The sequence below is a fragment of the Urocampus carinirostris genome, chromosome 18 (assembly GCF_059441175.1).
Source record: "Urocampus carinirostris isolate Australia breed hairy pipefish chromosome 18, RoL_Ucar_1.0, whole genome shotgun sequence".
Classification (NCBI taxonomy): Eukaryota; Metazoa; Chordata; class Actinopteri; order Syngnathiformes; family Syngnathidae; genus Urocampus; species Urocampus carinirostris.
In genome coordinates, this window is record NC_142366.1 from 31295889 (window position 1) to 31356836 (window position 60948).

A 60948-nucleotide genomic window follows, 5' to 3' on the forward strand; every position below is an offset into this window, starting at 1 on the left:
TGCCCTTTATATACTGGACTGAACCAACGAACCCTTGGAGGCATGTCCCACTCTTCCATGAGTGGGGTCAAAAATTAGCTGGAAAAGAATAAAAATACTCATGTTTAAGAGGAATACCGGGAATATGACAATATCACAACAGCTTTTATTTTGAAAACTTTGGAAGAATAGCAATCCATGGGGTCTTTTTTGACCCCACTTGTGCGCGCTCGGGCCGTTCACTCACCGAACCCAACAGAGTATTTGATCTCCGAGTATTTGTGAAAAGAGCCCTGTTTTGGCTCGCGAGCCATAGCTTCACAACCCCTCTATATAACGTACACTCATCAATGTGTAGCAATTAGCACGCCAGTGCCAAACGTATTTTGGTTAAAATTGTAAAACAATAACCACGGAGGCTCCCCCCTAAAATATTATCTGAACGTCACAATACTCACCAAGTACACTTCATTATGTAACATCACGTGGAACAAATGTGTTGGCAACCGGTTGATTCATGATTCTAGAGATCCGGGTGGGCCACCAGGCTGTACTTGCCCAAGACACACCACAGGAAATGGTGCCCCTACCACCTGTGTGCTTACAATATAGCATTCATTAAAAAAACACATTAGAGAAACACTTGACAAGGCATTAAGCAGGAAAATGTAACAAGGCAACTCAAGTTTAAATTAAAAAAATAAGCTTAAGGGTGTCCAAACATTTTGCACGTCAGAAAAAGATAGGGAAAAGTATTTCTCACATGATGAGATGTTTTGATATGATTTGATTGTAGTCAATTAATATTTATATGGATACACTATGAGGGGAGCTGCTTCAGTTGGACAGGAGTCAACCGTGTTCCATCCAACAGTTAGATATAACCATTTGTATATAAAAGAGAGTGAGAGAGAGAGAGAACAAATTGAGAGAGAGAGTGAGAGAACAAATTGTGAGGGACAGAGATAACAGATCGAGAGAGAGAGAACAGATCGAGATAGAGAAACAAAGAGAAATAAATAGAGAAATAGATAGAGATATATAGAGAGAAATAGATAATTAGATAGAAATAGATAGAGAGATATAGAGAGAAATAGAGAAAGATAAATAGAAATAGATAGAGATAGATAGATAGAGAGATATAGATAAATAGATAGATAGACAGATATAGAGAAATAGAAATAGATAGAGAAATAGATAGAAATAGAGATATAGATAGATAGATAGATAGATATAGAGAAATAAATAGAGATATAGAGAGAGAAATAGAGAAAGATAAATAGAAATAGAGAGATATAGAGATAGAGATATAGAGAGAGAAATAGATAGAGAGATAGACAGATATAGAGAAATAGAAATAGAGACATAGATAGAAATAGAGGTATAGATAGATATAGAGATAGATAGATAGATAGATAGATAGAGAGATAGATAGAGATATAGATAGATAGATAGATAGATAGATAGAGAGATATAGAGATTGATGCCGCCGTATTCTGTCGTGCCACCGAAAACGAGTGCTGAAAGCACAACGGAAAATACAGAGATTCAAAGTGACCAAAACACACCTTATTACTTTAGAAAAGAGAAATAGGAAATGGAATTTAAAAAAAGAAAAGAGAAATAAAAAAACAAAATAAGATAGAAAGTAAAATTTGAAAAGAAAGGAAAAGAAAAATGAAAAAAAAAAAAGTTTTTCTCTTTTCTCTGATTCTTTTCTTTCCTTTTTTTTGACTATTTTCTTTCTTTTCCCTGACTTTTCTTTTTTATTCCCGTTTTCCTTTCGTGTCTCTTTTTCTTACTTCTTCCCTACTTTTGATTCCTTTTAAAACCAAAATCTTTTTTTCCATTTTTTTAGTGATAATTCTCTGTTAAAGGCCCGGTAAATATTGGAAGAAAGTGGGTTCTTTTTGCTACCTTTCATTCTTCCTCAGACAGCGACATCTAGTGGATAAATATAAAACACTGTCTCTTAAAACCAACAGAATGTTTTTATAACCGCTGTTTTTGTGGAAAACCCGGATTTTAGCCCAACCTTAACCGGACCCTAGCTTCAAGAGACCCCTGATTATTTTAGTAGATATATGGGGAGCCGCTTCGATTGGCCAGGAGTCGACCGAGTTCCATCCCACAAAGTGGTCGGATGCAAATATTACTATAGATATTTTTGGGGCCTCTAAAACAATGAGCGGCCCTCAAATCGCCCGGATCAAAATAAAGATCTCCATTAAGCGTGGAACCCTAAAACGATATCGGGATACTTCATTGCAACACTTCATCAGGCACGATACGACACGATATAATACGACAGCAATTAACTATGAGAGAACCTTGGAGAACTAAATCATACTCCCTCTCACATAGCATTGTACTCCCACACAGGCAAAACTATACCCTCAAACAGATACAGGCACAAACACTATACTCTCTCATATGCTGGTATACTCTCATTTACAACACTATACTCTCACACATCACATTATACTCTAACACACACTACTATGCTTTCACACACATACGAATATACTCTCTTACATGTACTACAATACACTCTCACACGAACACTACTATACTCTCTCATGCACGCACACTAAAATAATATCACACATGCTACTATACTCTCATTTACAACACTATACTCTCACACATCACATTATACTCTCATACACACTACTATGCTTTCACACACATACTAATATACTCTCTTACATGTACTGCAACACTCTCTCACACAAATACTACTATACTCTCGCACATGCTACTATACTCTCACACATAGCATTATACTCTCATACACACTACTATGCTTTCACACACATACTAATATACTCTCTTGCATGTACTGCAATAATCTCTAATACACGCACACTAATATACTCTCACACATGCTACTATACTCTCATTTACAACACTACACTCTCACACATAACATTATACTATCATACACACTACTATGCTTTCATACACATACTAATATACTCTCTTACATGCACTGCAATACTCTCTCACACGCACACTACTATACTCTCACACATGATACTATACTCTCATTTACAACACTATACTCTCACACACACTACTATGCTTTCACACACATACTAATATACTCGCTTACATGTACTGCAATACTCTCTCACACAAACACTACTATACTTTCACCTATGCTACTATACTCTCATTTACAACACGATACTCTCACACATAGCATTATACTCTCATACACACTACTATGCTTTCACACACATACTAATATACTCTCTTACATGTACTGCAATACTCTCTCATACACGCACACTAAAATACTCTCACACATGCTACTATACTCTCACACATAGCATTATACTCTCACACACACTACTATGCTTTCACACACATACTAACATACTCTCTTGCATGTACTGCAATACTCTCTCATACACGCACACTAAAATACTCTCACACACGCTACTATACTCTCATTTACAACACTTCACTCTCACACAGCATTATACTCTCACACACACTACTATGCTTTCACACACACTAATATACTCTCTTACACCTACTACATACTCTCACACACAAACTATTATACTGAGAGGAACTCCAGTTTTGCGTCAAACTGTTCCAACGGATCAGCACGCGTTGCTATGGTTACCAAAAGTGAGTATAGCAGTGTGTATGAGAGAGTATAGTAGTGTCTGTGCATGGGTATGACTGCACATGTATAAGAGTATACTGTATAGTCCAGCACCTCTGAGAGTATGATGTTGCATGTGAGAGCAAGTAAGATTTCCTTCTCAAAGGGCCTCTCTCATAAACAACACCCTCGCGCCTTTTCAGCAGGAACTGGATCCCGGTTTTCATTTCTCCTGCAGCAAAGCGGGAACGTTGATGTTCCACCCGATGGCTTGCCGGTCGAAGCCGCAAGTGAAGAGGTTGCACGTCTGCGTCTCTTCGTTCCAGGCCGTGCAACACACCATGCGTCTGTGCCCCTGTCGGCGCACCGTTAGCGTTAGCGCGCTAGCGCCACCTAGGCGGGGGTTAGCGGCGCTCGGGTTCCTACCATGCGGTTGCTTCGGGGCAGGCGGGCCAACCGGACGCCGCTGGTGTCGAAAAGGCGGACCTGCCGGTTGTCGTGGGGGAGGGCGATGATCCTCTGATTGGCCGACACGCTTAGCCTGGAAGGTGGAGATTTTTGGGTTCAAGGGTTAGCGCGGAGGTCTCTCCGTTCGATAGGCCTTTTCAAAACATGTCATGTTTACTTGTTTGTCCCTTAATCACAACGAGTCTCAACAGATTATTACAGATTACATACGACACAATATAATGCGACAGCAATTAACTATGAGAGAACCTTGGAGAACTAAATCATACCCCCTCTCACATAGCATTGTACTCTCACGCACGCAAAACTATACCCCCAAACAGATACAGGCACAAACACAACTATACTCTCTCATACACACACAAATACACTCTCACACATGCTACTATACTCTCATTTACAACACTATACTCTCTCATGCACACACACTAAAATACTCTCACACATGCCTCTATACTCTCATTTACAACACTATACTCTCACACATAACATTATACTCTAACACACACTACTATGATTTCACACAAATACGAATATATTCGCTTACATGTACTACAATACTCTCTCACACAAACACTACTATACTCTCTCATACAGGCACACTACTCTCTCAAACACGCACACTAATGTACTCTCACACATGCTACTATACTCTCATTTACAACACGATACTCTCACACATCACATTATACTCTCATACACACAACTATGCTTTCATACACATATGAATATACTCTCTTCCATGTACTACAATACTCTCTCACACAAACACTACTATACTCTCTCATACAGGCACATGAGTATACTCTCTCACATGCTACTCTACTCTCATTTACAACGCTATACTCTCACGCATAACATTCTCTCATACACACTACTATGCTTTAGGGACTATTGTTACACCATCCCCTGATTGAAAACCTACATGAGGGCAAGGGAAAACTTAAAAACCTCAACATGAGGAAAATGAAGATGGGACTTCACTTGAGGTAATCCGTCCTTCCAAGTTATCACCTTATTATTACACTGTTACTACGTTACTGTTATATTATTACCGGGTGGTTATCAGAAGCAGGATTAAAATAGGATCAGTCGAGTACTTCAACATCTGCCATTGAGTGATTGACATGGATCAATACATGGGCACATTTTATTAAGATTTGTTGAATAATTGACCATGAATTTAAATGGCGTGTCATGTTTGTTTTTTGGGGGTACCTCTAGCAGCAAAATGGCAGACATTTTTTTTTCTTCCTCAGTGTATTTCTTTAAAGAACTGAGAATGAGTGAGAACAAAATATCAGATAAAAGGAAAAAAGGATAAATAAAAGGAAAAAGGGGGAAAATGCAAAAGGGAAAAAAAGATGAAAACAAGAAAAAATGAAAGAAGAAAGGAAAATGTAAAATAAAGAGAACAAAACAAAGGAGATAGCTATAGAAAACTGAAAAAGTGAGAAAGCAAATAAAATGGAAAAAAGGAAAGAAAAAAGAAAAAAAGCAAGAAAACAGAAAAATATAAAGGGAAACAAAGAAAAAACAAAGAAAAACAAGGAAAGAAACCACAAAAAAAGAAAAAAATAGAAACAAAGAACAAAAAAGGAAGATGAAGAAAAAAAGAGGGAAAAGAAGTAGTAAAAAAAGGTAAGAATAAAAAAGAGGAAAAGATAGAAAACGAGAAATATGAACCCAAAATAAGAAATAACGAAAAAAGAAAAGAAAAGGAAGATGAAAAAAAAGAAGAGGGAAAAGAATAAGTAAGAAAGGTAAGAAAAGGAAAGAAAAATGAAAACTGGGAAAATATAGTAAACGAAAAATATGAACCCAAAAAAAGAAATAAAGAGAAAAGTAAAGAAAAGGAACATGAAGAAAAAAAGAAGAGGGAAAAAAGAAAAGTAAGAATAAAAAAGAAAACGAAAAATGAAAATAAAGAAAAAGAAAATGAAAACTGGGAAAAGATGTAAAACGAGAAATATGAATCCAGAAGAAATAAAGAAAAGAGTAAAAGAAGATGAAGAAAAAAAGAAGATGGAAAAGAAGAAGGTAAGAATAAAAAAGAAAAAGGAAGAAAAATGAAAATAAAAAGAAAAATTAGAACTAGGAAAAGATAGAAAATGAGAAATATGAACCCAAAAGAAGAAATAAAGGAAAAAGTAAAGAAAATATAATATTATTATTATTAAGTTATTTCAAATAAATGGACATTTCTTGACCAACAAGAATATACGAGACACTTAATAATACACACGTGTACATTATGATTGATTTATGACCCACTGATTGATTGATCTTCATATGAATTCTTTACATATTTGGTGGGATCTCCGTTGAGTTCAAGACCCCCGATATAAATCCTAACTATGAAAAGACCATCTCGTCACACTGTGGCGCTATTTCCACACTTCCCATGAGCAGGAGGGTTCCGGTTCGATTCCAGAAAAATCTGACGGTTTTTGGGTCTCCTACCTGTTGACGGCCGAGTCGGTGCGTATGGTAGCTATGGGCGACCTCATGTTTTTCAGGTCCCAGACTTTCACCGTGCGGTCGTCGCTTCCCGAGACCACGTTGTCGCCCGCCGTGAAGACCGCCGAAGTCACCGTACTGCCAAACATACAAAATCGACTCACAAAAATGGTTCGGATTGACGATATTTGCCACAAAATCATTGCTAGAGTCTAGCCAAAGTATAGGCTTCTAGCTCTAATCCTGAAACTAGTTTCTAAGAATCAACAACATGTGAGACACGGTCGCGAAATGAAACCAAATGATTTCAACATTTTCCAACAAATAGACTGAAAAGTAAGTCTTGCAAGTGACTGAATAAGCCTATGTCTACTTAAATGACCAACGATGACAGAGTAAACCCTGTGTGTCATTAGAACTCAGTTTAAAAATGCAATCTAACAGGCAGACTATGGAACACACTAGGCAGGTGCAGCATAAAGTTGTGGAGTTCAAAAGCGGGAACGGGATACAAGAAGATTTTGCAACATTTACACACATTTCCTGGAGCACTGGTCGAGCGATGACATCCAAATGGAGGGAGCATAAAACCACTGGAAAACTACCAAAACCTCGGAGACAGAGATAGAAAGAGAGCGCATGCAAGAGAGAAAGAGAGAGAGAAAGAGAGGGAGAGAGAAAGACAGAGCGAGAAAGAGATAGAGAAAGAGAGAAAGAGAGAGAAAGAGAAAGAGAAAAAAGAGAGAGAGAAAAGAGAGGGATAGAAAGCAGGAAAGAGAAAAAAAGAAAAAAAAGGAAATTGAGAATGAGAGAGAAGGCGAGAAGAGAAAGAGAAACAAAGGGACAAAACAAAAGGAGAGAAAGAGAGAGAGAAAAACAGAAAAAGAAAGAAAGAGAGAGAAAGAGAGAGAGAAGGCAAGAAAGAATGAGACAGAGAAAGAGAGGGAAAAAGAGAGAGAGAGAAAGAGACCAAGAGAGGGAAAAAGAGAGAAAGAGACAAAGAGAGAAAAAGAAAGAAAGATAAAGAAAGATAAAGAAAGAAAGAGAGAGAGAAAGAGAGGGAGAGAGAGAAAGAGAGAAAAAGAAAAAGAAAGAAAGTGAGAAAGAAAGAGAGAGAGAGAGAGAGATACAGTACAGCATTTGTGAGTGGCACATGGCTTTGGCAACATCTAGTGGGCATATTTCAACCTGCAGCTGTTTTTTCTCTTGCGCTTCGTTTTACCTCAGGAGGTAAAGCTCTCATCTTGGGATCAATAGGTCACAGGTTCGATTCCTGGCTCCTCCGTGCTATATGTAGAATGTCCTTGGGCAGGACACTGAATCCCTAATGCCCCCAATAAGCAAGTAGTTGCCTTGCATGGTTGACGCTGCTATCAGTGTGAGTCTGAGTGTGTGTGAATGAGTAAGTTTGAAGCACCTTGTAACGCGCTTTGGGAGGTCAGTGACTTGAAAAGCGCTATATAAATGCAAACAATTTCCATTTCAAAATGTCCGTCCCGAACAAGGAGAAAACTAATCAGAGCAGCAACCAAGGGATCACATTGGATGACCTGGCAGGCAAACATAGCTAGGGTGGGACAAGCTGTACGTAAGAAAACTATTAGCCATACTCTGCATAAATCTTGAAAAGTGGAATGAAGAAATCCCTTTCTGTAAAAATACCATTAAAAGGCTCAATTGACGTTTGCAAGAAGCCATATGGGAGACACAACATGTGGAACATCTGGTCAGATGAGACCTGGGCTGAATGCAAAGCATTACATTAAGCGTAAGAGTAACACTGCACATCACCCTAAAATCACCCCCTCACTGTCAAACATGGTGGTGGCAGCATCAGGCTCTGGGGTTGCTTTTATTCAGCATGGAGGGGGGGGGCACTATTTTTGCAACACTTACTTTTCAGCCTTTTATACATTTGGTTTCTTTTCACAATTGTGTGTCACATGTTGCTGAGTATTTTGTTTAAGAAATGTGACGCCTAAAATATGGCAATACGTCAAAAAATGATCAGGTATCCAACACATTTTACACGGCCCTCTAAAGGCAAAACTGCAGTTCGACTGAATGTATTCACCAGAGCTTCTCTCCAACCGTTTAATTCAAAGTGACAAAAGACGAAGAACTAATTACGGACTACTAAGTGAGGCAGATGCTAGAGGAGAGGGCCAAATCTTGCTAGGCGCCTCTGACTTTGCAAGGAGAGAGGAGGGAGCGAGCAGTCCACTCCCCCCCATTGTCGGACAAGGTAATTTATTAAAAGGTTGATTAAGGTTAACGCGTTTTTGCAAAGGGAGCGCCGGGAGGGGTGGTGGGGGGACTACCCTGCTACTTAATAGCTTCTCTGTTGCCTTGCTGACAGCTATGGTCAAGATTTTTTTCATTTTTTGTGGAGACTACACTTGGTAAATGGACTCCATTTCTATAGCGCTTTAACCGGTCACTGAAGACAACCCAAACGAGGGGACAACTAATCAGAGAAGCGACCAAGCGGACCATGATCGCCTGCAGGCGAATACAGTGCTTTGAAGACCTTCCAAAGGGCTTTACCATTCAAACACACTAATATCAAATTCATCCTTGCAGAAAAATATGTAAAATACAATCTTTAATTTAATCTAAATTTGACAAGGTACCAGGTAAGGCTTCGAGTTATTGTCTCACCTGTTTTCCAGCTAAGATGCCCCTTGTATACTCCTTTGCAGGCATGTGATGGAAAATAAAAACCTATTTTTGTGTGTTCCAACGAAAAGATTTTATACATTTGACTATAAAGGATTTTATATGATTGACTACAAATGACATGTATTCATTTTAAGGCAATAAAGATATTCACTGACTGGGCTGTTCAAAATGCATAATATTTTGTCTCGGAAATTTTGATAGCAGGACCCGTGGATTTGCTGACTGTTAGGAATTGAAATATTAAAATGTACTGTTTACCAAATTGTTCGAATCAGTTATCTGACTCCATTAACCAAACACAACCTACATTCACTTTGATAGAAAATATGACCAAGAGACCGGTATTTCCACACGGGGGCAGATTCAATTTCTTAAACAATTTAACTTAGTGAACTCCATCTAATATGGCCGAATTAGACAAATTCGTGTCGCTCGAGTCTCTGTCAAGCCTCTTCTCTCGATCTTTTTCCTTTCGTCTCTCGGCCCACGTCTTTTCCGCAAGCTGGTGTGCCGGCTTCTCCCATGGGCGTGCCAGGGAAGGCCCCACGTGGGGTCCACCATGTCGGAGAAAAGCGTCCCGCTGTCTGGACCAAACAAAACAACTTCTCCAAACAATGCCTGCCGTTCTGCGTCAGAGTCCTGTTATCAACAGAACTAGACAAAACATTCCTCATTCGGCTCAGCGTGACCTGTCATTGAAATTCAGCCTACTCGGTGAAAATTTTAATTGCACTCAATAAATGTAACTTGTATTCAATCGTATAAAATCTTGTATAGTCAAATGTATAAAATCCTTCACGACGCAGAACGACAAGGCGCTGTGTTGTGGGTTCGTTGGGTAGAAACAACTGCTTGGCACGCCCACGGGAGGAGCTGAGACGCCATCTTGTGAGCCAATAAGAGAAAGCTTAAGGACTTCAGAAGGAGGTTGTGTTTGGTTAATGGAGTCAGATAACTCATTGGAGCAATTAAGTCAACGGTACATTGTGATAGTTAATTCCCAACGCAACTTGGATTACTCGAGGTTTGTAGCATTTGCAGTAATTATTTGCGGTAAGCAGGAAAGAAAAGCATCAAAATGAAAGACTGACTCGGTGTGTCCCTGAAAGACGTTGACGGAGTGTATGGACGGGTCTCGGAAGTCCCAAAGTCGGAAGGTTGTGTCCCTGGAGGACGTGACCACCAGGCGCTGGGTGGGATGCGTGCAGCAGTGGGTCAGCTCTTGGTCGTGACCTGGGAAAAACAAAAAATCCTCAGTGATATTTTGGCGCCATCTGGTGGCTCACGTAGTAATTGCCTAAATCCTCACCAGTGAGCGTGTGCACAGGTTCAGCCGTCTCCACTTCGTAGAGGTTGGCGGCGCGGTCCCAAGAGGCCGTGACCACCTGCCGGCCGCCAACCAGCCAATCGGCGGCGATGACCACGCCCTGGTGGCTTTTCAGGGTTGCCGTGGCGACCCGCACGGTCGGCACCTCGCCGGGGCCTTCCCCGCCCTCGGTCTCGCCTTCCTCGCGGTCTGAGGAGTCCTGATCGTCCTCGCACGGTGCCTGATGTCGAAGGAATAAAGAAAAGCGCATCTAGGGCAGGAGTCTCACATTTGCGGCCTCAACGTGAAAGTTAAAGGGACAGTGTGTCATATTTCAACACAAGATGTTGCTGTATTGTGTCAAAAACGAGGAATACAGAGCACAAAGAAGATTGCAAACGATCCAAGGTGCCATAAACTTAACATTTTAACAAATAAGAAAAACATTTGAAATAAGTGAAAGGGGAAAAGTAAAAGAGAATAGAAGAAAAAAGAAAAACTAAGAAAGAAGCAAGATGTAGAAAAAGAAAAAAGGATGAAGAAAAGAAAAAAGAAAGGTGAAAAAAAAGAAAAAAGAAAGAGAAATAAGGATAAGAGGAAATAGGAGAAAAGAAAACAAAAAGGGAAAAAGAAACTACAGAGACCCAAAGTTTTAACACATAAGAAAAACATTTAAAATAGGTTAAATGAAAAAGGGAAAAGAGAAGAGACAAAAAAAAAAAACTAAGAAAGAAATAAGGGGGAAAAAGATGTGGAAAAGAAAAAAGAGGTGAAACAAAAGAAAAAAGAAAGAGAAAAAGGCAAGAGAGGAAATTAGAAAGGGGGGAAAAGGGAAACAAAAAGAGAAAAATAAAAAGGAACAGGGAAGAAAAAAATAATAGAAAACAAACAAAAAGAAAGAGAAACGGGGAAAAGAGGAAATAGGAGAAAAGGAAAGGGGAAAAAGGGAAGAGAGGAAATTAGAGAAAGGGGGGAAAAGGAAACAAAAAGAGAAAAAGAAAAAATGAATAGGAAAAAAATAATGATAAAAAACAAACAAAAAGAAGAGAAAATAAAATCAAAAAAAGGAAAGAAAATTAAAGAAATGAAACTAAAAAAAAATACAATAAAAAAATAACTAAGATAGTAGAAAAAAGGTAAAACAAGATTCCTGTTATTTGGAGGCACCCATAGCAGCAAGGTAACAATAATGTCCGCTCCTTATGTTAGGTTAAAGATATAAAATTAACGTTCATATATTTTATGTAATTTTTCCTTGTCATCTAAATCAATAGTATTTTAATAAGTGAAGTTTTCTTTACCACAAGGGGACGCTAAATAACACAAAGCTAAGCAACCCTTTGACACTTTGTGTGATTAGGGGTTAACAAATAAACTTCACTTGATTTGACACAGTCCATTTAAATTAAACTCAAGCTGATTATGGATTATTTCATTACTGATTGATACATTTTCATATTATTCCATAAAGTTTTTAGTAGGGGAAAAATTTATATTTGACAACCGTTAATGTTTTTATCAGAGCTGAGACCGTAGCGCCGGTGGCCCCCTAAGTCATTTGAGTTTGAGAACCTGTATGGAAAAAAAAAAACTTACAGTGACATCTGGTGGTGGCTGGGGGGCAGGCAGTTGCACCATGTAGCGCCAGATATGCGCCGTCTGGTCGCCGGAGGCTGGGGGCCAACAGGGGGACCCGTTAACAAACATTTGCATTCGACAGATGAAATGCGTAGAGATATACAGAGATCCCTCGGTTTTCGCGGTTAATGGGGAGCAGAACCGTCCGCCAAAAGTGGAAATCCAAGTAGTGTGAGAGAGACAGAGAAAGTGAGAGAGAGAGAGAGAGAGAGAGAGAGAGAGAGAGAGAGAGAGAGAGAGAGAGATGAAGAGAAAGAGAGAAAGAGAGAGAGCTAGAGACAGAGACAGTGCGAGAGACAGAGACAGTGGAAGAGAGAGAGAGGGAGAGAGAGTGAGAGAGGTAGAGGGAGACCAAGAGAGAGAGAGAGAGAGAGAAACCAAGAGAGAGAAAAAGCAAGAGAAAGGGACCAAGAGAGAGAGAGAGAGAGAGAGAGAGAGAGAGAGAGAGACCAAGAGAGAGAGAGAGACCAAGAGAGAGAAAGAACAAGAGAAAGGGACCAAGAGAGAGAGAGAGAGAGAGAGAGAGAGAGAGAGAGACCGAGGGACCGAGGAACCGAGAGACTGAGACACCAAGGGACCGAGACAGAGAGAGAAAATGAGTGAGAAAAAGACCGAGAGAGAGAGACCAAGAGAGAGAGAGACCAAAAGAGAGAGACCGAGAGAGAGAGAGAAAACAAGAGAGAGATAGAGAGGGAGAGAGAGAGAGAGACCAAGAGAGAGATAGAGAGGGAGAGGAAGAGACTAAGAGAGAGACCAAGAGAGCGATAGAGAGGGAGAGAGAGAGAGAGAGACAAAGAGAGAGACCAAGAGAGAGAGAGAGAGAGAGCAAGAGAGAGAGAGAGAGAGAGAGAGAGAGACAACAAACAGAAGTTGAATTTTAGATAAGTCAATGGTTTTTCTTAGCGCCCCTTGATTAAAAGCCTTGCCAACTAAGAGAGAGAAAGCGAGAGAGAGAGAGAGAGAGAGAGAGAGAGAGAGAGAAAACAAATTGAAACAGATTAGATTTTAAATCAGGTGATGTTTTTGGGGGTGGCCTTTTTTTGGCATAGTTTGTAAAAGCCTTGCTAACTTATAGAGAGCAAGCAAGAGAGATGCATCACTCTGTCGGCATGACGACGGCACAGGACACAAACTCTTCTCGCCGAGATGCAGAAGGCGGCAGAGCAGGTGTCCGGTCACAATACAGTATGAAAAATGCTATGATATGAATTGACCGATAGGCATCAGAGATCTCGAGTCTAGAGGTACTGACCAATCGGCTTGAATATTGGCCGCCTGAAATATTTTTTCCGATTTTTCTTGATAGTAAAGCGTGAAGTAGCGAGGGGGTCTCTGTATTATGTTCTTACCTGTGAGGGCCATCTGCTCAGTGGGGTGGAACTTGATAGAATTGACTGTAGAGGAGAAATGATTCAAATGAGTTTCATAATACTTTCCTCAATATCGCTTCCAAATATGTCACCTGATCCTGCATGGCCACCGTACTTCAGCAGACATTTACCAGTCTCGATACTCCAAAGAAGGGCCGAGTGATCTGGAAGAAACCCCCCCCCAAAAAGACCTCATTACATGTCTATTTTGGGTGCGGGGGAGGAGCTTATACCTGCAGAAGCGGTCCCGAGAACCACAGGTTGAGTTTTAGTCACGCTCAGGTCCCAAATTCCGTCCCGGTGGCCCACGTATTCCTTCTGCAGGTGGCAAAGAGCTCTTGAACCCGTGGTGGCTTTGAAGCTGGAGACAATCTGAAAGGGAAAATCGGTTACAATTTATATCTATATATAGATATATTTATGCATAGATATATCTATATAGAGATGGATATATATATCTTTCGTCGAATCGTTCGCTTCAACACACGTGTTTTCCTTGCCTTCCCGGTCTACCGAAGAATTTCTCCGCCGTTTTTTCGTGCCGGAATTATTGCCGTTGTTGTTACTTTCTGCATTATGTTTCGACTTTTTACTGACACTGAAGAAATTACCGATTTTGTGTTGATTTTCACCTTGACTCGACGACAATCACCACAACAATGACGTAATCTCAAAGCAACGAGATCTTGTTTGCCACGAAATCTCGAACCGCGAGACCAAAACAACAATGGCGGATCTGCCTGACAAAAAGTTGGGAGTGCGGTAAATCTTTGTTAAAAAAAAAAAGTAGTCGGGTAATAATGACATTTTTGTGTCAAAAAAGTTGCGTCCCGGGGACGCACGTTGATTTGACACAATGCGTCCCCAGCAAAAATGATGCGTCTAGGACACAGGGACGCGGGCAAACGAGAACACTGTAAGTTAGAGCTAAATAGCATTCCGACATTTTTTTTGAATTGTCTTTTGGTATATTTGTCTGCTTCCTCGCACAATCTGTGTTGTCCCTCTTTCACATATTGTTCAGTTGGTGTGAAGCACATTGTAAAAGCGCTTTGGGAGGTCTTCATTGACTTAAAAAGCGCTATATAAATGCAGACCATTTCCCATTTTTTCCAAAACTCTGAGATTCGCAGCCAGTGGTCGAATCTCGGGCAGCACGGCGGCACAGTGGTTAGCGCTTGTGCGGCACAGTCCATGTCATGGGAACCTCCTGCGTGGGTTAAAATCCAGCTCCAGACTTCCTGTGCGGAGTTTGTATGTTCTCCCCGTGCTTGCGTGGGTTTCCTCCGGGCACTCCGGTTTCCTCCCACGTTCCAAAAACATGCATTTCAGGTGAATTGGCCGGTCCAAATTGTCCCTAGGTGTGAATGAGCGAACGAGTTGTCTGTCCCTGTGTGTCCTGCGATTTGGCTGGCAACCAGTTGAGGGTGTCCCCTGCCCACTGCCCAGAGATGGCTGGGATGGGCTCCAGCCCCCCGCGACCCTACTGAGGATAAGCGGTACGGCTAATGAGATGAGATGAGATGGTCGAATCTCTTTTAGGACATTAAGAAGTTTAGCTCAGCTTCAGTTTGATTTTTTCCAAACTCACTCAATCCCCACGAACTGTTCTATACGTCAAAGATGTTTTATGAGCGCCGATGCGACCGTTTCTAAAAATAAGTTGCGGACTCAAGGTCGGACGGCGCTTTCGGGAGAGAATCCGAGCATGTGATTAAGAGCACGCACGGGACATTACCCGCCATCGTCCTCCTCGTAAGTCCGGAGACGGGACGCTCTTTAAAAGAGTACGATTGTTAAATATAGCAAAGGAATGATGAGACTTTCAAATAGAACAGGTAACTCTGGAAATCAAAGGTGGGCAATTGACAGCCCGTGAGGCTTTTTCATCCGGACCGCCAAATAAATGTGGGAAAAATATAATGACAATATATAAAAATTAATAAAGTTTTTGGAAGCCAATTTTGTCCCTGTCGTTGCTTTCTGTATCCACAGCAAAAACACGACGACAGAAATACTACAAAAATACCACAAAAAATAAAAAATATATTACTTTGCTTTCATCCTGAAAGAAAAAAATAGTACAATTCAAGAATACTGCTATAGAAATATGAAAACAGAAATACTACAAAAATAAAACTAGTAATGTTACAAAAATGTTTAAAAACACAAAAAATACTACAATGGAAATACTACAAGATACCACTACAAGAATACGATACAACAAAAATCCTACTACAGAAATATTGTGACAGATAATAACATTAAAGAAATACTACAACACAAATACTACAAAAATACTACAAAACTACAAAAAATAAAAAATATATTATTTTGCTTTCATCCTGAAAGAAAAAAAATACTGCAATTCAAGAATACTACTATAGAAATATGAAAACAGAAATACGACAAAAATAAAACTACAGTAACGTTACAAAAATACTTAAAAACACAAAAAATACTACAATGGAAATACTACAAAGATACCAAGACAAGAATACTATATAACAAAAATCCTACTACAGAAGTATTGTTACAGATAATACTACTAAAGAAATACGACAACTAAAATACTACAAGATACAACTACAGTAATACGACAAAAATACTACCATGGAAATACTACAGAATTATGACAAAAAATACCACTATTGAAATACTACAAAAATAGTGAAATGGAAATACTCCAGACGGATTATACAATACCACAAAAATACAAATACGGCTATACTACAAAACACTACAGATATACTAAATAAATACTACAAAAATCCTACAAAACTACAAAAAATAAAAAAATATATTATTTTGGTTTCATCCTGAAAGAAAAAACATACAATACTCCAAAAATACTACAATAGAAATACTACAAAGATACCACTACAAGAATACGATATAACAAAAATCCTACTACAGAAATATTGTGACAAATAATACTACTAAAGAAATATTACAACACAAATACTACATTAATACTACAAAAAGACTACCATGGAAATACAACCGAATTATGACAAAAAATACCAGTATTGAAATACTCCAAAAATACTTCTACACAAATACTCCAAGACAGAAATATTACAATACCAAAAAATTACAAATACGGCAATACTACAAAACACTACGGATATACTACAGAATTACTACAATGGAAATACTAGAAAACACTATCGCAGAAATACTAGAAAAATAAAACTACAGTAACTAAAAAAAACCTGACTGCAGATATAATACAAAAATGCTAAAAACTACAACTACAGTCATACTTCAAAATTAAATATCAAATGCAATTCTTAAAAACGAATAAGATATAAAGAAATCCAACATTCATAAATGTAAAAATTGGATGTTTCCAGGATGGGCCCTAAATCCAAATAGTTGCCCACCCCTGTTGTAAATGAATTACAGTCAGGGGGGCGGGTAGTGTTTTGTCCTTGCTCAGAAACAAAGCGCCATTTGACAGCAACGTTCGCAAATATTTGCTCTTTTTTTTGCACAGGATATAAAAAAAAAAAAGAGGAGGCAAACGAGAGAAGCGGAATCGATACCTTACTCGTTGAGGCTTTGTAGGTGGTCTTGAGCTTCTGCGAGAGTTGGCTGGTGCTGTGGCTGGCTGCAAGATGACGTCAGGGGTTCACGTTGACGGATGGATAGAAACATAGTTCGTATGTTGATATAAGCGGGGGAGGGGATGTAGTAAAACACACACAAAAATTTTTGGACTATGGCCAACCCAAATGCACAAGTCCCCAAACAAGTTAGGCACCTCGACACCCAAGTTGGTCATGCTTTCGTCCCACCAGATGAAACGGGACACAAGAAAGCGGCCATGTCACTAGGGTCAGGGTGACACGACACTCTTCACTGGTTTACCCCTGCCGCATCATACGGGTGCCCTGCCCATCCCTTAGAACGCGTCTAAACATCCCACTATCCTTTTACAACACATCTCCACTCATTCCCATCACCAACAAGAGCTCTAGCTTCCACTAGATCTAGACCTCTTTCCTGCAGTGCACTCATAACACCATCCATCCACGTCAATCGCGGCCTTCCTCTAGTTCTCCTTCCATTGACTTCTGCTCTGTAGATCCTCTTCAACATTCGCTCCTCATCCATCCTCTCCATGTGTCCAAACCAAACGAGTACTCCCTTATCCACACGCTTGCTCGGTTCCACTACTACTCCAGTTCTGTCTCTCACAATTTCATTGTCACTCCTAACATACTCCTTAAACGCTTCATCTCAAAAACATTTCATTTCCTTCTCAAATCTGCGTTCAGGCTCCAAGTCTCTGCACCAAACAACACAGTCGGAGTATTCGCCATACTCTCTTTTGAAAAAAAAAATATATATATATAAAAATGAGCCTTTATTGTAGTTGTTTATAATCAGGAACTCATATTATATTTAGATAAACTATCATAATCGATATTGAATTAATAAACGTCGTTGATAAAAACTATTTTTATGATTTGAACAATCAAAATGATGTGGAAATGCACGCCATGATTACATTTTGTGCAGAATTGCACTAGGCCTTTTCGTAAATCTCCTCTTCGGGATCAAAATAGATTTACAATCCTGTACCAATACACGAATGTATTCATATTTCTGGATTATGATGACCTCATACATAGAGTCCATTTGAAAATCTATCATTAGAAATACAAAAACCTGATTCTACGCCGTTGAGTTGATACAATAACAATACAATAACATGGCATGAAGAAATCCCGCAGGAAATACCTCACCTTTTGTTTTCAGGGCTCCCTTGGAGGGATCTCCTCCCTCCACGTTCTGTCCGTCGCCAGTCAGACGTTCGTTCAGGGAATCCATTTCCCGACGCACTTTAACGTGAGCAACCACACAAAACTTCAGTCCGCAAAACAGCGAAAACACACGTTTCGAAAATTCCGGACCAACTGCGAGCCCTCACGTTCAACATTTTCGATGTAGAGGTTTTCAAACTCTCGCTCGATCTGGCCGAACAGGTCCAGGAGATTGTTGCGGAGCGAGTGGGGCAGCTTGGAGTCCTAGAAATAGGAAGAAAAAAAATACAATAAACGAGAGAAAAAGGTCATGGTTTCCTTAACAGTTTAGCCTGGGTATGCTAAGCTAGCTCCATTGTAGCCAATAGTTACTAGGTGACCACCAGAAATAACACAAGGAGAACAAACATCTGCAGGTGACAGCTATGATCCAGAGCCCGTGTCCCATATCAACAAATACACCATTTTTAACAGTTACCCAAGATCGTTGAGGCTCATTTTGACCTTCATCTTTTTCATAAATGATGGTTTTAGAACAAGGTGCAAGTGGTTCTTTAGTAAAAATGTCACAAAATACTGCAAATGAAAAGTTACTGGTTGTACAATATTTCACTTAAGCGAAGTGGGCGTGCAAAATAGAGAGGGAAGCGTGCTGTGCAAGCAGAGATCCGCCCAAACAAATTGCGCTGTGTGCGCTGCTGGCGTTTTCTGGTGTTTACAGTTTGTTCTATGGGCTTTTATCGTAAAGTGTCTCAACAGTGAAAATACATTATTTAATGAGCTACCATGTAAACTATTGGTGTTACAATTTGGATGTAAATTGTAATTGAGGCTGTGCCCTTTAAAAACCAGACCAAACTGTATTTGTTACCAACACTACATTGGCTTTACACATACCAATCTTGGTTTACAGAGAATTTTTCTCCAAGCCATATTTACCCATGAAAAGAGCCATAAAAGACTCGCAAGACATAGGTTTGCAACCTCTGAGTTAGCAGAAGAAGGCTTGTCATAAAAGCGATAATTCAAAACTGACGTGCAAGTTCTTCACGAGGTAATTTTTTCTAGTTTTGGATGTTTGCAAAATATGACCATGTTTCTTTTCCACACCTCATATTAGAAATCTTCTTTTATTTCTTGATAATAGGATGTGATTTTTGATTGTTAAATTTTGTATATAGGTCATGATTTGTCTTGGGAAAAGTACTACCGGTAGTCAAAAATCTCTAAAAAGGCCACGCTCAAATCAATAGTTGACATCTCGTGCCGTCCTTGTTAGTAAAAACTTTAGAGTAGTGATGTTGTTTATAATGAAAATAAATATAACACTTAAAGCTTGTCTCTCTCCTGCAGTTGCTTAAGAGTGTCAAGGCTCATTTTTGTCATTTTTTTTTTGTCCTAAATGACGGTTTCAAAACAAGGTGCGAGCAAAGTCCTTTAGTAAAAATGTCACAAAATACTGCAATACGGACAAAATATAAAATCTTGTTTTATTAGTCAATGTAGACGATTTCAAATATCTATTTCCAAATATTTTTGTTTCTCCTTCCCTGTATTACGATTAAATACGATCCGTAATAGAGCATGAACAATGAACCCCACTCAACAATCATTAAATTATAGAACATACCATTGATTCCATTATCACCATTATGACTCAAGTCAAGTCATGTTTATTTGTGATGCCCTAAATCCCAAGGAGTCTCAAAGGGCTGCACAGACCACAGATTATTGCAAACCACAGACTATTATGACACCATCCCCTGATCTAAAACCTACATGAAGGCAAGGAAAAACTCAAAATATGTCAAATCAAATCATCTGTATTTGTGACACCCTTAATCACAATGAATTTCAAAGGGTTGCACAGACCACAGATTATTGCAAACCACAGACGATTATGAAACATCCCCTGATCTAAAACCTACATGAGGGCAAGGAAAAACTCAAAATATGTCAAATTAAATCATCTCAAGTGTAACTGTTTTTTAATTTAGTTGAATGCAATTTTAACACCCAAGTAGGTGCAACCCATTGCATTCGATTAACTGGCTTGAATGCAAAAAAAGTAGATCTTAAAGGGACAGTGTGTATTAGTTGGTGCCCCCTGGTAGTAAAGAAAACCTCTCAATTCTTTAGAAAAAAACAATCCTGATTTATATTGACTGCATTTTTCTTTAATCAAATGCTTTTATTTTAAATAACATGAGGCTCACATCGAGGATGCGAAAATAATCGTTGGCCATCTTCCTGCCTCCAACCTCAAAAAGGCTGAGCAAAAAATGAAAAGTGAAAAGGTGCAGTTTGGTCACTTTGGGTTTCCGTAGTCTATGCTTTTCAGCCCTCGTTTTTGATCGCACTACAGAATATGCTGACATCTAGCGGCCAAACCGTACACTCTAACCCTTTAATATTGGTTTAATAATCAGCATTGGTCTTTCAAAATAAAAAACAAACAGTTTTAAATCTCCAGATTATTTTTCCAGAATGCAAACACTTGAAAAAAAATGAAATGGGAAAACAACAAGCGACTATTATGTGTACAAAGCTGCTTAGCTATGACGCTAAAAATGTCAGGCTGGGAAAGTGCATTCCGAAACTCTCTAAGTCCGTTTTAAAGCAACAATTTGACCTAAAGAGCCTTAAAAGCTAAATAAAATTGTTATTTTTTTTAAAGCAAGCCACACACATAGACATAATTCAACAAAACCTCCAAACCTGCTCTCCAATTTCCCAGCACATTTCAAATATCTGTGTGATGTTTGATGATTTTATCATACTTATGGAATAATAATAATGCCAGAGCCTCTGTCCCAGATCAATTTAAATATACCATGTAAAATATAGAGTATTGGGGCTCTTTTTAGTCCAACATAATGATTTTAAAACAAGGTGCAGGCAAAGTTCTCTTGTAAAAATGTCACAAAATAAAGCAAACAAGAAGGATACCAACATATTTGGAGAGAAGCAAGTGCTTGCGCTGTGTGAAAAGCTCTGCCTATCTATAGATCTCAATCAAATTGCTCTGGGTATTTTGCTTGTGTTTATAGGTGTGGGTGTTTACAGTTTGTTCTGTGGGTTTTCACTATAAAGTGTCTCAACAGTTATATATATACTGTATATTCGGCTTACGTTTAAAGAATTCATTAGTGACGTACAGCCAGAACGAATTATGTTGGTTTGACACAGTAACTGTTTCTTATATATACTGGACCGAACCTTTGGTATTATCAGTGTTGCTTTGGCTTTGCATTGTTTAGAGTTGTGAATACACAGTTCAGATTTGGAATGGTGCAGAAAAAAAGCGGAGGTCTTATTGTATCTCCAAGCCAAATGTACTCATGAAAAGAGCCATAGGTTCCCGACCCCGACAAAAGTGAGAAGCGACACTAGGAGCATTTTTTAGCGTTTCCGCAGTAGTATTTTTGTAGTATTGCTGTATTGTTTATGTAGTATTTTGTGGTATTACATAAGATTTATTTTTGTAGTATTTCTGTAGTGTTTTGTAGTATTTCCACAGTAATATTTTTGTATTATTTCTGCTGCGGAAATACTACAAAATGTATTTCCGCAGTATTTTGTAGTATTTCTAAAGTGATTTGCAGTATTTCCATAGTAGTATTACTGTAGATGCATTTTTGAAGTATTACTGCACATATGTCAGAGTCAAGGCCCGCGGGCCTAATGTGGCCCGCGAGAGGGTTTTACCTGGCCCGCGTGACGATATCAATATATTATTAGATCCAGCCCGCAGGCCGCTGCAAGCCAGCAGCCCGCAGTACGCATGAATACTACATTTCCCACAATGCAACGGGGACGCGCCGAGCGGGAGCAAAGCGGTAGGCGGTTTGATTTATTCAGCAGTCGATCAGCAGCAGTCATTAGCATAACAGCAAAAATTAGCCCACAGATACCCATCAACAATGGCTAAACGGAAGGTGGACACTGAAAACCGGGGCTTTCAAACAAGGTGGGAGTTGGAGTACATGTTCACGGAGGTAGCTGGAAAACCTGTGTGTCTGCTATGTGGAGAAAGTGTGGCGGTGATGAAAGAGTATAATATTAGACGGCATCATGAAACAAAACACACGCCTCAAACAAGTAATGTAGAGTTGTAGTAATACAGTACTGTATATAAATGTATGTAAATACAGTAATAATACAGTAATGTTTCCTGTGCAATTACACATTTGAAGTTTTTACTCCGTTCAAGTTTAAAAGTTAAATATGCACATAAAGAAGGTCTTGTTTTTTGTTGTTCCCCTCGGGAATTTTAAAGCTTTATTGTCTATGTTGACTATGTTGTTTTTGTTTGCCGACTCTGTCCTGGGAGTGTTTCTTGTTTTTCGGCTTTTCATGGAAAATAGATCTTGATGTGGACAACAGTCTTTTGATAAAATTGTCTCCTGTTTAGCAGAGAAAATGACTTTTGATTGTTATTATTTGTTAATCAGTAATTCCTTTTTTTCCACACTAACCCAGAGAAAGCCCAGAAAGGAAAGTCAATGTACATTTGAGCAGGACAGATGAGGTCCAGTGTGTTGATTGCTATTGGTTTTAAGTAACAAGAGATTTTTGCACTTTATTTTATTGTATTTCGAGGCAATATTTCTTTTTAATAATTTCAGATGATTGAATGATAGAAAACGAGTTGTTGTTATGAGATATGTTATGAGTTTTTTATATAAAGGACATTTGTATTTTGTGCCTGCTGAAATTAAAAATGACTGACAGAGTCATAAGAAAATATTGCTTTATTTATACAATCATATTGTAATATATTTGTTGTGTTTTCAGAAGGTTAAATCTTGGTTTCAGTAAAGATTGGACAGTCCAGCCCTCGGCTTGTAGCCAAATGTTTTATTTGGCCCTCCGTCCATTTGACTTTGACACCCCTGTATTACTGTAGTATGTATGTAGTAGTATGTATGTAGTGTTTCTCTGTTGTAGTATTTCTGTAGTAGTATCTTTGTGAGTTTCTCTGTTGATTTTTTTCTGTAGTAGTGTTTTTGTAGTATTTTTTGCCATTTTTATAATAGTTTTATAATAGTATATTTCTTGCATTTAATTGATAATTCTGTAGTAGTATTTTTGTATCTGTCCTGCAGTATTTCTGTAGCGTTCCCGCCATATTTTTGTAGTATTTCCATGGTAGTACTTTAGTAGATGTATTTTTGTAGAATGAAGTCTGTAGTATTTTGTAGTATTCCTTTAGTAGTATTTTTCTAGCGTTTCTGCAGTAGTATTTTTGTAGTTTTGCAGTAGTTGTATTTTTGTCGTATTGCTAGATTATTTATGTGGTATTTTGTAGTATTACTGAAGATGTATTTTTGTAGTACTCCTGCAGTATTATAGTATTTCTAAAGTATTTTGTAGTATTTCTAAAGTATTTTGTAGTATTTCTACAGTATTTTTGTAGTATTTCCATGGTAGTACTTTTGCAGATGAATTTTTGTAGAATTAAGTCTGTAGTATTTTGAAGTATTCCTTTAGTAGTATTTTTCTAGCGTTTCTGCAGTAGTATTTTTGTAGTTTTGTTGTAGTTGTATTTTTGTAGTATTGCTATATTATTTATGTGGTATTTTGTAGTATTACTGAAGATGTATTTTTGTAGTACTTCTGCAGTATTATAGTATTTCTACAGTATTTGTGTAGTATTTCTCAAGTATTTTGCTGTATTTCCATAGTAGTATTACTGTTGAGGTTTTTGAGTTTTTCCTTGCCCTCATGTAGGTTTTAGATCAGGGGATGGTGTCATAATAGTCTGTGGTTTGCAATAATCTGTGGTCTGTGCAGCCCATTAAAACTCCTTGTGATTAAGGGCCAAACAAATAAACATGCCGAGGTTTTTGAGTTTTCCCTCTCCCTCAAGTGGGTTTTAGATCAGGCGATGGTTTCATAATAGTCTGTGGTTTGCAACAATCTGTGGTCTGTGCAGCCCTTTGAGACTCTTTGTGATTAAGGCTTGACTTGGGCATTAAATGAGCCGGGGGGGGGGGGTGGTCTGGTCCAGAGAAAACCAATCGGACCCGGACGAGGGCCAATGTTAAAATTTGATGAGACGACAGTTCAGTGCAAGTCGCAAGCTCCGGTTTGAGCGTCTGATAAGCTCATCAGGGGGGGAAGACAATAATAAATTATTTGGAACCTTATATTGCCTAGAGAATTCGATGACAGGCTAGAATTTGAAGAAACAGTACCTACTCAAACACCCCGTATAAGTAAACACGATCTTCCCTTTCCGACAGCAATAAATGCAGCATTTCTGTAGTGGTTCGTTGACATTGCTGACAAAAATAGGAATTCATTGTTGAAGATTGCCCTCAGACATGTTTTTCCAACAGAGTGAGGCCTCTCTACATGAATCCAGAAATAGCGGCGTCAACATTAAGTATGTGTACCAAAACTTCTAAAGTTTGGGAGCATTTTAGCCTGGATACGGCCATTAAAAAGACGACTTGCAAAGTTAGCAAAGCAGACCTAGCGTATCGTGGCAGTAGCTCGGTGACGCATGAACATTCAAAGAGAGCTGAACGAGACGGAGTCTGACTCACATTTAACTCATGTTCAAGCTCATTTGGTTTGGATGACATGCATTGTACATTGTTTACGCATGTATTTCGCGATTCAAGAGAGATTGAGTATTATGCCAGTGTCTGACAAACATAGTACAAATTAAATTCATGCGATCCCATGAATAACCGAAAATTGTTAAAACAACAAGCATCAGTTGTTACGTTGCTTTTTTCACAGAATTTGCAGTACACACCACTGAATGGACTATACAAAATGCATATATTTGTTTTACTTACTGCTTTTGCTAATAAGCCTGTTTTCAGTTTACAGGGGTAAAACAGGTGCAAAAAAGGACTGTGCTGTTTGTGCATTATCCGTCGAGAGTGTTGTACCTCACACATCAAGAACACTTGACGTCATGACGAGACGAAACATGAATTCAAGGCGGAGACATTTAAACGCGCTGTGTCCAGGTACGGCAAACAAACACAGACCCTAAAAACCTTTGTCAGTGCTAAAAACACCACCGCTGAAGCAAGTTATCACATTGCTCACTGCATACAAAGCAAAGCACAGAAAACCATTTATATCTGAAGCTGTTATTTCTGTTGCACTTATTTTCAAGTAGCCTTCTGCCTTGTTGCTGTTATTTCAAGTTTTGATATTTTCTGCAACAAGATTTCATCGATGAATGGTAGGGTAGCTGTCCATATCACTTGTTTTTGATTGTAGTTCATTGATGAAGAATGGTTGATTCGGGTTGATCCATGTGGTAAAAAAACTCCCCTTCACTTAAAAAATTGCACTTAATAGCTGTGCACTTACAATTGAGGGCTACTTAATTTTATTTTGTTATTTATTTGCTTGTCTCTAAAAATGGACAGATGTTTACTGATGGATTTATGTCTCTACCGACCGAGCACTGCACCTAAGTGGTTTCAAATAGGGCATTTCGATTTAGTTTTTATACCGCAGTATATTCAATTAAAAGTTGTGTTTTTTATTGTACCCATTCTTCTTTGTGTTTAATAACATTTTCCACACTATGAAATCAACCTGCTAGTTTTTAAAAAAAAACATTCATCTAATTGTGTCAATAGTCGGTGATTAATGAGAGTATTGAAATAATCGTTAGTTGCAGGCCTACTTTGAAGATTTACCAAAAAGGTCAGGAACCTATGGCTCGTGAGCCATATATACATCTTTTCATGATACATATGGCTCGGAGATGAAATAAGACATGCACAGTTATTCAATTAATTAATTTATACAGTGTTTGGTCCAGTATATATGAGACACAATTTTACCTACAGTTTACAGACAAGGTGTCACACCATCGGACCCCTCATTAAACACTATTTATTAATTGGTGAGACACAAAACAACCTTTAACCCAAAACAAACATTTTACCCAGAAGCTCTAGCAAAGCACCAAGAGCAATTTGATTGGGTGAGCAGAAGTAATGGGTGGAGCTATACACAGACAGGACTCGCTCACTCTTTTTCACCCTGAAGGTAAAGACGTTGGTATCCTCGTTTGTAGTATTTTGTGACATTTTTACAAAAGGACTTTGTTCGCACCTTGTGTTGAAACCATTATTTAGGACAAAAATAATAAGAAAAATGAGCCTCAACACTCTTAAGCAATTGCGGGAGAGAGACAATCTTTAAGTGTTGTATTTATAATAATATGAGGCACTGGCATTATCGTTATTTCAAAGATTTTATAGAATCATCAAACATCACACAGTGAAATAAAATGTGCCGAAGAACTAGCTTAAATTTTGTCTTCGAACCTTACCTGTCCCTCCAACATGTCTCCTCTGTGGTTGCCGGCAGACCTCTCCTCGGTGCTGTTGGTGCGGCGAATGGAAAGACTGTGCGCTTTGCGCTTTTGTTTGGGGTGACGAGTGGCTGAGGCAAAGCTGCCACCGCCGCTACCGCCCTCCACGGGCATCCCGCCTACTTAGCCGGGTGGCCCCGCCCACCGGCCGCACCTCCTACCGGAAGACAAAGATGATAAGACCGATCAGGTGGCAACATCAGCCTGCCGGGCGAAGAGAAGTTTGAAATCACCATTTGAGAAAAACAATAATACTGTAATTTTTTTTTTTAGTTATGTAATGCATAGGGGTGGGTAGATCAATCCTGATATCGATATTATTCATACTAAGTATATGGATCGTATCAATACTACTGTCCTGGGTTTGATACTTCACTCCTCCAGCAATAACCTCAAAGCGCCACTCTCTATGTAGATAGCGCAGCCCTTGTCTCTCTCACCTAGCGCCGGCCGCAACTTTCTAAGTTTATGCCTGAGTGTGTGACTGACAGGCACACTTTTGACAAGTCAAGTCGTGTTTATTCGTACAACTCTCCTTACCGTCTGCTAAATCTATGTGCTCCTACCAGAGTAGCAACTGGTAATTGGACTGCATTTCTATAGCAAGTCACTGATGACCTGTCTAGCGCTTTAAAATGTATTTCACTTACCAATTCAAACGCACACACTCCGATAGCCAGGGCCAGCCTATCTGCCTATAATCAGTGCCCCAGGAAACTGAGACATTTTACTCGGAGGAGCTGGGAATCGAACCTGCAAAATCTTGGTTCCGAGTCAAGTGCTACTACCGCCCCCATTTTTAGCGGAAAAAAAACCAGGAGATGCAACGGGTTGTAGGTTTTTTTTTTTTACTACAGAAAAGAACAATGCTAGTTGTCATTTGTGTGGTAAAAAGGTCTGCAACTCCAGCAACACCATACATTTACATAAACACATGGAAAAAAATCACCCCGCAGAGAGGAACAAGCTGGAACCAAAAATGTAAACATGTTGTTAGTCCTGAACAAAAACCTGTAAATCAATTGTCACTATAGAACAGACTCTTCAAAATATTGTACAATTGAATATATTTTAGTTCTTTGGATCACATCGTTAAAAGCAGAAGTTTCTAACGTGTACCAGGGTGCCCACCAAGGTCAGTTGAGGCGCCCACGGACCTGTTCGAAAAACAGCTCACCTGTGCTGGGTCATTGTGATTTTCTATTAAAATTATTTTTTAAGTGGTTGACGGAGTTTATTAAACCCTACTTTCGATTCTTGAATGTGAATTTCCCTTCGGGGATGAATAAAGTATCTATCTATCTATCTATCTTAACTATGTAAGAACATAGTAAAAACATAGTAATAAGCAGGTGGGCCGGATCAAGCCTGCAAAGGGTTTTGATCCGGCCCGCGGGACAACAACGAGCGGCACAAGAGGAAAATGAAGGTAGGTAGGTAGGTAGATAGATGTCTCGATAGATAGATCGATGTCTCGATAGATGTCTCGATAGATATAGATCGATGTCTCGATAGATAGATAGATAGATAGATAGATAGATAGATGTCTTGATAGATAGATAGATAGATAGATAGATAGATAGATAGATAGATAGATAGATAGATAGATAGATAGATAGATATAGATCGATGTCTCGATAGATAGATAGATAGATAGATAGATATAGATCGATGTCTCGATAGATAGATAGATAGATATATAGATATAGATCGATGTCTCGATAGATAGATAGATAGATATATAGATATAGATCGATGTCTCGATAGATAGATAGATAGATATATAGATATAGATCGATGTCTCGATAGATAGATAGATAGATAGATAGATAGATAGATAGATAGATAGATATAGATCGATGTCTCGATAGATCGATGTCTCGATAGATAGATAGATAGATAGATAGATATAGATCGATGTCTCGATAGATCGATGTCTCGATAGATCGATGTCTCATAGATAGATAGATAGATAGATAGATAGATAGATAGATAGATAGATAGATAGATAGATAGATAGATACAAATTGATATGATGGATTGGTTATTTTTGTACACCCCTAGAGGCGCACTGTCCTTTAAGTCCCCCATGTCCCTAATTCTATTCAAGTACGGGGTGTGAGTACTTTCCAGCTGGGAAAATAAGGAAATGCAAAGATTAGAAGACAATAACAAGAATGTCTAAGGGAGGGGTCGGAGGACATAAACAAAACTAACAGGTTATTAACTGCTACTAGCAGCCGTATCACGTTGATTTAAACTTCTGTTCAGAAAAATAATGATTCATTTAGGAATAAAACGCCAAAACACAATTGCAATAAGAAACGAAAGGAACTTTTGTTGGGATTGAAGGATTTTACTTATTAAAGCCCCAGTGTGTCATGTTTGACCACTAGAGGGCTTCCAAATGATAACTGTGAGGCCGCTAGATGCCAGACAAACATGGCGGCAACTACGAGTTAAGGATTAATATTGGTATGATAGTTCAGGTATTTTTGCCAAGTATTCGAGCCCTTTAAAGTCACAGTGTTTTATTGAGTGCCTCCTAGTGGTACAAAGATAACATTGATTTGAATACCGGGAAAAAATATATGAACTATAGTACCTATGTTATATTGTGCATCATCTCCATACAGAAGAGCAGCTTCAGCGAAAGACTGCTGTCACAGTCTTGTTCCACAGACAGACTAAGGAGATCCTTTCGTCCTCATGCCATGAGGCTCTTTAACTCCACCCGGGGGAGTAAAAGCCCACATTAAACCCCACCCCCACATCTGCAAATTACCTTATTTTATTACAGTGTGTATTTTCCGTAGAACTATTTAAATACTCTATATCAACACGTTATATTGGTTATTTTTGTATTCTATATCTTTATTTTATTATTTTATTTTTCAACACAAGGATACTACCTACGGGGGATGAATAAAGTGCCCATCTATCTATCGATCTATCTACTTAACTAGTTATATATGCTATAAAAACATCAAAGGTGGGGTCATTTATATTTGTTTTGCTTTGTGGAATACATAACTAGCTCCCCTGTGGTTAAAAACAATATTAGTTAAAAAAATAAGCAAAAATATAGGAACTATCAAGTAAACATGCTTTTTCTTATACCTTGAAACTTGAAACCGATTATTTTTTTCTCCTTTTTCTTTTGTACCTCGTTTTAATTATTTCTTTTTCCCCACGTACAAAAACATTAAGAACGTAGTAACAAAATGTTACTGTGAGATAAGGTTTGCTCATTTGAAGTTTCACTGTAAGCATATTTGCTCATTTTAGGGTATTTTTTGTTATTTTTCCCTTTTCTTTATCGTTTTTTTACGTATTTCCTTTATCCCCTTTTCTTCCCTTCTCTGTCTTTTTGTTAATTCATGTATTCTCTCATTTTCCATTCTTTCTTTCTCTTAACTGAATGAGGATTTTTTTGTACCACTCAGATAAAAATATTACACACTGTCCCTTTAACATAACTCATTTATAACCATTTTACAGACACTCAACAACCTATTTTACCAATAATACCGAATGACAGTCATTTTAGCGGCATAAGCCGCAAAAAAGACACAATAATATAGCAAAAAAATGTATGTATCATCACTTAATTACATTCAACGTATTTCAAAGTCGACGTTTAAGAAAAGAACTCACCGCTGTCCTCTTCCCCCTCGGCGGTTAGCGCTTCCTTTCGGATGCCATTGCCTGAATTCCCACCGCTGGAATGTCCTTCAATTGACACTATTCACGTTTTTAAAAAATTGTGAATTATTAAAAAAGAAAGTAAATGATATTACAATGGACGATAAAGCACCTCCGCCAGAAATTTCTTTCCATTTTTGGGACACATCACGTACTGTTACGACACTTCCGCCCCACGCAGAATTTTCGTTGTACCTCCACCAATGAGCTGTCACGCTGATATGACATCAGCCAATAGAAAAACAGTGACGTCAGACGCACAGGCTAGTAGGTGCTGGGCTATTCGTGCACGCTGCTGCGCTCAAAATGTCGTCGTAAATAGACATTAATGGAGATTGACTTCGATTTAAGATATTAAAGTGAAGTGAGTATTTTCTTCTGCTGGCTTTATTGTTAAATGGGCTGCATGAAAACGCATACTCGAGAAATGGGAATTGGGTGGAGCCGGGCCACATTTGCGTTGTGGTCCGATGGCGTGTGGTGAGCATTGTTTACTGGAAAACCAGAACCGGAATTTAGGAATAACGTAAACAACGACGTAACGAAATATATACATGCTTTTTTTATACACATATGAAAAGTATGTACTTGTTTTATTAAAGTCAAAGTGATAGAAATAAAAACTCATCACCAAATAGAGTTAAAAACTAAGAAAAGTAGTTGTGGGAAGTAGTTCAGCCAATAGCATTTCAGCATCTTCATGAAGTGGTGACGCAAACCTACAGGAGAACCGCATTTTGTGTGACGTCGACCAATAGCAGACAAGTATATTGGGACGAATTAGGCAGGAATTCTGTGATTTTTCTGGGCATGCGAAATCATTTGTCGTTTATGTCGTAGCATCATCGTATTCAACATTGTAATGGGAAAACTACTTAAGGGTGACTCCCAATGATTCTATTTATGAATCTATCAATCAAAAATGTTCACAACTTTTGAATGTTTTGTAAAAAGCTATCCATAAAAATGACACCTGCCCGATTTTGAAATAAATCTGGAGCTAATTACAAGTTGCGACAGCAGCAAGATAGGCGACCCTTTCAATGCTATCTTATTAAAATGGCGGATTTTGATGTTTTTGATCAGCCACTGTCCCTATGTACTTTTTCTTGCACATATATTATTCTTTTATTTTATTTTTTTTCAACAACACATCCTCTTCTGAGCTATTTCTTGTCTCTGAAATTGTAAAAATATCATTCTCTTTCACTCTCTTTTTTTGACTCTCTTTCACTCTGTCTTTTTCTTTACTTCTCTCAAACTCTTTCATTCTATCTCGCTCTTCCTCTCTCTTTTCTTGTTTCTATTTCTTGCTCTATACTTCTCTCTCTCTCTTTCTCTCTTTTAGTCTTTCTCTTCTTTCTCTCTCCCTCTCTTTCAGTCTTTCTCTTTCTTGCTCTTTCTCTCTTTCCTCGTTCCTTTCTTGCTCTATTCTACTCTAACTTTCGCTCGCTCTCTCTCCCTCTCTTTTGCTCTGTCTTTTTCTTTACTTCTCTCCCTCTCTTTCATTCTTTCTCTTTCTCGCTCTTCCTCTCGCTTTCCTTGTTTCTCTTTCTTGCTCTATACTTCTCTCTCACTCTTTTCACTCTCTCTTTCTCTCTGTCACTCTTTGTCTTTCTCTTCTTTCTCTATCCCTCTCTTTCAGTCTTCCTTTCTTGCTCTTCTTCTCTCTTTACTTGTTCCTTTCTTGCTCTATACTACTCTCCCTTTCACTCTCTCACTCTCACTTTTTGTCTTTCCCTTTCCTTCTTTCTCGGCCCCTCTTTCATTCTTTTTCTTTCTTCCTCTTTTTCTCTTTCTTTCGCTACAGTTGTTTCTTGTTCTCTACTTCTTTTTCTCTTTCTCTGACTCATTCTCTTCCATCCGCTCACACTTTCACCCTCTCTCTTTCACAATCTCTCTCTCTCTTTCACTTTCTGACTTTCTCTCTTCCACCCTTTCTATTTTTCTCTCCTCGCTCTCTCTTTAATTCTTTATCTTTATCTCTTTCCATTTTTTCACTTCTTGCTCCCCCTCTCTTATACCTTCTTTCTCTTTTCCTCTTTCTCTCTCAAAGAAACTCCTACCCTAAATCCCGTTCCATGTTTTCCCTGCACCCAACATTAAGGAACGTGTGATTGGTTTGTTGCTTAGGTCACACGATGGCGAGGGCCTTGTGGGCGGTGCTACGGGCGGTCACTTCCCAGGGAGCCACCGCGTTAAAAACAAACGTACCCGCTGGCTTCGCAGGAATCCTGCAACCTTGGAACGGTGCTTTCCACCGCCCTGTCATATCGTGCTTCCGAGCATTATCCAGGTACGATTTGGGGATTTTCTAACATTAATCACTATAAAAAAAATTATAATCTATGTTGCATTGATGCGTCTGGAGTGTAACGAAAAAGTTGCCATTATAGCACGTAGCATGTGTCGCACTACTGTTGACTTTAAACGCTAAATTAGCACACTTGCTAATAATAGTTAACCTGTCAATTTCTACTTTTTTTTCTTTGGCAATTATTCGATGACTTCAAATTGTGTACGCCATATGACATTTTTAAATTATCTTTTGGGTTTTTTCTGCACGAGCCTTTTTGCTGTGAGTAAATAGGTTCCGTCGTGTTTGCAAGGTTGACTTTAAGGGAGATATGCGATCATTAATAAGTGGAGCAATGAGTTTGATGGGTATGAGTCAGTACATGTTATTTTGTGCTTTTCCCGTGTCAGATTGTTGATTTTTAAAGGTGCAGTGTGTGATATTTGACTGTGAGCTGTCTCTGTACAGTGTTACGCAACCGAGGAGGAATACAAACTACGGAGGCTTAAATTGACCATAACACATTTCCCTTGCTTGTTTTTGCCTAGAAAAAGGTAGAAAAAAGAAAGTACAGAACGAAGAAATAGAAAACTGAGTATATGGAGTAAATTAAATAAGAAAAATGAAAAGAAATTTTAAAAAGTGAATAAAAAGGAAAAATACTTAAAATATATGAAATACTTGAAATCGGCAAACTTTCTTACATAAAATGATTCAAGTGTCTTTTTATTTCAAAAGATGTGCAAAAGAAAAAAGGCAGGGTAGCCTTGGGAGCAATATGGCGGCCAATCATGTCGGCTCCCTATAGGAGAAGATCATCTCATGTCAAATGAATGCTAATAGCTCGACCGCCAATTACTTTAAAAAAAGGCATGTTTACTGGATGGTTCGTATATTTTTGCTTATTATTTAAATCAAGACTGTTTTTTCAAATGAAGTTTTTTTTACCACAAGGAGGTACAAAATAAATAGTAAATGTCGGCATCGGTATTGTTATTTAGTCGATGTGCTGATCATTTATGCTCAGATACAGCCAAGCCTTTCTTTTCCTCTCTACGCTGTGTGTCACATGCTACACATCTGCGCCTTCTGATTGGATAAGTGACTGGGGGCGGAGCATCTAGACAGGAAGATGTTAGAGGGGAGTAAACAGCAGCAGCTCTGCTACTCTTATGAATCAAAACCGCTGATAGTAGTGAGATATTAAGTCAGTGGTAGAAAAACGTGTGTTATTTAAAAAAAAGTGTAAAGTTTAGTTGACTTGTTTTAGGGAAGCACATTTGTGTCAATCAAGCGTGTTTGTTTGTGATTAAGCATGATAGCACGTTAAAGTGAAAAGATGAGTGATTAGCTGTTATAACAATGAAATGATTAGCATTTAATATAGCGCTTTTCAAGTCAAGACTTCCCAGAGCGCTTTACAGTGTGCTTCACATTTCCCAATAGCGGCCATGCAGCCATGTAAGGCGCTAACCTGCATATTGGGGGTTCAGTGTCTTACCCAGGCACACTTGACATGTAACACAGAGGAGCCGGGATTCGAACTGCGATCTCTTGAGAGCGCTCTACCTCCCGAGTTTTTTGTTTTAAGTCAAGTCATGCTGGTTGTATTGCCATTTTTCTTTATTAGTAAAAAAAAAAAAAAATCAGACAGCTATCTAAGATTTTATGTACATCTTATACGAGTTGCTAATTTTTATTTCCTGCACTGTCAGTTTTTAGTTTAGTCATGTTAGTTGGGTTACTGTAAAAGGTTTTATTTGAATTTATTAAAAAACATTTTTGTTTCCTATTTCATGGTTAAAATTTTATATGCCAATTTTTAAGCTCCCACAGTAAAATAATGTAAATGTAAATGTTCTGCATTTATATAGCACTTTTCAGGTCAATGAAGACCTCCCAAAGCACTTTACAATTTGCTTCACATTTTTCACTTCTACACACTAACCGATCAGCCATGCAAGGCGACCTGCTTATTGGGGGCATTAGGAATTCAGTGTCTTGCCCAAGGTCACTTCGACATATAACTCTGAGAAGCTGGGAATCGAAGCTGCGACCTCTATAAGCTCCAAACATCAATTATTGACCTCCTCTTTTGAAACTCCTAGTCCGATCCTTAACACACGGTCACTTTAAGCATACTTGCGTGAAACGGTGCATAAAAATGGATTGTATATCTTCAGCAGAGACGTACAGCATCAAAAGCCGTCCCCCAGAATGCCTGAAGTCACCACGGACCACCTGGACGAGAAGCAGGTCCAGCTTCTAGCCGAGATGTGCATCCTGATCGATGAAAACGATCGACCGATCGGCGCCGACACCAAGAAAAACTGCCACCTAAATGCCAACATCGATAAAGGTGAGTTTTTGCATTTTGGGATAGTATGGATGAGTGTGTCTAACTTGTTTTATGTTCAAGGCTTATTACACCGAGCCTTCAGCGTCTTTATCTTCAACGGCGAAGAGAAGCTGCTCTTACAACAGCGCTCTGACGCCAAAATCACGTTTCCCGGTGAATAGCGCACCTAAAGAAGATGAGTTTTGTCATTGGAGTGTAATAAGAGTTTGTTTTCAGGCTGTTTCACCAACACATGCTGCAGTCACCCCTTGCACACGGACACCGAGCTGGTGGAGCGAGACGCCATCGGCGTGAGGAAAGCTGCACAGCGGAGACTCCAAGCGGAACTGGGCATCCCCGTGGAACAGGTAAAACGGGAGAAGGATCGATTATTAGCATCAAGAGGAGGCTGCTAACTGTTATTTGGAGCCAGTATTGTCATGATTCCCGATATGCTTCACCTGTGCCTGCTCCTTTGGCGCCAACTGCCTTGGACTCTGATTGGCTCTCTATCCCTATTCAAACCCACTCCTTTGTCGCCTGTTGTCAGTCCGTCTACGAACCTCAGTTTACTCTAGGCAAGCTTTTCGACCGACTCACTCCTGTTTTTGCTCCCGGCTTCAACACGTTTTTTGATCATGACCACGTCTACTCTTCTCTCCTGGCTTTCGACTCATTGCTGATTCCAACCACGTTTTTTGCTCTCCTGTCCCAGCAACTGATCCGTTTTTTCCGTTCCCGACACCGCTATCGCTCGCCACGAAAGTGCCACTTCCGCATTCAGAGCGACCTGCTTCCCGCTATCACCGTATCGTGTGTGCAATTCTTTGACGCAACGCAAGTGGGTCCTGTCTCTGTTCTGGTCCTGACAGATGTTCCATCCATCCATTATCCGCACCGCTTATCCTCAGTAGGGTCTCGGGGGTGCTGGAGCCCATCCTAGCTATCTTCGGGCAGGGGACAGGCTGAACAGTCACAGGGCACAGAAACAGACAGCTCACTTGCTCATTCACACCTAGGGACAATTTGGACCTGACATGCATGTTTTCGGAATGTGGGAGGAAACCGAAGTGCCCGGAGGAAACCCACGCAAGCACGGGGAGAACATGTAAACTCCACACAGGAGGTTTGATCTCATGACCTTAGAACTGTGCCGCACACGCTGACCACTGCGCCGCCATGCTGGGAGCCGATACTAATTTGCTGTAAAAGCTTAAAAAAAATGGGAAAAAAAAGAAACTATGAATATTTGTTCTAAATTCAATTAAAACCTTATTCGTTCTCTGAAACCTTTTACAGTAAATATATTTCGACACAATTAGCAGAGAAGGACATAAATTAGCCTTGGCAGCAACATGTATAAAGGTAGCCCACTTAAAAACCTAAATAGTTTTTTTTTTTAATGTATAAATAAAAATGTCAATTCAACAAACATAACTTGAAATAACTTAAAACAAAAAGTGCAAAATCAATGGAAATTTCAATAGACCTGGAGAATTAAACTGTGGAGCCCCCTGCTTTAGACCTATGGTAACAGCTAATCACTCAGCCTCCCACTTTAGAGTGCTTTTTATGCTCTCTTAATTACAAACATACAGGCTTGATTGATGAACTCATGTTATGATAAGAGCTAATCTATCACACTCCACTTGAACGTGCTTGCCTAAAACAAGTTATCTACACCAGTGATTTTCAACCACTGTGTGCCGTGAGATTGTCAGGTGTGCCGTGAGAAATTATCCAATGTCACTTTTTAAAATTATATAAAACATTCATGAATCATTTTCTGCAAATATTATGTCATTGTCAAGTGTGTGTGCTTTATAAACAGGGGGTATTATAAATTATATTGTAATTAAACATATTGTTCATTTCATCACATTTTGGTTAGTGGTGTGCGGCGAAATTTTCCCTATGTAAAAAAAAAACGTGCCATGGCTCAAAGCAGGATGAAAAACACTGATCTACACTTTGTACACTCTCTTATCACAAACATGCTTTTCCACAACAGACTTTAAAACCTCAAACTTATCAGAGGCATGTTGGGAAGAGTTAGCATAGCTGCCACTCTGACGATATTGTTCCTGCTTCAGAGGCTCCACCCCCGGTCAATTATCCGGTTCGGGGTGGGTAGCGTCAGAGGAAAAAGGAAGAGCAAGGCTCTGCTGCATCTGAGCCTTAATAATAGGCCCATCAAATACAAAAAAAAATGCCGAAGCCTGTAGTAATGACTTTTGTTGCTGTGCAGGTGACTCCAGATGAAATGACGTATCTCACAAGAATACATTACAAAGCCCAGTCGGACGGAGTTTGGGGAGAACACGAGATCGACTACATTCTTTTCATGCAAAAGGTAGCTGTTCATATTCTTCGTCCTACAAACACAAGGCCATACACTGAACCATTTCCACGTTTCTAAGGACGTGGAGTTGAGCCCCGACCCCAACGAGATCAAAAGCTACCGTTACGTGGACAAAGAGGAGCTCCGGGAGATGCTGGAGCAGGCCAAAAGGAAAGAAGTTCAAATCACCCCTTGGTTTCAACTCATTGCCGAGACCTTTCTTTTCAAGTGGTGGGACAATTTGCACAACTTGAAGCCGTTCATGGATCACGACAAGATCCATCGCATGTAATCGCTCCGGTCTGCTTGGAGATCGCCGTCGCTCTTTAGGATTTTCGATTGGTTGGGTTTTTCAAGTGACTGTAGAAAGGGGAAATCAGCAACTGTAAAAAGCCTCATCATGTAAGTGATCATTTATAAGGTTGTGTATTCGTTTTTGTAGGATCAAACCTTGATGAAATCATGAAAGAAATGTATAGAATTGCATTGTCTCTTTATTAAAGCTTGACAAGTGCTGGATTTTAATACTGATGCATATTTTTCGTTATCTGTGTAAGCAAAATATGCAAGCTTTGTGGCATCCATTAACTCATAAGTTCGAAGGACCAAAACTGCCAACATGAATAAACAAAAGTGAACAAAAGAATCAGAAAATACAAATGGCTATGAATGGAAGTGAACCCAACAATATATTGTAACATACATGTATTTATCTCATCTCATCAGCCGTACCGCTTATCCTCATTAGGGTCGCGGGGGGGCTGGAGCCCATCCCAGCCATCTCCGGGCAGTGGGCAGGGGACACCCTGAACTGGTTGCCAGCCAATCGCAGGGCAATACATGTATTTATATAATACAAAAATAGGAATCTATGCAATTAAACATCAGTCAGTAAATTTAAACACTGCTTTCATATCCATTTGGATAAAAAAGGTGACTCTGCTGGTCATGCACTCAACATTTATTTATATGTAATATATAACACATCAGCCTTTTTAGTCATCATATTTCCGATCGCCTCTTTCTTCCACTCAGTCGCTTTACTTCCACATCCTCTCACATTTAGTGACTCTATAACTGGGGTTTGCGGGACCTTTCGGTCTCTTGCCCCCCTTTCTTTGCCATGCTGTCTTTTAGGGAGTAGAGATAGCGAGGAGAGGGCCCCCTCGCTCCCTCTACTTTAGTCGCCTCTTACGACACGCAGCGAACCAGTGGGAAAACTCTCTCACCTCTCAGTGAGAGAGGGCCCCTAACCACAGAGGGCTATGACCAAGGTAGATAGATAATGTATAGTTACACGTACAGTAAGACCTCGTTATCAAGGGGCCAACGGGACTAAAACAACCCGGGATGGGAAAAATCTAAAGTAAAACTTGTTTTTATTATTCAATGTAATACTCGTATAGATTGAAACCAAAGAACAAACCCTGCAGGCCCAAAAAGGACTGCATACGTTTTTTTAATGCTCTTTCGTTAATTAAAAAAACTGTTCAGTCAATCACAATTCGGAACACAATCGGTGATGCAGCGAAACAAGAACTAGTAAACCGCGTTATAGCGAGGGGTCGAGTTTATTTGTATAGCCCTTAATCGCAAAGAGTCTCAAAGAGCTGCACAGATCAAAGACTATTGCAAACTAGAGACTATTATGACACCATTCCCTGATATTGTCAAACATAAAATATAGATTATTCATATGCTATATAATAGAATAATATAGAAGTGTGTTTTAAGCTTAGATTTAAACACATCATTTTACATGTTTTTAAAAAATATATATAATATTTACTTATGCAAGTATTTTATCTGTTTTTCACTTTTATATTGGCAGTTTTGGTCCCATCTATCAGTCAAGTCTGCATAAACAACAGGCTTATAATATTAAAAGCTGAAATTACTACTATTCAACTATTAGCCTAAAAATACACGTAGCACATACACTATATGGTTTTGGCATTCCAATGAACGGAATCGCATTGCAAAAAATGGCAACATGATCATGAGGATGTAAACTTGAGTTTACAAACTTGCACTATTAACATAACGGCACAAGTTAAAACCCGACCGGATTAATAAACGCTTAGAAAATAGAAAAAGCTCTTGTACTATCGATTAAACAAGCAGCAGGAGTGTACATTAAAAGCTAGTATAGGGTATAATGCCTGTCACGAAGGTTCGATTGAAGTAAGCTGCATAAAAATATAGATTTTTCTTGTAAAAATAAAAAAATGATATGGCGTCTTCTTTACTGACTTGACTGGAACTTAAGAAGGTTTGCCTTAACCGGAAGTCAAATCCGCTCTGACCAGATCAGATGTCCTTAGCGGGCTTTGCAGCAGGATTGGAACTTGGAGGATTCAACTTCATAACGTTGCAAAACTCCACCAGCTGACCCGGAACTTCGGCCAGCACGCTTTTTGCCAGGGCTTCTTTTGGAGCCTGAGGGTGTTGAGATGAGAACGTTAAAATTGGGGACAACCACACAAATGACAAATTTGAAGATTGAATGAGGATGTGGAGAAAAACGGACACAACATGAAAGCTTTAGTCCATAACGATAAAAGCTATATGATGCAGATGTTAACCAGCCATGCAAGGAAGACATGCGCAGTGCTAAGGGATGAGATTTGTGCCATGGACGGATAAAGACGTCAAATGACATGTACTTTAAGCCCCTACTAGTGCCAGTGCTAAATACTCAAGGAACTCCCTGAGAAGCATGCCATGCTTGAGTATTTACAAAGGCTATATTGGGCTAGAGACGCAATATGTAAGGTACCCCTATGAAGAAGTGGGCTCATGGGGTGGCTTCAGTTTGAATAAGCCAAAGAAGGACGCCACTTGTTGAGGTAACTCTGCCAATACGCTTTGTGAAAGAGCCTGGCTGGGTGCCTGCACAGAAATAAGCCACACAAAGTGAAAGGCCCAAGCTGGAAATGCATGCCTGTTTTTAAAGGGGACTTTGGATAGAAGATTGATTTGAAGCAATGAATTAGTGATGTTAAAGGTATTCCCCATTTGTTTCCCAATTAGGTACACAATTATGCAAATACAATGCAAAATACTCAGGGGGGAAATTTAGTCCATCTGGCTTGTTCCCTCTAGAGCTGTGTCATCATTGAAGGAACACAACACTTTCAAAATGGCAAATCCCATTAACACATCATGTGAGGCTAGCTCCGAAATAGACTGCGATTGTAGTCAACAATGACTCTCTGACACAGATTTGATGGCCGATTATGACCAAAATATGTCCCTGACAGATGCGTCTAGCGAAAAAAAAACAGTTATAGTGCCAGAGAATGACGTTTGCAAGCGTTATGAAATGAAATGATCTGCATTTTATATAGCGCTTTTCAAGTCAATTACTTCTCAAAGCGCTTTACAATGTGCTCCACATTTCCCAATAGCGGTCTTGCAGCCATGTAAGCTTATTGGGGGTATTAGGGGTTCAGTGTCTTACCCAAGGACACTTCGACATGTAACACGGGCGAGCCGGGATTCGAACTTGGATCCCTTGATCCCAAGACGAGTACTCTACCTCCTGAGCTACTGCCGTTATCAATTCGAACCAGTGGTTAAGGCAAGTGACGAGGGTAAAGAGGAGTGATCGTTTCATGAACACAGATTGGTAGGTTGATATAGTGTCAATCTAATTACCATTTATATCTCTTTATCATAGAGGTAATTTTGCAATTTCTCATTATGAAGCGCAGTTGGCTTGTCGATTGGGAAGACACCGTTTGGACCAGGCCATGCTAAAGACCAACAGGGTGAATATGTTTACTGTTGTAAAATATAAATGTTGCACTACAAGTATAAAATATAATTTGTCTAGATGTATTATTTCTTCTATATTTAAGTGCATTGTTCAGTTTCTAGTGCATTTGTGATTTACTTTAGCACAAAACTGTGTTTTTGGTGTGCTGACATAGTGTTTCCACTGTTGTCGTGAGCAGTTCAATTTGCTGTGTAAATCTAGATAGTAAACAGACAAGAATTGAATATAAACAATACAAGCACATTTTATGTAGATTTACAGTGTAACGTGTTGCTGGGAAATAATTAGAATATACCGATGGATACTTGGCGCTTCGGTTATCGCTGGTTCACTGCTTCGCGGGTTTTGAGTAAAATTGTCTTTATAGTCATTGATATCATCATATTGTGCATTGTGGTCTGAACAGGGAGCACAGCAAACGCTATCACGAGGGGCAGGTTGTACGTGTTCGTGTTGGTTGGGTCAACAGCGGGTGCTCTGTGGATGCGTGAACAAGAGGTGGTGTAACCCTGGGCACAAAGATTTCCATCTGCTACAGGGACGTCGAACTTTTGGCCTAGCATGTGACGTCATCCACTCCGCTGTTGCTAAACTACAACACAGCACCCTGAGGCCATCCTGTTAATCTGTTAATAAAAAACACAAGGATACTGCTGGAAGTGCATGCAGTTAGCCAGCCGCTCTTTAAATCGCTTTCTTACTCTGAAAGGAGAACCCTCTGATTTTATTGTACTTGTATAATGACAATAAGGACTACCTATTTAACTGAAACTGGGTGCTTTGTGTTTTTATTTGATAGAGACTTTATTCATCCCTGTAGGGAAATTCACATTTCCAGCAGTATCCTTGTGTTGAAAACTAAAATAATAAAATAAAAGATATAGAATACAAAAATACCCAATAAAACGTTTTGCTATAGAGTATTTAAATAGTGCTACGCAAAATACACACTGTCATAAAAATAGGGTAATATGCAAATGTGGGGGTGGGGTTTAATGTGGGCTTTTACCCCCCCTGGGTGGAGTTAAAGAGCCTCATGGCATGAGGAAGGAATTTGTACATCTATAGTTTTTATTTTGTTACAGTCGTGTACTCTCAGTCGGTAAGGATGTCATCTCAAATTAAGTTAGACCCCTGAGGGGTTTTTTCTGAAGGTGGGACGCTATTTCGCCGATTTTCACTTTTCGCGGGGGTTTCTGGACTCCATTCACCGCAATAACCGAGATATTACTGTACATAGAAAAAAAACTGTACTATTACCTGACATTTTGTATGTTTAAGAACGGGGGATTACCTTTACCCATCCAATCAGGGTACCGACACCCAAACCAAATGTCTTTGACGTGAACAGACTTACGTTTCGAAACTGCCGTAAGGGGACGAACTGGACGATATCCCGCATGGCCGGCTCGCCGGACAGCGATCGGAGACGCCCGTCGTCCCCGTCCAAGAACTCCATGGCGGTGAAATCGGCTCCGCCCACCCCCACGATGATGACGGACATGGGCAGGCGCGAGGCGTTGACGATGGCGTTGCGCGTATCGTCCATGTCGGTGATCACGCCGTCCGTGATGATGAGAAGCACAAAGTATTGCTTCGGGTGTCGTGAAAAAGAAGAAATGTATTCATTAAGGAAACATTTTTCTGAATACGTTTGTACTTCTTTATACGAGCAGCTCGAAACCCCAAAATTTCAGTGTATGAGGTTGTTCTTTTAACAAAAATCTACCTCTCTATAGTAAGGGAAATCCAGTTCACGAGCAGTCCCATAGGCTAACCCTAGAGACCGCTTGGAACCAATTACTGCCAGCAACAGCTTGTCCAGTTTGCCTATGCAAACTATTACAGGCAAAAAATGATTGCGCTGTAAAAAATGATGTTCACGTTCCAAGTTGCACTAACTTTAAATGTAGTTGCATACGTATCAACAGTCTCTCAATGTCATATCTGTTAACCTCTGCCAGTTGCTTCCCTTATTAATGATTGCAAATCCTCCTCAATACACATTAATAGACCTTACAAACACAACGCGGAACCTATTTACTCACAGCAAGACGGACTATGTAGAATACCGCGAGAATATTAGCAATCTACATTGACATTGTTGTCTGCTAGCAGTGACAGAGTGTCATGATGACTGATTAGTATCACCTGAGCCCGCTCATATGGCTGCGGGCTACCTGATTGGTTCCCTGTCCTTTTTAAGCCCGATCTTTTGACTCTCCTGTTGTCAGTCCGTCAGCGAACCTCTGTTTCTACAAGGCAAGCACTTTGACTCCGACTCCTGTCTGTCCCGCTTTTTGCACCCGTTTTTCCACCCGTCCATTCCTGATCTCCCCGTTTGTCTCCGGCTACGACCTGTTTTTTGACCCCGACCACGTTTGCTCTCCCGTCCCGGTTTACGACCCGCTTTTGATACCAACCACGTTTTTGCTCTCCTGTCCCGGCTATCGACCTGTTTTTTTTCCGTCCTCAACAACGCCATCTCCCGCTCCGGAAGATCCACTTCCGCATTCGGAACACACAATCCGATTCTGTGAGCGGCTTGCTTCCCCCGTCCAGCGAGGACCGGATCGCGGGCGCTGTCCTTCCTCTTTCTATCAATAAACTCGTGGTTAACGTTACGCATTTGGGTCCTGATTCCGTTCTGGTCGTGACACAGAGATGACATCAGTCTTTTTATTTTATTTTCTCAACCCTGCATAAAAATAGTTATATGGCGTACGCAATGTGAAATGATTAAAAAACGTAAATCTGGGGAAAAAGTATAAGTTGACAGGTATGCGACCTTCGCTATCTCCTTGCAACTGCCCCCCCCCTTTCCTGCGCAGAACACACACACATTCGTTACGATGCTCCTAATATACTCATCTTATTACATAAATATCCCCTTATTTATCTTATTACTGTATTATTTGAGTTTAATTGCTATTTGAGTGCATATTTAGTGATCAAGAAAATGTGTTTTATGGCTATTTAGAGTTAATTTTATGCTTTCGAGAGGACAAAAGCAGAGCAATTGTCATGATTACCGATTTGATGCACCTGTCTGTCCCTATTTAAACCCACTCTTATCTGTCCCCTTTTGTCAGTCCGTCTGCGAACCTCCGTTTACACTAGGCAAGCCTTTTTCGACCCTGACTCCCACCTGTTTTTTGCTCCCGTCTGTTCCTCAGCTTCGACCTGTTTTTTTTATCCTGACCACGTCTACTCTCCTCTCCTGGCTTTCGACTCGTTTCCGACCCCCGACCACGTTTTTGCTCTCCTGTCCCGGCTACTGACCCGTTTTTCCGTTCCCGACACCGCCATCGCTCGCCACGGATGTTCCACTTCCGCGTTCAGAGCGACCAGCTTCCCTGCAACCTTTTTCTTTTTTTTCCAATAATACTGAGAGAAACATAACGCAAGTGGGTCCTGTCTCCGTTTTGGTCTTGACAGCAATTAGTTTTTAATTATTTTATGTTACGAAAAATGTACTCTTTGCACGAGCAATTCATGCTACAATCACAATCCGAGAACAAATTAACCTCGTAAGAAGAGGAACCAGATATCTCAGACTGCTGTAGGATCAGTTATGGCTTTTAGCTTTGGTGTGCCACCCCAAGATTTTAAATAAAATTCCTGGAGGCGCCGCTCCACTGTACCAAAAAACGTGAACGACACAAACATAATATACACCATGTTCAATTAACCTGAGAAGCTCATGCTATGTCTATAACATGCCACTAGGGGGCTCAAGAAAGGAGTTGAAGCACTCACCGATGCGGTGTTCTGCTGAAGAGCTTGCTTTGCAAAGCACGCCACGTGGTTGATGATTGGCGAGAAATTAGTGGGGCCATAAAGTTTGACCTGGGGGAGACAAACCCTGTAGGCCTCCACTATGCCTTCGACACCTGCGTTAAAGAACACAGTGAGAATAAAGGGAACCATCCTGTCATATTTTTATATTTTGACTTTATTGTCACTGATATCAACGTTGTAAGCGACGACATTAGAGTAAAACATGTAATAAAGACATTGAAGAGGAAGAAAAGATAAGACTTTCAGGATAAATAGGCAAAAAAAAATACAATGTAGTGTTTAGAAAACTGGCCTAAGTCACAATAATAATAATAATAACGAAAACGAAAAAGAATAGTGCATCAAAACAATAGTGCAATGAACAGTAATATTTAGCAAGCGGCAATTTAAAATAATCCAAAATTGGTTCAAATTATACATTTTCACAGCTTTGTGCAATAGTATTTTGTATGGTCAATCCCAATTTATTTATAAATCCCGATGTATGTGTGTGTCGTTTGTGATTTATAGGCTCCGAAACGGCTGAAATGATGTAAAGTAGGCTTAAACGCATTTGCTCAAAAGTGTGTATTTCTAATCAGTTGTATGGCCCTTTTGGCGTCTCCTAGTTTTTCTGTCTTTGTTGAAAAGTGTCCCAGGGGGATGGTATTTTCTCTATTCTCAAACATTCCACTCTTGTGACTGCAGTAAAACATAGCGCAGGAGGGGGGAGGTCAGAAGGAGTTATGCTGGTGAGCTGAAAGCGGGTAAATTCCTGGCTCCATCTGACTTTCTTCTTCTCCAACTGCAGTTGTAAAGAAAACTCAACAAGTCTCATGCCTGGTGTATTTTCTAGCATTAGCCAACTTTTATAGCTCTCCCACAAGTAAGCGGTCTTTTTTAGACCCAACAAATGATTTTTGTGAAAATTGACACAGTAGTACGCTAGGCCACAGTAGGCGGCACTCATTGGTAGTAAGAAAGTGAGACAGGGCATCTTTTTTGTAGCCATTTGCTCTGGGTGGCACTTCTTTCACAGCGTTGGAAGCCATACTTCTGCAAGCTGTTTCCGGCAGGGATACGAGTGCCGGGCAGGGGGAGTTGTCCGGCTCGTGAGTTATTTGTGCCAGGTCCTTTTCCCAAAAAGCGATTAGAGATGGGAATTCCGGCTCTTTTTCATTAAGCGGCATTTCGGTTTTGTTCCTTAACAACCCTAACAACCTCGCCCAAGGAGAATGCCCTGCAACGCCAGGCCATTCTGCTTGTAAATATATAGTAGGAAGTTTTGAAAACGACCTACCTGCACAGAACGGATTTGTGGGGTTGAAATTGAGCGGGAATTCGTGTGAAACCTGTTCAAGAAATGTGCTCAGCAAAGTCATCTTTTCTCCTGGTCCTAATGTCATTTTACCTGCCATGTTGGTGGGATCTGGGCCCCAAAACCGAACGCAGGGAACATCTTGTCACTAAACGGGAAGAAAAAACAATTAAAAAAAATAAACGCACCATTTTCGTTCACAATAACGTGTTTAACATATACCTATCATAGTCCTGGATGACATTGCCCACCGACCAAATAGCAGACAGGTATTCGTTTACTCCCTGTGGGCTAATATAATGCAAAGACTGAGGAGACCTTGGATCACCGTTGGAACCGGTGAAGTCGATTGCTACCTGCCCGGACACATGATGACAAAAAAAAATCAGCGTCTGTTTCCATTTTCATGAAATGGGGAAAAGGGATGAACACTCACAGTGAAGTTGAGTTGACAGCCGCCCATGATATAATCCAGGAATGTGTACTCCTTGATCACCTTTAGAGTGCAAAGAAAATCAGTAATTTGGGTCAAAAATCTACCATTAAAATGAACGTAGTGATGTATATACCTGACAATGCTTCACGCTCACGATACCAGAATTCTTGTAGCCCTTCTTTTTCTGTTTCTTTTTACTGTTGATGCACTCAAATTCAGCCTATGGGAAAAAGAGACTGCACACTTAAATTGTAACAGATAAATGCAAGGAGCCCTGTTTTTTAAAAAGAACTACTATACAAATACTGGCCATACATGTCAGGAACCAGGTACAAGAATTAAAAAAAAGAAAATAATTACTACTTGAAAAACAAATCCCATAAACAAATTCCATAAATAGAGAGAGTTAAAGATACAGTTAGTAATAAAGAGAGATAAAGAGTTGGAGAGAGTTGGAGTTAGAGAGGGATGTATGTAGATTTAGAAACAGAAATACATACAGTTAGATTGAGAGAGAGGGAAATAGATACGGCTAAGAGCTAGAGAGAGAGCTAAGAGTAAGAGAAAGAGCTAGAGTTAAAGCTAAAGCTAAAGCTAGAGGGTTGGAGCTAGAGAGAGAGCTAAAGAGGGAGCTAGAGTTAAAGAGAGAGCTGTAGCTATAGAGAAAGCTAGAGTTAGAGAGAGCGCTAGAAAGAGAGCTAGAGAGAGCTAGAGTTGGAACTCGGAAGAGAGAGCGAGAGAGCTAAGAGTAAGAGAAAGAGCTAGAGAGAGAGCTAAAGCTAGAGAGTTGGAGCTAGAGAGAGAGCTAGAGTTAAAGAGAGAGCTGTAGCTATAGAGAAAGCTAGCGTTAGAGAGAGCGCTAGAAAGAGAGCTAGAGAGAGCTAGAGTTGGAACTCGGAAGAGAGAGCGAGAGAGCTAAGAGTAAGAGAAAGAGCTAGAGAGAGAGCTAGAGCTAGAGAGTTGGAGCTAGAGAGAGAGCTAGAGTTAAAGAGAGAGCTGTAGCTATAGAGAAAGCTAGCGTTAGAGAGAGCGCAAGAAAGAGAGCTAGAGGGAGCTAGAGTTAGAAGCCCAGATGCCACAACTTCACAAAATCCTGAAGCTAGAGAGAGAGATAAAAAGAGAGCTAGAGTTAAAGAGAGAGCTGTAGCTATAGAGAAAGCTAGAGTTAGAGAGAGCGCTAGAGTGAGAGCTAGAGGGAGCTAGAGTTAGAACTCGGAAGAGAGAGCTAGAGAGAGAGAGCTAAGAGTAAGAGAAAGAGCTAGAGTTAAAGCTAAAGCTAGAGAGTTGGAGCTAGAGACAGAGCTAAAGAGAGAGCTAGAGTTAAAGAGAGAGCTGTAGCTATAGAGAACGCTAGTTAGAGAGAGTGCTAGAAAGAGAGCTAGAGTTAGAACTCGGAAGAGAGAGGGAGAGAGAGAGAGCTAAGAGTAAGAGAAAGAGCTACAGTTAAAGCTAAAGCTAGAGAGTTGGAGCTAGAGAGAGAGCTGTAGCTATAGAGAAAACTAGTTAGAGAAAGTGCTAGAAAGAGAGCTAGAGAGCTAGAGTTAGAACTTGAGAGAGTGCTATAGTTAGAGTTAGAATTAAAGAGAGAGAGAGCTCGGGAAGAGAGTGAGAGAGAGTGAGCTAGAAAGGGAGAGCTAGATTGAGAGACCTAAAGTTGGAGAGAGAGAGCAAGGGAGAGAGAGGTAGAACAAGACATAGAGAGCTAGTACAAGCGCTAGAGAAAGATATAGAACTATAGATAGATGATAGATGGAAAGCTAGATGGAATGCCAAATGGAACGATAGAACAATAAAAACATGATACCTTCTTGGAGACCATACAATTTGATGAGGAAAAGGCAATTTCAATACAATATCCAAAATGACCCCCTTACCACCCCGAGTTACTCATTTTGTATATTTCCTTATGAATACATACCGGCGAAGTGCGCGAAGCTTCCTGGAGGCGCTTCATCGTGGTTTCGAACGTACCGATCAGATCGTGCGAGCCGTCGTTGTCGTAATCGAAGCAATCAACCTGAGAATTCGGAACAAATTAAATAATGTGGCAGACTATAGATAATATAGATAAGATAACGCCATAAGAAAAAAAAGGATTGCTTTACCTAAAGTGTGTATTTACTCGAGAAGTTTTTCACACTGATACTAATGCCCAAATCCTGAGCAGTCGTCAATTCCGATACCACATACTGATAACAGTAGTGCATAAAATTCCCCTCCTGTCATGGTTGCCAGGGCGCCCAATTGGCCGCGCCCGTGTGTGTCACGGTTCTCATAGCGTCCAATAACCCCGGCCCGTGTGGCGCCAGCCGCAGCTTGTTGACAGATTGGCTCCCTGTCAGTATTTAAACTCGAATGTCTGTTTTTAAACGGCCAGCCCTTTTTCGCCTGTCCTGTTTTTTTGCTCCTTTTAGTCTCCCGTTTTGATCTGTTTCGAGCTAGACCACGTCTGCTCTCCCGTCCCGAATTACGACCTGTTTTAATCTCGACCACGTCTGTTCTCCTGCTCCGAATAACGATTCGTTTTTGATTCCGATCACGTTTTTGCTCTTCCAACCTGTTTTTTGCTCCTGTCTGTGCCCCAGCTTCGAACAGTTTTTGATCCTTACCATGTCTACTCTCCCATCCTGGCTTTTGACCTCTTTTGTCCTCAACCACATCTATTCTCCTTTCCTGGCTTACGACTCATTTCCGACCCCGACCACGTTTTTGCTCTCCTGTCCCGGCTACTGACCCGTTATTTCCATTTCCCGACACCGCCATCGCTCGCCACGGAAGTCTCACTTCCACGTCTGAGCAACCTACTTCCCGCGACCAGCGATCTCCGGATTGTGTGGGCGCTCCTTTCCCTTCTTCCCAATAAAACTGTGAGAAACGTTACGTGAGTGGGTCCTGTCTCCGTTCTGGTCCTGACACCTCCTGAATAAACACCTTATATTCATAAAAATACGTTTCCGGTGATAGTATGCTAAAAATGGAGCTGAAGCAAGTGCATTCGACGAAGACACACTTTAGAAGCCCAGATGCTACAACTTCACAAAATCCTGAAGCCTAATCCCAATGTTTTCTGAAGCAAAAATGAAATGAAATGTTAACTGGCGTTATTCCCTGCAAGTATAGAACAAAAGACCGAGTGAACTTGTACACCCGAGCTGCTGAAAAGAACAAATAGCTGGGGCTAGTCAGAGCGTGTGTAAGTGGCTTATTCAAGCTGCTAGCCGGATAAACGACGAGATAGAGTGGTAAAGGATTGCAAAAGCAAACCAGAACTAGGTGTTGAGTGGCTAGATAGATAGATAGATAGATACTTTGTTCATCCCCGAAGGGAAATTCACATTTCCAGCAGCATCCCTGAGCTGAGAACAATCGAGAACAATCGAAAATAACACGGGAGCTGCTGGAGTGGCTGCCATTCGTGACGGCGCCGGAGGGAAACAGCAAAAAAAGGCAAATATGGCCATAAATGTCATGAGAACCGATGTGAATCACCTGTGCCCGCTCATTTGGTGCCAGCTGCCGCGGGTTCTGATATGCTCCAAGTCAGTGTTCGAACAGAGTCCTGTCAATACCCTGTTGTCAGTCCATCATGCGAATCTCCATGTATACAAGGCAAGCCTTTTTCGACCCTGACCCCCGCCTGTCTTGTTTTTGCTCCCGTTTGTCTCCGGCTACAACCCGTTTTGATCCCCATCACGTCTGATCTCCCGTCCCGGGTTACAACCCCTTTTTGTTCTCGACTAAATATACTCTCCCGTTCTGGCGTACGACTCGTTTCCGACCCTGACCATGTCTTGCTATCTCAGTCCCGGCTACCGACCAGTTTTCCGCCCCTGACACCGCCATTGCTCGCTACGGAAAATCCACTTCCATGTTCGGATCACTATCAGAGTACGAGAGCGATTTTCTTTCTGCGCCCGGCGAACACCGGATCATAGGCTTCCGGTAAAAAAGATTTCCCGTAAAATTAAAAGGCTTGTGTAAGAAACGTCACGGGTTTAGGTCCTGATCCTGTTCTGGTATATGACATTCATACACATTTTAATTTGTATTCCTGCGTGTTTTAGAGGTTCTGTTTCTTTTCAGTCTCCATTGATTAAAAGTTGAATTGTTTATAATTAAAAGTTATTCTTTTTAATAGATTTGAATTACTGTCCACCCACTAGGGTCCAAAAATTCTATTGATAAACACTGAACAAAATCAAAATACTTAAAATATTCAATGCAATTTGAGTAGAACAATACTTTATAGATCAAGGACAGAAAAACATGCAAAAATGAGTTAAATCACATACAGTGGCTTGCGAAACTATTTGGCTCCCTTGAACTTTGTGACATTTTGCCACATTTCAGACTTCAAACATCAAGATATAAAAGTGTCATTTCTTGTGAAGCATCAACAATAAGTGGGACACAATCATGAAGTTGAAATCACTTTATTGGATATTTTAAACTTTTTTTAACAAATAAAAAACAAAAAAGTGGGTGTCCAAAATGATTCAGCCCCTTTACTTTCAGTGCAGCAAACTCCGTCCAGAAGTTCAGTGAGGATCTCTAAATGATTCAATGATGATCTAAATGACTAATGATAATACATTGTATCCACCTGTGTTTAATCAAATTTCTGTATTAATGCACCTGCACTGTGATAGTCTCAGAGGTCTGTTTAAAGCGCAGAGAGCATCATCAAGAACGAGGAACACACCAGGCAAGTCCGAGATACTGTTGTGGAGAAATTTAAAGCTGCATTTGGATACAAAAGGATTTCCCAAGCTTTAAACATCCCAAGGAGCACTGTGCAAGTGATAATATTGAAATGGAAGGAGTATCAGACCACCAAGATCGGGCCGTCCCCCTAAACTTTCAGCTCATACAAGGAGAAAACTGATCAGAGATGCAGCCAAGAGGCCCATGATCACTTTGGATGAACTGCTGAGGTCTACAGCTGAGGTGGGAGAATCTGTCCATCAGACAACCATCAGTCTGGCCTTTATGGAAGAGTGGCAAGAAGGAAGCCATTTCTTAAAGATATCCATAAAAAGTTTTGTTTAAAGTTTGCCACAAGCCACCTGGGAGACACACCAAACATGTAGAAGAAGTTGCTCTGGTCAGATGAGACCAAAATCGAACTTTTTCAACAATGCAAGATGTTATGTTTGGCGTAAAAGCAGCACAGCTCGTCACCCTTAACACACTATCCTTACAGTCAAACGTAGTGGTGGCAGCAGGATGGTTTGGGCCTGCTTTTCTTCAGCAGGGGCAGGGAAGATGGTTAAAATTGATGGGAAGATGGATGGAGCATAAAACAGGACCATTCTAGAAGAAAACCTGATAGAGTCTGCAAAAGACCTGAGACTGGGACGGAGATTTGTCTTCCAACAAGACAATGATCCAAAACATGAAGCAAAAGCAACAATGGAAATATATCAAGGAGTTAGAAAGGCCACGTCAAAGTCCAGACCTCAATCCAATTGAGAATCTGTGGAAAGAACTGAAAACTGCTGTACCATCTGACCTCAAGCTGTTTTGCAAGGAGGAATGGGCCAAAATATCAGTTTCTCGAAAACTGATAGAGACAAACCCCAAGCGATTTGCAGCTGTCATCGCAGCAAAAGGTGGCGCTACAAAGTATGAACTCAATGGGGCTGAATCTTTTTGCACACCCACTTTTTCGTTTTTTTTTGGGGGTGGGGGTTAAAAAAAGGTTAAAATATCCAATAAAGTGTGTTCCACTTATTGTTGATGCTTCGCAAGAAATGACAGTTTTATATCTTGATGTTTGAAGTCCGAAATGTGGTAAAAGGTAACAAAGTTCAAGGGGGCCAAACAGTTTTGCAAGCCACTGTAAATATATGCTTGAGAAAGAGAGTGTCCATCTAATCTAGATCACACTCCACCACCGGTCTAAAATGAGTCAGGTTAAGATGAACACAAAGCAAACATGGCGATCTTTAGAACTCACGTGTTGCGCACGCTTCCTTCGTGTCACGCTCGCTTAGAAGTTAAGAGAAAATGTGTCATCGTAATTTCCACTAATTAGGTCGTGGAGTCGTGTTTATTCATAGATTGCACTCAAAGGAAAAAGAATCCAGTTACTTTTATAGGTTTGTCCATGTCTCCTCCACATAGAGATTGAAGGGGGATTCGGAAGGGTCTCCACGTGGGATTTAAATTGTTCTTCACCACCTGAAAAAAAGGGAATGAATACAACACAATCAGGTTGTGCCAAGTCAAATTGTCTCTGTCTTAAAGAGACAGTGTGTAGTCAGGTTGCCATGTATTTGTCACAGTTGCCATGGCGCCCAATTGGCCCCGCCCGTGTGGCACCAGCTGCAGCTTGTTGACAGATTGGCTTCCCCGCTGTTTAAATCCTGTCCTGTCAGTCCCCTTTTGTCGGTCCGTCTGCGAATCTCTGTTTTTACACAGCCAGCCCTTTTACGCCTGTCCCGTTTTTTTGCTCCTGTTTGTCTCCTGCTACGATCTGTTTTGATCTCAACCATGTCTGCTCTCCCATCCCAAATAACAATCCGTTTTTGATCTCGACCACGTCCACTCTCCTGGCTTTCGACTTGTTTTAGATCCCGACCACTTTTTTGCTACCCCGGCTACTGACCCGTTTTTCCCCGTTCCCGGCACCACAGAAGTCCCAAAGAGCGACCTGCTTCCCGCGTCCAGCAATCCCTGGATCGTGGGCGCAACCTCCTCCCTTTCTTCTAATAAAACATGTGAGAAACATTACGCGAGTGGGTCCTATCTCCATTCTGGTCTTGACAGTATTGTGGATTAAAAATGGCCGCCACCTGTTTTCTTAAACTGTAATCGGCTTCTAATTATTACAGGCTGATTGTGTCATTTTACATAAGTTTTGCTTTAAAACGTCATAAAATTAAAGAAACTAAAGTTACCGACAAATTAAAATGAATCTGAATGCACCATTTTTATTACATAATTCTCCGTCTCGGGCAGCACGGCAGCGCAGTGGTTAGCGCATGTGCAAAGAAGTTCTAAGGTCTTGGGAACCTCCTGTGTGGGTTCAAATCCAGCTACCGGACTTACTGTGCGGAGTTTGTATGTTCTCCCTGTGCTTGCGTGGGTTTCCTCCGGGCACTCCGGTTTCCTCCCACATTCCAAAGACATGCATTTCAGGTGGATTGGCCGGTCCAAATTGTCCCTAGGTGTGAATGAGCGAGCGAGTCGTCTGTCCCTGTGTGCCTTGCGATTGGCTGGCAACCAGTTCAGGTTGTCCCCTGCCCACTGCCCGATGATTGCTGGAATGGGCTCCAGCACCCCCGCGACCCTACTGAGGATAAGCGGTGCAGCTAATGAGATGAGATGAGAATTCTCCGTCTCTTTATCGTCTATTATTATTGTTTTATTTTTATTTATTTTTTCCCTACTTATTGATAAAGACCAGCCTCATCTCAAGAAACTCGAAACCCCTCCTTTATCCTCACCCAACAACCCAAAACAAGAAAAACAAAAGAAATAAAATATGGTTATGGCGAGGCACAGACTATGTGGGGAGTTAATTAAAGGGACAGTGTGTGTATGATTTTACCACTAGAAGTAGAGTCGTGTCATGCAGCCTATAACGAGAGCTAAAAAGTTCCAGGAAGAATAAAAACTACAGAGACTCAAAGTGACCAAACGACGCCATTTTTTCTGCCCAACCTTTTGCGAGGTTTTTGGAGAACAAAAACGTGGTCGGAATCAAAAACGGGTTGTAAGCCGGGACGGGAGGGCAAACGTGGTCGGGGTCAAAAACAGGTCGTACCCAGAGACAAATAGAGAGATAAGGAACGGACGGGAGGAAAAAACAGGTGCAAAAAGCGGGACTGACAGGAGTCAGAGTCAAAGTGCATGCCTTGTAGAAACAGAGGTTTGCTGACAGACTGACAACAGGAGAGTGAAAGGACTGGGCTTAAAAAAGGACAGGGAACCAATCAGGTAGTTTTTTTAACCACTAGGAGGCACTCAATTATATACGCTATCCCTTTAAAGCACGTGCGTACCTCTGTCCTGTGAGCCAGTTGCCAACCAGTTGCTGTCTGCTTGTAGAATTCCAGATAAGGATCCGATTTGCCAAAGAAATCCTGCCGTTCATCCGAACTGTTATTAAACAGTCCACAGTTGAATATTTTGAAATGAATCTTAGGAATAATACCTTATTGTCCAGTTTTCTCGCCTCCACCTCAAAATTCGCCACCCTGTTATCGGTAATTTCTTCAGCGCTGATCTACAAAAAGACAAAAAGGAATTGAAGGAATAAGGTTGAGAGGAACAATTCAAAATCAAAGACTCACTGTGATGGTCCCTTTCCCCGCTGGTGATTTGTTCTTCAAGACCAAAGGCCTGGTCAGTTTTCTACTGGACACAACCTGGTGGTAATATTTAATCATTTTTTTTGTGTTCATCGTTTTCAAAAATCATAAAAAACAAAGCTTTAGATCAGGGGTGTCAAACAGGCGGCCCGCGGGGGGATCAGGCCCGCTAAGAGATTGAATCCGGCCAGCGACACAACGCTGAGAGAAGCGCAAGAGAAAAACGAGCTGCAGGTTGGAATATGTCCAATTGATATTGCTAAGGCCGGGTGCCTCTCACAAACGCTGTCCTTGTATTTCTCTCTCTCTCTGTCTCTCTCTCTCTTCCTCCCTTTTTCTCTCACTCTCCATCTCTCTCTCTCTCACTGTCTTTCTCTCTAGGAGTCTTTTTACCTTCCTTTGCTCCCTCTTCCTTTTTTCTTTTTCTCTTTTCACTCTCTCTCTTGCTTTGCCCTTCTCTCTTTTTCTCATTCTCTTTTCTCTCCATCTCTTTCTATTTCTCTTTGGATTTCTTTAATTCTCTTTCTTTCCATCTCTCTCACCATTTCTCTTTTCATCTCCTTTGTTTCTTATGTTCTTTTTTCTCTCTCTCTCTCTCTCTCTCTCTCTCTTTTTCTCTCTCTTTCACTCTCTCTCACTATTTCTCCTATTATCTCTTTTGTTTCTTATATTTTCTCTCTCTTTCTCTCTTCCTCTCTTTTTCTCTTTCTCTCTATCTCGTTTCTCTTTCTTTGTCCCACCCTCTACTTTTATCTCCCTCTCTTTCTCTTATATCTTTCTCCCTTTTTTCTTTCTCTCTAATCTACTAGTCCGGCCCCTGAAAATATGTTTGTTCTATCATTTGGCCCCCCGAGTTCTACACCCCTGCTTTAGATCAAGACTCAACGAGGGTGGCTTACCTGGCCCAAGGTACACTCCAGTTCTCCCAGGAAGTCATCGTCGCTCAGATCGACGGTTTTATTGTCGATGTCATAAATGCCAAATTTCAATTTCTGCACCATCTCGAAGTAGTAGTCGATGAGGAACTTTTTGGCAAACTTTGGGCAGAGGCAGTTTTGGACTTTTTCCGTGCGTTCTAACTGAAAACAAAGAGTTCTTGTTAACACCCAGCATATTTTGTGTCATGATTGCTGATCAGTAATTTGAGCCCAGTCTGTCCCCTTTTGTCAGTCCGTCTGCGAACCTCAGTTAACACTAGACAAACCTTTTTCGACCCTGACTCCCATCTGTCCCCTTTTTTGCTCCCGTCTGTCCCCCGACTCAGACCCGTTTTTGATCCTGACCACGTCTACTCTCCCGTCCCGGGTTTTGACTTATTTTTGTCCCCGACCACGTCTTCTCTCCTATCCTGGCTTACGACTCCCTTCCGACCCCGACCACATTTTTGCTCTCCTGTCCCGGCTAATGACCTGTTTTCCCATCCCTGACACCACCATCGCTCGCCACGTTCGGACCTACCTGCTTCACACGTCCAGCAAACACCGGATCGTGGGCGCAACCCTTTCTCTTTCTTCCAATAGAACTTGTGAGAAACGCAACGCAAGTGGGTCCTGTCTCCGTTCTGGTCTCGACATTTAGGTGGATTACAGAAGCTGCCCTACTTACGACCATTCAACTTATGTAAAACGGTAAATTCGAACATTTTTTTCTCGGGATGTCGAAACATATCGGACATTGCTGTAAGTTAGATTTTGTATCATATGCACATTTTTCCACGTACAGGACAGTACTTTAGTGCTTCTTTCCGCCACTACCGGCGTGTGGCGCAGGGTAAGGTCACCCAGCATCCACTCCGAAGAAGAAATCCAGCTTCCTTATCCAAGTTCGTGTGTAAACATACTATACTGTATCTCCAGCTAAGAACTTTGACAAGTTTATTATTTCAATATGGTTGGTGTAAAGTGTAAAGAAGAGGCGAGCCGTTTCTTTTGACACAAAAGTGGAATAAGAAAGCTTGATTTGGTTGAGAAAATGGTTGGATCGCTTTTTTCAGCCACTTTCTTCTACGGAGGAGGAAGTCACCTAAATCTTGAAGCCCATCTTCCAAAAGTAAGTTAAACTTCACTTTATTTTCTCATGGCTGAGGCTCGTTGAGAGATTGGCTTTCTGTCTATATAAAGCTCAGCGCTCTCTTGCTTCCTTTGTCAGCCCGTCAACGAACCACTGCCCCACAAAACGTGGGTTCTGACTCAGTCCTGTTTTCCTGTTGGATTTTCCTGTACGGTATTGTTCCCGTTTATTTTGTCCAGTTTAATCTCGGTTTCCAGTTTTGTTTCCGGCTATTTTTGTCCTGTTTATTAATTTCCCTAGTTTTCGTTCCCATCTAGTTTGTCCTGTTTATTTTTGATATCCTGATTCATTATCCATCCTGTCTGTCCCGTCCTGTCCGGTATCGACCCCATCTGTCCGATATCAACTCGGGCAATTGGAATCGTCTCGTCGGTCTCTGGCTTCCCGTCTTTTCACGTGCATGACTCCCCATTTCCCGTAAAATCAAAAATAATGAATCGATATCCTGATTCATTATCCATCCTGTCTGTCCCGTCCTCTCCGGTATTGACCCCATCTGTCCGCTATCAACTCAGGCAATTGGAATCGGTCTCGTCGGTCTCTGGCTTCCCATCTTTTCAAGTGCATGACTCCCCATTTCCCGTAAAATCAAAAATTATGAATCGATATCCTGATTCATTATCCATCCTGTCTGTCCCGTCCTGTCCGGTATCGACCCCATCTGTCCGATATCAACTTGGGCAATTGGAATCGGTCTCGTCGGTCTCTGGCTTCCAGTCTTTCACGTGCATGACTCCCCATTTCCCGTAAAATAAAAGGCTTGTGTGAGAACGTCACGCGATTGGGTCCTGATCCTGCTCTGGTTCAGGACAGGATCGTATTGTGTATAAGTAGGGCATCATCCGTATCTTGTAGTCAAAAGTGAAAGAACACTTCCTGAAATGCACACAGGACTTAAAAAAAGGGAAGATCCGTAGTCTGGAGTTTCCCTCTCTAAGTTAATAATTACAAGTGCTTGTGCTCCGAATGAGACTTTGAACAGAAGAGCAGTTTAGCTTTACTCCTGATTCGTCTTATTTTGTAATGTGTGCACACCAGTAAGGAAATGTGGTAACACATTAAGTAACTACCGTAATTAAATGGGTGCAGACGGCCCCTACTAACCTCATACCACTGGGAATCGGACGTGCTCATTAGCAGCACGCACAGAGGGTCCGATTTGGAGCCGATATCTTTGTCCAAGAGATTATCGCAGGAAACGGTCAGCTCCACTTTGGTCACACACTGGGCAGCCATTTTTTAACTGTTAATCAGGTCGGGATCACCAAAATCTAGGGACCAAAATCACAGTCAGTGTTTATTTTACCTGTGAAAAGTGATGGGTCCCGGGGACTCGCATGCTCAAAAATCTATGAGTCCCAACAGAGATCTATGGGTCCCCAAAATTTAGTGTCTTCGAGGTTGAAATTGTAAATCGGCGACAAATATATAATATAAATCTATATCTTCATTCAGTTTTAATCATCATGGTTTATTGAGAATACAAATCAGTTATCACTTCAGATCTTTCAGTTCATATATTCTTCGTGGTTTGCTGTCCCGCAACAGTTGTAATGCCTTCTCAAGGTCCAAACCATTATCATCCTCCTCATAGCGTGACCAGGAATATAATTTAGTCCATTTTGGCAGGAAAGTCCTTTTCTTGCTAGGAGTTTTCTTTTGTTTATTTTCTTTTGTCGAATCGTTCGCTTCAACACATGTGTTTTCCTTGCCTCCGCGATCTTCTGAAGTATTTCTCCACCGTTTTTTCGTGCCAGAATTAATGCCATTGTTATCACTCTCGGCATTATGTTTCGACTTATTACTGACACTGAAGAAATTACCAATTTTGTGTTGATTTGCGCCTAATACTAACTGTTTCTTCGGAGGCATACTTCTTTTTAAGTCAACGACAAGCACCACAACAATGACGTAATCTTGAAACGAGATCTCGTGTGCTCTTTGGATAAAAGAATAAAATCATGACATGACAGCATGACTAAAAAATGTAATTATCCAGGAAATAAATCACTCCACATTTAAGAACTGGTAATGGTCCAAAAAAATTAGGTATCGACACCATATATCCCTATTGATCCTAATACAAGGTACCAGGCTTATTTCCAGCAATCTAGGAGAAAAAGTAAAATATTTGAGACTTATTTTAAATTAATGTAATATCCGGGGTGAGGGGACGAGGTTGTATCGCTCCATATTTTGTTACTAGTATCGATCAGAAAAATGTGTTATCGATCATTATCAAGAAGTACCTAAAGAATAGTAACAGGTGGTTAGCGCGTGTGCGGCACAGTTCTACGGTCTTGGGAACCTCCTGTGTGGGTTCGACCGGACTTCCTGTGCGGAGTTTGTATGTTCTCCCACATTCCAAAGACATGCATTTCAGGTGGATTGGCCGGTCCAAATTGTCCCTAGGTGTGAATGAGCGAGCGAGTTGTCTGTCCCTCTGTGCCCTGCGATTGGCTGGCAACCAGTTCAGGGTGTCCCCTGCCCGATGATTGCTGGGATGGGCTCCAGCACCCCCGCGACCCTATTGAGGCTAAGCGGTGCAGCTAATGAGATGAGAATAGTAACAAAGAATTTGATTAAAAACTGCAAGGTTTAAATCGTGAATTATTATAGACTGCTTAGTTCAGGCATTCAAGGTATTAAGTAAACATGACAGGTGGGCGTTTAAATGACAAGTATGCGAGAAAAATGTTTATTTGGCGGATATTCCACTCACTAGAATGAGTCACTCGTTGTAGTTTCAACACAAGATTCTCTACCTTACATAACGTATTATCTTTCTTTGTGGTTTTAAACTTAAAACTGAAGTCATGTGAATATAACACTATTAGTTTGTCCCGAATAATAAACCGTTTTAGCTAGGCTAACACCAAGCCAGTAAAAGTAAGCTAGCCATAACACACTACGAACAGTAATTGTAGGTAATTTGAGCAGACTTACCGTTAGAATTGAGAAAAGCGAATTGCTGAAGTTTAATGTTTGTATTTTAAAAAAGAAATGTTTAGGCGTGGCTTTGTAGTTTACACCGTCGCCCTGACAAGTTATCACCTCCGCGTCCGTGTGTATGTGTGCGGTGACTTCATCGTCTCAGTTACGCCTAGTAAATGTAAGACCGCGCCTCTATTGTGAACATAAAAACTCTACCTTGATATTTTTCCGATAAGAAGTGATTATAATAGTGATAATAGTGGTATTTAAACCACTAAGTTATCATGGTTGAATTCAGATTCCAAACGGGAAATACGATTTGTTCTTGTAGTTCTCTTTTCAGCCGCTAGAGGACACCTCAAAGTGTTGTTACAACGTAATACACATGTCAAGTCAAGTTAATCAAAGAGTCTCAAAGGGATGTACATACCACAGATTATTGCAAACCACGGACTATTATGACACCATCCCCTGATCTAAAACCTACATGAGGGCAATAAATACACAGATATTGTCAACATAAAATATAGGTTACTCATATGCTATAGAATAGAAGTGTGTTTTAAACTTAGATTGAAACATTTCCACTGAGGTTGCAGATCTAATCTCAGGGGGGAAGAGCATTCCACAACCCCGAATGGAGAAGGGTCTAGAACCTGCAGATTTCGTCTTGGCTCTTGGGATCACGAGTAGACCAGCGTTTTCAGAGCGAAGGCTCCGGACCGGAACATAGGGGGAAATTCAATCTGAAATATATGAGGGAAGTCCATGCATGATTTTGTATACTACCAATAGAACCTTAAAATCACATCTTAAACTATCAGGGAGTCAATGCAGATTAGCTAAAATCGGGGTCGTGTGATCAAACTCTCTTCTCTTAAAAGCCTCGCTGCAGCATTTTGTACCAGCAGAAGGCTCTTGATTTTGGACTTCGGGAGACCGGAGAGTAGTGCATTACAATCATCGAGACTGGAGGTA

At 40.4% G+C, this 60948-nt stretch overlaps 3 protein-coding genes across 7 annotated transcripts; 1 reads left to right on the top strand and 2 right to left on the bottom strand.

The window, feature by feature from the left end:
• Window positions 1-2224: 2224 nt before the first annotated feature.
• Window positions 2225-30570, bottom strand: LOC148348811 (WD repeat-containing protein 37-like). 2 transcript variants are annotated; one of them, XM_088322059.1, is made up of 15 exons: window positions 30471-30570; window positions 30311-30397; window positions 26612-26810; window positions 18462-18558; window positions 18277-18372; window positions 17071-17135; window positions 13756-13894; window positions 13615-13686; window positions 13502-13546; window positions 12111-12187; window positions 10518-10755; window positions 10300-10441; window positions 6530-6664; window positions 4025-4139; window positions 2225-3953 (listed from the first exon to the last, which is right to left on the bottom strand). In XM_088322059.1, exons 3-15 carry the CDS (start codon window positions 26765-26767, stop codon window positions 3822-3824), a joined length of 1509 nt encoding a protein of 502 aa, XP_088178185.1. In that variant the 5' UTR covers window positions 26768-26810; window positions 30311-30397; window positions 30471-30570; the 3' UTR covers window positions 2225-3821. The 2 variants fall into 2 exon arrangements, with proteins under 2 accessions (XP_088178185.1, XP_088178184.1); XM_088322058.1 differs by having other exon boundaries at window positions 30311-30524.
• A 14-nt stretch (window positions 30571-30584) lies between these two features.
• On the top strand, window positions 30585-37858 carry idi1 (isopentenyl-diphosphate delta isomerase 1). Of its 2 annotated transcripts, none has more exons than XM_088322060.1 (7): window positions 30585-30722; window positions 32492-32654; window positions 34838-35013; window positions 35074-35166; window positions 35230-35360; window positions 37241-37345; window positions 37413-37858. In XM_088322060.1, the coding sequence occupies exons 2-7, from the start codon at window positions 32500-32502 to the stop codon at window positions 37623-37625; spliced, it is 873 nt and encodes a 290-aa protein (XP_088178186.1). In that variant the 5' UTR covers window positions 30585-30722; window positions 32492-32499; the 3' UTR covers window positions 37626-37858. The 2 variants fall into 2 exon arrangements, with proteins under 2 accessions (XP_088178186.1, XP_088178187.1); XM_088322061.1 differs by having other exon boundaries at window positions 34841-35013.
• Window positions 37859-39330: 1472 nt separating this feature from the next.
• LOC148348813 (copine-3-like) lies at window positions 39331-60295 on the bottom strand. Of its 3 annotated transcripts, XM_088322097.1 has the most exons (17): window positions 59983-60150; window positions 58141-58307; window positions 55866-56045; window positions 54949-55023; window positions 54810-54881; window positions 54658-54738; window positions 52742-52831; window positions 48567-48665; window positions 46782-46868; window positions 46649-46708; window positions 46435-46568; window positions 46306-46360; window positions 46195-46246; window positions 44874-45007; window positions 42472-42708; window positions 40113-40225; window positions 39331-39772 (listed from the first exon to the last, which is right to left on the bottom strand). In XM_088322097.1, exons 2-16 carry the CDS (start codon window positions 58270-58272, stop codon window positions 40115-40117), a joined length of 1599 nt encoding a protein of 532 aa, XP_088178223.1. In that variant the 5' UTR covers window positions 58273-58307; window positions 59983-60150; the 3' UTR covers window positions 39331-39772; window positions 40113-40114. The 3 variants fall into 3 exon arrangements, with proteins under 3 accessions (XP_088178223.1, XP_088178222.1, XP_088178221.1); XM_088322096.1 differs by lacking the exons at window positions 40113-40225; window positions 59983-60150 and adding an exon at window positions 60187-60295; XM_088322095.1 differs by lacking the exon at window positions 40113-40225.
• Between the last annotated feature and the right edge of the window lie 653 nt (window positions 60296-60948).

Coding starts and splice junctions, on each gene's coding strand:
- LOC148348811 (XM_088322059.1), bottom strand. CDS start 26,767: ATGCCCGTGGAGGGCGGTAGCGGCGGTGGCAGCTTTGCCTCAGCCACT. Junction 13,895..17,070: donor ACAAAGCCTCAACGAGTAAG/GTATCGATTCCG, acceptor TTTCCCTTTCAG/ATTGTCTCCAGCTTCAAAGC. Junction 10,756..12,110: donor AGCCACCACCAGATGTCACT/GTAAGTTTTTTT, acceptor CTTCGACATCAG/GCACCGTGCGAGGACGATCA.
- idi1 (XM_088322060.1), top strand. CDS start 32,500: ATGGCGAGGGCCTTGTGGGCGGTGCTACGGGCGGTCACTTCCCAGGGA. Junction 32,655..34,837: donor TGCTTCCGAGCATTATCCAG/GTACGATTTGGG, acceptor GTATATCTTCAG/CAGAGACGTACAGCATCAAA. Junction 35,361..37,240: donor TGGGCATCCCCGTGGAACAG/GTAAAACGGGAG, acceptor GTTGCTGTGCAG/GTGACTCCAGATGAAATGAC.
- LOC148348813 (XM_088322096.1), bottom strand. CDS start 58,272: ATGGCTGCCCAGTGTGTGACCAAAGTGGAGCTGACCGTTTCCTGCGAT. Junction 46,361..46,434: donor GTCATCCAGGACTATGATAG/GTATATGTTAAA, acceptor CTTCCCGTTTAG/TGACAAGATGTTCCCTGCGT. Junction 45,008..46,194: donor CACAAATCCGTTCTGTGCAG/GTAGGTCGTTTT, acceptor TCTTTAACGCAG/GTGTCGAAGGCATAGTGGAG.